The sequence below is a fragment of the Hypanus sabinus genome, chromosome 9 (genome assembly GCF_030144855.1).
Source record: "Hypanus sabinus isolate sHypSab1 chromosome 9, sHypSab1.hap1, whole genome shotgun sequence".
NCBI lineage: Eukaryota > Metazoa > Chordata > Chondrichthyes > Myliobatiformes > Dasyatidae > Hypanus > Hypanus sabinus.
Window position 1 is genome coordinate 39,833,594 of NC_082714.1, and position 72,089 is coordinate 39,905,682.

Genomic DNA, 72,089 nt, shown 5'->3' on the forward strand with positions numbered 1-72,089 from the left:
TTCTCTTTCTTTCCGGTCCAAAACATTGACTGTTCACTCTTTTCCATGGATGCTGCCTGGTCTGCTGAGTTCCTCCATGCTTTGCTTTGGATTTCCAGCATCTGAGATTTTCTTATTTTTGTGGTATTCCTGAGCTGGCCCGTTAAGACAGACAGACAGACAGACATACTTTATTGATCCTGAGGGAAACTGGGTTTCGTTACAGTCGCACCAACCAAGAATAATGTAGAAATATAGCAAATATAAGCTTCAAGTTTCACAGACTTCTGCCATTCTGAGATTCAAGTGCTGTTGTCACATGGAGCCTAATCCAGAGATAGTTCACAGGGAAGTTAACAATTGACTAGTACACACAAGTCTAACTCATTTCTCTAGTTTAACATCTTATCACAGTGTTTGGCATCGTTTATATTTTCAGTGATTTAGGAAAAGGGGCAGTAGAAAGAGCTGGAACACTCTGGTTCTGTTGGCTGCGTAAGTCTAGGGAAGACAATCTCCGTGTGAGATTGAGCTGCAAGCCCTGCCTGAAGCCCCCTGTTTGTGTGGATGCTGTGTGATTCGTTACCCTGTTACAAATAAGAACCATGAAATAACACTGCATACAATTAAACTATTTCACTTTATAATTCCTAATTTGACTAAAGGGTGAGTAAAGAAAAAGCAAACAAAAAGAAAAGGGCACATTCTATTGAAATAGTTTAATGTGCACAAGTTGGAGTTCACGGTTTCCCCTTTGCCAATCCTCCTTCGATCTCTCCAGGTTTCCTCAAATCATGGTCCCACTCCGGGTCGAGTCCTACGACCTCTTCTCTCCAGCATCTTCTCCCTTCATCTCCCACCGAACAAAAGACCCAGCTCACCCCAGTCTCAGGCACACAACATGGAAACACCCTCCCGTCATTGGACAGCTCACATTCCGAAGCTCCCGTTATCTCCAAACATAACCCAAACAGTGCTTCTACAGAAAGACCATTACATTAGCAGTGAAACCCTTCCCAGGGTGTTAAGCATACATTTTAAACTTGTATTTCTCTTTCACATCTAAAAAGCAGAACTAAAATAAATGGCATCATATTCACTGATTTGCAAGGCAAATCCCTGTATTCCTGAAAGTATTGTGTCGCAATGCACACTCTCTGCTCCCTTCCATTTTCAATATGAAATTAAGAGATTGGAAAGAGCAGATAAACTTTTTAGAAGCAGTTAGAGTGACTTTTTGGGGGTTAAGGCATATACATTTATCAACTGACTTTGGGTACCAGCCTTCACATCTGATTATGTATTGTGGAATTAATTTGGGGTTGCAGAGCTGAACAATGGGTTCCTAAAAGCCCGAATCACAGACCAGACAACGCTGATTAAAATTAATATAGATTCCTGTGGTGTGGTTGCGAATCAGGTATGAAGCTTGTATATTGTTTCACAGAAAATATTGTCCATACATTGTAAATATGGATTTATCCTTCAATATTTGGCACATAAAATGCCAAGTGCTATGTTGGGCCAGCAAGACCTTTCAACTGAAAACGTCACCATATGATGCCTGCTGTACCTTGTGTTGCTGATAAAGAAGCTGCTTTGTATCTACCAGTAATTTTCTCCAGTGACTTCATTCACCCAACAGCAGAAGCCACGTACTTCAACTTTGATTTCTAATTCTCCTCAGGATCTTGCTCACCTCTCACTTTCCTCTGATGCAGTCTCTTTCAGCTGCCTCGCCCCTGGTGTGTTTTCTCTCTCCCTTCACTCTCTGAAGATCCATTCTCAGCGAAGGCCTCACTTCAGTATCAGGTGAAAGAATTTAAGCCTGACAGTGCTGGTTATTCTTCCATCATGTTTTCCTCCATGCCCACATTGGGAGCTCTTTCAGGTGTATGGTGTATTGGCCTTCATCAATCGTGGCATTGAATTTAGGAGCTGAGAGGTAATGTTGCAGCTATGTAGGACCCTGGTCAGACCCCACTTGGAGTACTGTGCTCAGTTCTGGTCGCCTTACTACAGGAAGGATGTGGAAGCCATAGAAAGGGTGCAGAGGAGATTTACAAGGATGTTGCCTGGATTGGGGAGCATGCATTTTGAGAATAGGTTGAGTGAACTCGGCCTTTTGTCCTTGGAGCGAAGGAGGATGAGAGGTGACCCGATGGAGGTGTATAAGATGATGAGATGCATTGATTATGCGGATAGTCAGAGGCTTTTTCCCAGGGCTGAAATGGTTGCCACAAGAGGACACAGTTTTAAAGTGCTGGGGAATAGATACAGAGGAGATGTCAGGGATAAGTTTTTTACTCAGAGAGTGGTGAGTGCGTGGAATGGGCTGCCAGCAACGGTGGTGGAGGCAGATATGATAGGGTCTTTTAAGAGGCTTTTAGATAGTTACATGGAGCTTAGTAAAATAGAGGGCTGTAGGTAAGCCTAGTAATTTCTAAGGTAGGGACATGTTCAGTACAACTTTGTAGGCCCAAGGGCCTGTATTGTGCTGTAGTTTTTCTATGTTTCTATGTTTCTTTCTTCCATCTTCAGAACTCCTGATCCATTGGTGCTTGCCTCCCCACCCCCCCCCCCCCCACCTCACTCTCTCTGGATCCTTTCTAGATCCAGTCATTGCTAACCACCGATATGATTCCAGTTGCTCACTCTAACCTCTGAACTTGCAGCACTCTGCTCACAAAGGGTAGTCCAGCACTGTGCTCAACTTGCTGATAAGAGACTGAAAACACATGAAATCACTCAAACCTTGTTTTTGACACTGAGTATCGAGTTACAGTCTCCCATAAACTCACAGGCCTCTGTTCCTCTGGACCTTTCCCCCACAGCCTCTATTTTCAGTCCCCAGCTAAGCACAGCTCACCAATAATATCCGGGATACACCATGATGGACCTATAGATTCTGCCTGTTCTTGTGTCTTAGAACTTAATTATTATTTCTCCCCTGGATCCAACTTGTTCACCTTCAACGTGAACATCCAGTGCCTCCACACCAGGGTGGCCTAAGGGCCTTTGCTTCATAAGAGCCCAGCTAGTCCCCCTTCAACATCGCTCTTCATCGAACTCTTCCTTACATTGAATGACTCCTCCTACCTCCTATCAGCCCTCAAAGAGATAGGCAGGGCTCTGGGAATGCACATGGGACAAAGATACACCTATCTCTTTGTGAACTGCATGGACAAAAGGCGTACTTCAGTCCTACTCCTTCTGCAGGATTCAGTCATTTTACCATCTTGGCAATCACTTTTCCTCTGCTGTTATTTTTCATTTAGTTCAATTTTGACTCTTTCCTTCCTTGGCTTCTCCATCTCCGCCTCAATGCAAAAGTTAGGTTATAGATGGAGGTGTAGAAGGATTGGATGTCCATGGGTGAAGGTGAGCAGGTCGTGTCCAGCTGAGAAGGAATAAAGATTGGAAAAACTAAGTTCTAAGAGACAAGCACATGGCTCCACCATGACAATCCTGCTGTATTGCCAGGTTCTTTGGGAAGAGGTCCCGATGGCTGTACCTATCTGGGGCTATGAAACTGGTGGCTGTGGAAAAAATCTTCTAAGGGTCTTTGATGATGCAACAACCTGGTACATTAACTCTCTCTTTTCTCAGAGGCTGCTTGACCTGGGTATTTCCAGTATTCTTCATAATTTTGTATTGGATTGGCAGTGTTGTTTACACTCTTTGTCTGATTGTGCCTTTCACACACACTGTGCAGCTGGTGAGATCTTTTGTGAGTGAAACTACTGCTGATCAAGACCTTTACCTCTAACGCCTTCTTAGTATCAAGTGTTATCCCGCGAAGTGCTTTTGCAAGGTTAAAGTAGTTTGTGTGCAAGCTGAGCTGTTGATCATGCAACAGTGATAGAAAGGCCTTGAAATGTTTCCATGACAGGAAATCAGTGGTTGGTGGGACTGTACTGGTTGCAGCAGCCCACAGCGGTAGGCCTTCTACCCAGAGTGCAGTAAGCCCGATTGAGGTCAGGGTTTTAATCACACTGAGAGGAGATATGGTGGTGGGGTTAGTCTGCATCACAGCCGGGTGAGGAAGGTGCAAATGTTGACCAAAGCAGAACAGAGACTTGCTGAACATATGTCGGATCCCATGGGCAGGTCCCTTTCAATGCCAAAGCAGGCCTTGCAATCATTGTGAGGGCTGTTTCTGTAGCAGTGTTCTACGTCACCTGTGGGCCACAAGGTTTGACTGATTTCTGGAGCTGGTGTCCCAGTTTGGTTCAATATCTCAGTGTATCACATCCACTGAGGGCCCACAAATTCTGCAAATTTTATGATTGGTGTTAAATGTACACCATTTTTTTCCTGGTAAAACATTATTGTTTACTGGACATGAGCTTTGTTCTGTGCAATAGGATTTTTAGACCAATAGATCTGGTAAACAGTTTGCCAATAATAGAAAGGGCTTGTGTTTCTAAAGTGGCTCCCATGACCTCCAGACATGTCTAAAACATTTTGCAGCAAACAGGGTATTTTGAAATGTTGTCACTATTGTGAGCTTAGTCGGAGTTACAGAGCACTACAGCACAGCAACAGGCCCTTCAGCCCATCTAGTCTGTGCCAAACCAGGGCCATGACCTCACTATCCGCTGCAGGGTATTGCAATCCAAGATGGTGCAATTTCCAAACTAGGCAATGATGCAACTGCTCAGGATGCTCTTGATACATTCTCTGTAGAATGTGATGAGGATTGGGGGTGGGAGCTGGACTTTCCTCAGCCTTCGCAGAAAGTAGATATGCTGCTGGGCTTTCTTTGCTATGGAGCTGGTGTTGAGGGACCAGGTGAGATTCTCTGTCAGGTGAACACCAAGAAATTTGGTGCTCTTTACGATCTCTACCCAGGAGCTGTCGATGTTCAGCAGAGAGTGGTCACTCTGTGCCCTCCTGAAGTCAACAAACATCTCTTTTGTTTTGTTCACATTAAGAGACAGGTTGTTGGCTCTGCACCAGTCCATTAGCCGCTGCACCTCCTCTCTGTACGCTGACTCGTCGTTCTTGCTGATGAGACCCACCACGATCGTGTCATCGGCGAACTTGATGATATGGTTCGAGCTGTGTGTGGCAGCACAGTCGTGGGTCAGCAGAGTGAAAAGCAGTGGACTGAGCATGCAAACCTGGGGGGCCACCGTGCTCAGTGTGATGGTGTTGGAGATGCTGCTCCCAATCCGGACTGACTGAGATCTCCCAGTCAGCAAGTCTTGGATCCAGTTGCAGAGGGAGGTGTTCAGGCCCAGTAGGCTCAGCTTTCCAATCAGTTTCTGAGAGATGATTGTGTTGAATGCTGAACTGAAGTCTATGAACAGCATCCGAACGTTTGTGTCTTTTTTGTCCGGGTGGGTTAGGGCCAGGTGGATGGTGGTGGCAATGGCGTCATCTGTTGAGTGGTTGGGACGGTACGCAAACTGCAGGGAGTCCAGTGAGGGGGGCAGCAGGGTCTTGATATGCCTCATGACGAGCCTCTCGAAACACTTCATGATGATGGATGAAGAGCAACTTCCAAATTAAGTCTCACCAACATATTATACAACTTCAACATAATATCCAGTGCACCCCACCAGGGGCGGTATGACGCAGCATGCAGGCTGGAGTCAGTGCTGCCCCCAGTGTTCGCTCGGCAGAATACAAGCTGTATTGTGATCAACCATACCTTTCTGTGGCATTCATGGACTCAGGGTCTGGATTTCTTTTGTGTGGCTGTATTTTAATGATACCTTACATGCACTTGCTATCTTGTATATGCTATTATGTGCTTTGTGCTGAGTATGACTGTTGGTACTGTGTTTTGCGCCTTGACCCTGGAGTAACGGTGTCTGGTTGGCTCTGTTCATGTATGGTTGAATGACAAATAAACTTGAATTGAATTGAATTTCAACTCCTGTACTCAGTACTTTGATTTATGAATGCTAATGTCAAAAGCTTTCTACCTATCTGCCTGTGATACCAATTTCAGGGAATTATGGATCTGTATTCCCAAATCCTTCTGTTCTTTCACGCTTCTCAGTACCCTGCCATTCACTGTGTATGTCCTATCCTGGTTTGTCCTCCAAAGCACAACACCTCATATTTGTTCTGCAGTAAGTCCCATCTGCCATGTTCAACCCATTGTTCCAGCCAGTGCAGACCCACTTCAAGCTTTGATAGTATTCCTCATTATCCACTATGCCCCCAGTCCTAGAGTCATCCACAAATATGCTGATCCAGTTTACCAAATTATCATCCAGATCACTGATGTAGATGACAAACATTGGACCTATCACTGACCCCTGTGGCGCACCACTAGACACAACCCTCCAGTTGGAGAGGCAACCATCTACTGTTATTCTCTGGCATCTCCCGCGAAGTCAATATCAAATCCAATTTACTAACTTACCTTGAATGCCGAGTGATTCAACCTTCATGACCAACCTCCCATGTGGGACTTTGTTAAAGGCATTGCTAATGTCCATGCAGACAACATTCACTACCTTCATCAACCTTCTTGGTAGCTTCCTTGAAAAAATTTACAAGGTTGGTGAGACATGACCCACCATCCACAAAGCCATTTTGACCATCTCCAATATGACCCTGTCCATCCAAAAATTTATATATCCAGTCCCTTAGAATACCTTCCAACAATTTACCAACTACTGGTGTCAGGTTCACTGGCATATAATTTCTTGGCTTATTCTTGAAGTCATTTTTTTGAACATTAGCCATCCTCCAATCCTCTAGCACCTCACCTACGGCTAATGACATTTTAAATACCTTCTATGTGCCACTTCTTATGATTTTGGCAGATAGTCCAGCTTTATCTATTGCTAAATTCGTTGCTTGGTTTCTGATGTTCTTGCCTCTGGTTGGAAGTTTGCACATGTAAATCCAACTCCAGACTTGATCACAAAAAAAAATCAATAGGGAGATTCCACTCTCGGACTCAAATCAAAATTGTGCAATAGATCTTTCACATTTACCCTGAAGATCAAGAACGGTCTGGTTATTATATCATCTGAAAAACATCATGCCAACAGTTAAGCAGCACCTTGCTCATGGTCCTGACGAAGGGTCTCAGCCTGAAATGTCGACTGTACTTCTGCCTATAGATGCTGCCTGGCCTGCTGTGTTCCACCAGCATTTTGTGCGTGTTGCTTGAATTTCTAGCATCTGCAGATTCCCTCGGCCTTGCTCATGGTGTTGATTACCAATGCCGTTGGAACAAGCCAACACCACGTAAACAAACACCTACCACGTAGATGGGCCCTGGTTCGGTTTATTGCTATAAGTTATAATGCTTGTCTTGTTACCTTACAATGAAGTTAAGCATTATTAAATAAAAGTATTCAAAGAAGATAGAAAAAAATTACTATGCCCAATTGATCTTGTTCCTGAAATGGCTGTGACATTGACCAGATGACTGATTCCTGGTGATTCTGGGATAATCATGGAAGATTAGTAGTTGGGTTAGGATAAATACCTTCCCACTTGATTGACTTAAGTTATGCCAGTTGATGCTGTACTGAGGGAACTTTCCATTCACTTACCCAGTGATGTGACAATCACCTAGCCATCTGGGTTTTGAATGTTAACCAAGGCACTAGAACAAGACACCTCATTTCTCCTAAAAATAGTTCTATTGGATCTTTTATTGTCCATGTAAGTGTAAATAGGGCTTCAGTCTAATATTCCATCTAAACATTTGCCCACCCTTCCCTGGCAGTGCCATGGGATCTCAGGTTGCCTTTAGCATTTCTACCTCTGAACAAGGATTTTACTGATTGAGCTAGAACTGGTACCCTGGTTACTTGTAGCACTGGTTGAGAAGAGGCAATGGGACCACCTTGATAAGCACCAGCTTAATTCATTGAAAGGAATTTGAGCTTCCGGGTTAAAAACGTCGATTCTAGACCCTTCTTAGAATGGTACAGCTGGACACTTGGAAACCTCTAAGTGCTTACTGTCAGAGCAATGTAGTAATTGTACCCCCGATGCAGTCTGACCTATTATCCCCGGCTTCCACATGCACACATTGGATAAACATAGAACACAGCTCCTTTACACACAACATTCTTTCATCGAGTTGCCAAGGAAACAGTGACTGCAGATACGTGCCAGGCCTATGCTATTTGATTGATGATTTCACACTGGGTGCTTTATTCTACAATGATGGGCTGAAATAACTGATTAATTTACAATGATTTTTGTCGCTGTCCCATCATGGAGAGAGACTAACACTTAAGATTGGCTGGAAACCCAGAATCTGCCAGTGTCTGTGATTATGTGCAGAGGGGGTAAGTCAGGGGTTTTCAGTAAAAAGACACTGTCCCTCTGTCATTCTTGCTTTGTTACCCTGTGTGACTGACAGGATGGAGTGTATAGATTTACTCATCTCTGATCCAACAGACTTTTTTCTCCTCTCTACAGCGAATCTATCAAAGGAAAGCAATGGCTGTAAATGTGGGTGCACAGCTTCATTGTTTGTCGCTAATGAGCTGACCTTATGAACTCTTGCTCCTCATGCAAATTGAACGTTATGGTCCTGTGGGAGTTGGGCGTGCAAAGCTGGCAGTTGCTGGTGTGCAGAGAGAGTTTTAACCCATAACATGGCCCATTGCAGAGTTCACACATTGACGCATGTTGAGATGTGAGGAGCTCAAACAACTTGCCTCGTTCATTGGAGGTATTCCACAGACTGTCTTTGGAATTTTCAATGGGAGTAGTGAATCACAAAACACAACACTGAAGGGATGACAGCCTGAAAACTACTGTCATAGCCACTATTACAGATGCTGAACCCGGCAACAGGAGTTTGGCCGATGTGCAGGGAACTTGTAGGCACTCTGTGCTAACAAGAGGGAAATGTTTGTGTCCAATCCGGGCATTCACCATGACCGCTGAAGGAGGCCTGGAGAGTTGGGTGGCTTGGCAGCAGGAATAGACCTGTCCTGCAAGATGACCAGTATAAGAGACTTAGGAGGAGTTGAATGGGCTGTCTAAATGCTACACAAATACTCCCCTCCATTGAGCAATCCTGACCAGGAATATTCAAGTTGATCAGCGTATTATATATTTTTTAAATTACAGTAAATTTGAAATAAATTCATTATCAAAGTACACATACATGTCACCATATACAACCCTGAATAAATTGAACACGCCAAAGGCAGGAAACATGTTCCCGATGTTGGGGGAGTCCAGAACCAGAGGCCACAGTTTAAGAATGAGGGGTAGGTCATTTAGAACGGAGTTCAAGAAAAACTTTTTCACCCAGAGAGTGTTGGATATGTGAAATGCTCTGCCTCAGAAGGCAGTGGAGGCCAATTCTCTGGATGCTTTCAAGGAAGAGTTAGATAGAGCTCTTAAAGATAGCGGAGTCAAGGGATATGGGGAGAAGGCAGGAACGGGGTACTGATTGTGGATGATCAGCCATGATCACAGTGAATGGCGGTGCGGGCTCGAAGGGCCGAATGGCCTACTCCTGCACCTGTTGTCAATTGCCTATAATAAGCAAAAGGCATCAAACTGCAAATACAAATAGAAAACATTAACACTAATAAATAACAATAAATATCAAGAATGTGAGATGAGGAGTCTTTGAAAATGAGTCCATAGGTTGTGTTCAGTTCATTTTTGGGATGAAGGAAGTTATCCCTACTGATTCAAGAGCGAGATGGCTGAGATATAGTAACTGTTCCTGAACCTGATAGCAGGGATCCTGAGGCTCCTGTACCTCCTTCCTAATAGCAGCAGTGACAAGAGAGCATGGCCTGGATGGTGGGGTCTTTAATGATGGATGTTGCTTTGCTGCAGCAATGTTCCATGCTTAAGTCGATTTCCAATTCAAGGGCAATGGTGCTTCCATACCAGACGACCCGTCAATATACTCTCCTCCGCACATCTGTATAAGCTTGTCAAAGTTTATGTTGACATGCCGAAGCTACGCAAATCAATGGAAGTAGAGGTGTTGCCGTCTTTTTTTTGCATTGGCATTTATGTGCTTGACCCACGCCAGATCATCTGAGCTGACAAAACTGAGGAATTTGACATTGCTGACCCTCCCCACTTGATCCCCCAATGAGGACTGGCTCATTAACCTCCTGAAGTCAATAATCAGCTCCATGGTCTTGCTGACACTTAGTGAGAGGTTGATGTTGTGGACCCACTCAGTTAGATTTTCAATCTCCCTCCTATATGATGATTCGTGCATATACAATGATTCAGCAATGACCACAACGTCAGCAGTGCATTTAAATATGGCTTTGGAGCTCTGGTTAGCCACACAGTCACAGGTGTGAAGTGAGTAGATGGTGAGGTGTGCTGATAGTGATTGTGGAGATATTGTTGCTAATCCAAACTAACTGGGGTCTGCAAATGAGGAAATTGAGGACCCAGTTGAACAAGGAAGTGTTGAGGCTTAGGTCCTGGAGTTTATTGATTAGTTTTGAAGGGATTATAGTATTGAATGCTGAGCATCCTGATGTATGTATCCTCACGGTTCAGATGGTCCGGGGTGAGTGAAGAGCCAATGAAATAGTATCCGTTGTCGACTTGCAATGGAGCGTTTCCAAGTTCCTTCTCAAGTAGGAGTTGATATGTTTCATCACCAATCTCTCAAAACACTTCATCACTGGATGTAGGTGCTGCTGGACGATATGGTCACAACATGGAATTGGCAGCGCAGTAGATACGCTTGTGAATATGCATGTCTCAGCTAATTATTATTTCATTGTGATAATGTTTAGCTCCGTTCATTCTGTCATAGTACTTATCGAGACCTAGACACAGCACAGCAACGCTTCCTGCCTGCATTCCGCCTTGCCTGAGAAACTGGACTGTTGAATCAACTGACTAAAGGCTAGCGGTATCTCGTTTTATTTTTAGTTGTTCTTTTCAGTCGCAGTGTTGGCTACGTTTCCATTTGAGCATTTTAGTTAATGGCCCTGTTTCCTTTTTCCCATTACCATTGTTGGCATTAAAGTCTGAACTATCGACCTGCTTCAGTGTCTCTCACTCCGCACTTGAGCCATACCTGCATCGGATGACAGCAAGTCTCGACCACACAAAGATGGACCCAGCAGAGTGAGAGAGAGAGAGCAGCTGACCTTGGCCATGAAATTCATTGGTCAGAGTGATTCGTCGAGGCAACAATGTTCCGTTGGAACTCCTATTTATATATTCTTGTTTCTGTCTCCATCTTTGACAGAAGGATCATGCTAAGTAATGGACCCAGTGAAGTTTGAACAGTGACGTTTTGAGATTGGTGGCTTGAGGAGAGGGTCACTTCTATTCTCAGTGCACGTCCTGCCTCTGCATTCCGAGGGTCCTGAGTCTACCTGCCGAGCTTCTCTAGTCTATGTTGAGTTTCTCCGGTATCCATTCCAAGCTTCAAGTCACGTACCCAGGTTCCAGCCTTGTGGTCCCGTGACTCCGGTCTGCATAACAAGTGCAAGCCTATCAATTGATTCAACAAATCATCATTCAAGTCAATAGTGTAAATTCTGGAAGAGCCCTACTCCAAAAGCTGATCCCTTCTGGAGTGTGCAAATACATCAGTAAAGTACCCTATCAAGAGTATTTTTAACCTCTTGATGAAAGTCATGGGACAAACTGGGAAAATTGAACTTTCATGTAGCAAATTAACCAGATCTACAGAGAACCAGCTAGCTTAGTGATGTAAGAAACCTGTCTATGCTGTCTTGACCTGTAAAATTGAGAGTATATCCTAATTGCCTCTAGAAAAAGTTGTGAAAGATAAAACACTGAGCAAGATTTGAATAGGTATCCTTCTCTACTTTTCAAGTTTCATGTTTTCAACATTTCCAAGAACTTTTCTCTATGTTCCCAAGGTTTTTATTTTTCCAATTGATTCCAAGGCTTATTTAATGTGTTTGGGGTTTCTCAATGTCCTCCCCATCTTGATGACTCCCAAGCTTCCCTCTCTGCTTCGCCTGAGGTTTCTTGATCTCAGTCTGTTGGGGCTCCCAGGTCTCTCAGTCTCTCTGCATCCTCAAGTCTCCCTGCCTCTCGAGTCATTCCTGGATCTTGCGTTTTCAGGTCTTCCTGGGCCATCAGGTGCCAGCTACAGGGAGTGGGGTCCTGTAGTGACTTCTTCATGCCTGAGCAGGGCATCAGAGGGCATTGAAGTTTTTAGAGCACCTGAATTGGCTAATTGTCGCTTAGCAACAGTTATTAATGTTTTAAGAGTTCCTTGTGTTTTTCTCGAGCGACTCGCTTCGTAATGCGGCTTCCTGGTGCTCTCTGTTTAAGTTTATTTTGATAGGTTCAGGGATTCTGTGTTAGTTCTATTCCTGAAGCAGATGCCCGATTAGCTCCAGTCGGAGGGTCCTCATTTTGAGAATGTTTTGTGTCACGGTGTCACTTGGTTGAGCTACCTCTGTATAAGCTCTCGTTTCTGTCTCTACATGGAAGTCTTTGGCTCCGATAATGGCAGTGCACACCATGGCACTTCTCTACCAGCATCACCGAAGGACATCTTGGACAAGTCCCTCGTCCAGGACTCATCCAGCGGACACAGGTCTGTGGTGCCTCAGGGGCTGCGCCTAGAGAGGGGGACCGTGTCACAACCACGGATTTGGCAGCACAGTAGATACGGCAATTGCGCTTGTGAATATGCATGTGTCAGCTAATTATTATTTCATTGTGATAGTATTTAACTCCATTCATTCCATCGTAGTATTTGTCTGGACTTGGACACGGACACAGCAATGCTTCGCTGTCTGCTTGCATTCCGCCTTGCCTGAGAAATTGGACTGTCAAGTCAACTGACTGAAGACTAGCGGTATTCGTTTTATTCTTAGTTGTTCTTTTCAGCCGCACTGTAGGCTTCAGTTTCCAATTTGAGAGTTTTAGTCAACAGCCCTGTTTGGCCTAGCATTTATTGTTTTCTTTTCCCTTTAACACTGTTCGAATTAAAGTCTGTGAACTATCGACCTGCTTCAGTGTCTCTCACGCTCTTGGGCCACGTCCGCACCGAATGACAGATAGTCATTGAGGGAGCTCACCGTGCTTTTCTTAGGCACCAGTATAATTGAAGCCTGCAGATATGTCAGACTGCTAAAGGTACAACCCCAGCCAATTGACCAACACAGTTGTTTAGTACTCCACCACATATCCTATCTTCACCTTCCTGAAGGATGGATGCTCCCACCTCGGCCTCAGAGACTGAAATCACAAGATCATTGAGGGCTGTGGGTTTGTGAAGGTTTCTGCATGCTTTGATGGTCAAAGCGAGCATAAAAGGCATTGAGCTCTTTTGAGAGCGAAACCTTGTTGTCACTCATGTCGCTTGGTTTCACTTTGTAGGATGTGATAGCATTCGAGCTCTGCTACAGCTGTCCAGCAATCTTCAAGGATTTCAATGTGAGCTGGCTTTCCAGAGATCATACCTGGACCACTTGTACTTTACTTGTTTGCCAGTCCTGAACGTCACTGATCTGGCCCTTGGTAGATTGCGGATCTCATAGCTCATCGAAGGCCTCTGGCTTCCGGTCGGGGAAGACTCTGAATGATTTTGTGTGGACACACGAAAATCTGTGACAACCATGGTGCATTCATTCAAATTCTCTGATGAGTCCTTGAACACAATGCGGCCCTGTCCACCAAACCCACAGCCACTCCGCTGCCTTCCGCAAGAACCTCGTAGTCCCCGTCTCTGAAGTATTGCTCTTTAGCCTCTGCCTGTATGCAGGTGGGAGGAGGACAGCCGGATGCTCAGATTTCCTGATGAAGTTTTGGGATTGAATGGTATAATCCTTGCAACATGACAACAGGCCCTTTAACTCAACTCACCACTGCTGACCAAGGTCTCCACCTAAGCCAATCCCCTTTGCCCATGTCTGACCCATATCCCTCCAAACCTTTTCTGCTTGTACCTTTCTAGGTGTATTGTAAATGATGTAATTGTACTCACTGCTACCTCACCCTGACTTCCTCTGCCAACCCATTCTATATACCCACCAACTTCCGGGGAAACATTTACCCTTCAGGTTCCCCATTAAATCATAACTCTTTCGCCTTAAGCCTATGCACTCTAGACTTGTCTCCCCTACCCTAGGAAAAGACAACATTTACCTTATCCGGAGTACAAGCCCTGGAGTTCGGGGTCCTATCATCGGCGAGTCCTGGGGTTGATAATAAAGATCGAAGTCCAGAAGGCTGAAGTCCCGAGTCTGCTGGGGAAGTGGTGTGTGAGTGTGTGTGAGGGTGTGAGTGTGAGTGAGTGTGAATGTGTGAGTGTGTGTGAGAGTGTGTGTGTGTGTGAGGGTGTGAGAGTGTGAGTGTGAATGTGTGAGTGTGTGAGAGTGAGTGTCCGTGTGTGAGTGTGAATGTGTGAGTGTGTGTGTGTGAGAGGGTGTGAGAGTGTGTGTGTGTGAGTGTGTGTGAGAGTGTGTGTGTGTGAGTGAGAATGTGTGAGTGTGAATGTGTGTGAGAGTGAGAATGTGTGAGTGTGTGTGAGAGTGTGAGAGTGTGTGTGTGAGTGAGAATGTGTGAGTGTGTGTGAGAGTGTGTGTGTGGAAAGGGGCTTGTTTTGCTGTTGTTCTGCTACACATCGTGGGCATGTTACTTTAGCGCTCTAAGTGTGATTACACTTGCAGGCTGCCCCAGCACATGCATAAGTTGTGTTGGTTGTTAATACAAATATCACATTTCACTGCGATAAATGAATCTGAATCTAATTTTATAATGCCCCACAGATACAAATGGCTAATCAGACTTTGAACTGCCTCAGTTGAGCAGCTGGTTTGGCCAAGTCTAAAAACCTGAACATGGGTTTTCTAAACTGCTGTCATAGACACAAATTCTGAAAATCAATCTCTGTCCCTTTGAAATTTAATCCCCCACCCACTTCCAACCTGCCCCTGGGTTTTGAATGTCCCTGCCCTTCATTTTGATGGTAAATTAGCTTCCTTTTTATAAGGACATTTTTGCATAATTATGTACATTCAACTGATTACATTACTTTTAACTCCACCAGAGGAAAACTGATAAATCTTAGTTATATCATCTTCTGAAACATGTGATGGTTTAGCTCTTCAGAGGACATGCTCCCCAGAATCAGAATCAAGTTTATTATCACCGGCATGGGAAGTGACATTTTTTAACTTTGCAGCAGCAGTTCAATGCAATACATAATATAGAAGAGAGAAAAAAATAAAAAAATAAAAAATAAGTAAATCAATTACAGTATACGTATATTGAATAGATCAAAAACTGTGCAAAACAAAAATACTGTATTTTTTTTAAAAGTGAGGTAGTGTCCAGGGGTTCAATGTCCATTTAGGAATCTAATGGCAGAGGGGAAGCAGCTGTTCCTGAATCCCTGAGGCTTCTGTACCTCCAACCTGATGGTAACAGTGAGAAAAGGGCATGCCCTGGGTCCTAGAGGTCCTTAATAATGGACACTGCCTTTCTCAGACACCGCTCTCTGAAGATGTCCTGGCTACTTTGTAGGCTAGTACCCAAGATGGAGCTGGCTAGATTTACAACCCTCTACAGCTTCTGTTGGTCCTGTGCAGTAGCCACCCCCCCCCCCCCATACCAGATGGTGATGCAGCCTGTCAGAATGCTTTCCACAGTACATCTATAGAAATTTTTGAGTGTATTTGTTGACATGCCAAATCTCTTCAAACTGCTAATGAAGTATAGCCACTACCTTGCCTTCTTTACAACTACATCAGTATGTTGGGACTAGGTTAGATCATCAGAGATCTTGACACCCGGGAACTTGAAACTGCTCAGTCTCTGCACTTCTGATCCCTCTATGAGGATTGGCATGTGTTCCTTCGTCTTACTGACGCTGAGGGTCAGGTTATTGCTGTGGCACCACTCCACTAGCTGGCATATCTCACTCCTGTACGCCCTCTTGCCTCCATCTGAGATTCTACCAACAGCAAATTTATAGATGGTATTTGAGCTATGCCTAGCCAAAAGTCATGTGCATATGGAGAGTAGAGCAATGGGCTCAGCACACACCTGAGGTGCGCCAGTGTTGATCGTCAGCGAGGAGATGTTATCACCAATCCGCACAGATTGTGATCTTCTGGTTAGGAAGTCAAGGATCCAATTGCAGAGGGAGATACAGAGGCCCAGGTTCTGCAACTTCTCAATCAGGATTGTGGGAATGATGGTATTAAATGCTGAGCTATAGTTGATGAACAGCATCCTAATGTAGGGTGTTTGTGTTGTCCAGGTGGTCTGAAGCTGTGTGGAGAGCCATTGGGAATGTGTTAGCCACTGACCTATTGTGGCGATAGGCAAATTGCAGTGGGTCCAGGTTCTTGAGGTGGGAGCTCAGTCTAGTCAAGACCAACCTCTCAAAAGCATTTCATCACTGTAGATGTGAGTGCTACCAGGTGATAGTCATTAAGGCAGCTCATATTATTCTTCTTAGGCACTGGTATAATTGTTGCCTTTTTGAAGCAAGTGGGAACTTCCGCCCATAGCAGTGAGAGGTTGAAAATGTCCTTAAATACTCCTGCTAGTTGGTTGGCACAAGTTTTCAGAGCCTTACCAGGTACACCATCGGGACCTTCCGGCTTGCGAGGGTTAGTTGTGTTCTTGCTTTCAAAGCATGCATAGAAGGCATTGTGGTTCATCTGGTAGTGAAGCATCGCTGCCCTTCATGCTATTGGGTTTTGCTTTGTAGGAAGTAATGTCTTGCAAATCCTGCCAGAGTTGCCATGCATCCGATGTCACCTCCAGCCCCATTTGAAATTGTCTCTTCGCCCTTAAAATAGCCCTCCGTAAACCATACCTGGTTTTCTAGTACAGGCCTGGGTCACCTGACTTGAATGCCACAGATCTAGCCTTCAGCAGACAACATACCTCCTGGTTCACCCATGGCTTTTGGTTTGGGAATGTACAGTAAAGTCTTTGTAGGCACACACTCATCCAAACAGGTTTTAATGACATCGCTAACAACTTCAGCATTCTCATCCAGGTTTGAAGATGAATCCCTGAATAGGGTCCAGTCCACCGATTCAAAGGAGTACTGTAAGCGTTCCTGTGCTTCCCTTGTCCCAATCTTCTTGGTCCTCACTGCTGGTGCTGCAGTCTACAGTCTTCTGCCTATATTCTGGTAGTTGAAATACAGCCAGGTGACCAGACTTCCCAAAGTGAGAGCCTGGAATAGCATGGTAGGTGTTCTTAATGGTGGTGTAGCAAGGGATCTGTTGATGCTAATTGCTTAGTGATTTTTTTCAGAATGGCCTGTTTAAAATCTCCCAGAACGATGGTGAAGGTGTTAGGGTGCGCTGTTTCGTGCATGTTGATACTATTGCTCAGATCATCTAAAGTCTGCTTGACTTTGGCCTGAGGTGGAATGTAAACTGCTACCAAAATGACCCCAGAGAACTCCCATGGTGGGTTAAAAGGATGGCGCTTAACTGCGAGATATTCCAGGTCTGGTGAGCAGAATTGGGACAGCACTGATATATTTGTGCAGCAAGAAGAGTTGATCATGAGGCATACTCCTCCACCTCTGCTTTTCAGAGACTCTATAGATCTATCCTGACAGTGTATAGTAAACCCGTTGATCTGAATCGCTGCATCCGGTACGGAAGGGGTTAACCAGGATTCTGTGGAAACAAAGGACACACGCAGTCCTAATGTCCCTCTGATTCAGCACCCTGCCTCTGAGATCATCGATTTTATTCACCAGAGACTGCACATTTGCCATCAAGGTAGTCAGTATAGGGAGTTTAATACCCCGTTTCCATAAACACACTTGTAACCCCGCTCTGCACCCACGTTTCATCTGTGGTATCCTTTGTGGTCGGAAGTGCCCACATTCAGTGTTGTTTCCATCAGTGTTAAGCAGCGATGGTTTGCTGCATAAAGTGAACAACAGGTCTTTCAACACACCAGATGGTCTCTCAAATAGCCAGGCCATCCGTTGGGATGAAGCAAGCCTTCCACTGCAGTTCAATAACTTCATGTTCCTACTATTGTGCTGAATAAATTTACTATATAAACACAAAGGGGTAATGAGAAGCTTGAAAGCCAGTAGTTTTTATCTCTAGTTCTACACACTGTGAGCTCTCAGTTTGAAAAAAATGGTTAAGTTTATTTTCTCTATATGGATTCCATTAAGAACAACAAAATATGAAATTAAAATCTAATTCATACAGAATGGCCTAAATGAAGGAAATTTAATTAAACCAATTTGCAATCAAAGCTAAGTGCATAATATTGTTCAAATTACTTTACACCAGTGATTTTTGATCTTTACTTCCGTAGCCACCTCCAAGTTTTGCAACGCTCTGCAAACTCATTTCTGTGCTTCAGTGATTTTTGTTTTTTTCCTTTGCTTCCCAACCAGCCAGAACATTTTCAGCACTGCAGACTGCTAGTCTCTAATCTTTCCTCAGGTGCTGTTTGGAAATCTGTTGCTGACTAAATTGAGCACAATAGATAAGATGTTGCAAGATTTTTCTGGGAAATTCAGTATTATGGGAAGCTGGTATAGATGAAATGATACCCTATCATATTACATGGTGAGCAGGCTTGTGTGGCCTATTCCTCTTTTCTTTTACAGCCAGGATTTGCAGGTCCTGAAGAAAATTGTTGGATGTGAAGTTACCTTTTTTTTTTAAACTGGGTGTCAAGCTTGTTGTTGAGCTGCATTCATCCAGGCAAATGGAGAATATCTCATCACAATCCTCTTGGATTGGAGAGGTGATGGTGGAACCTTGGAGATGGTGGAAAATGTTTGGGGATATTAGCAAATATTTGCCACATAATAATTGTCTGACTTCCCTTTGTAACCAAAACATTTATGGCAGATCCTATTAGTTTTGTTAATGGTGATCCACAAGATACTGATTGCTGTAGCATTAGTTACCATAATATTATTGAATGCTAAGGGTAGGTCACGATACCTCCTCCCAAACATTCCTACAAATTCCTCTTGCTCAATGTCAGCAAAACCAGAGATGATTATTTACTTCAGGAGGCAGAAACCTGAAGTCCATGATCCAGTCCTTAATGGGGGACCAGAGGTGCAGTGTGTCACCAACTTTAAATTCTTTGGTGTTATCATTTCAGAGGACTTGCTCTGGGCCCAGCCTGCAAGTGCAATTAGAATAAAGCACCTCTACTTCATTGGAAGTTTATGAACATTCTGCAAGGTATCTAAAACCTTGACAAACTTCTACAGATATGTAGTGGAGAGTATATTGACAGGCGGCATCACTTCCCAGTATGGAAACATCTATGCTCTTGAACAGAAAATCCTACAAAAAGTAGTGAATTTAACCCAGCCCTTTACATGCACAGCCCTCCCCACAAATGAGCACATCTACATGGAGTAGTGCTGCAAGAAATCAGCATCCATTATCAGGGACCCCCATCATTCTCTTTTCTCAGTGCTGCCTTCAGGATGTACAGGACTCACACCACCACATTCAGGAGCAGTTATTACCCCTCAAACATCAGGCACTTGAACCAAAGGGGATAACTTCACTTGCCCCGTCATTGTAATGCTCCCACAACTAATCGACTCACTTTCAAGGACTCATCTCACATTCACAATATTTATTATTATTGTTAATTTTTTATATTTGCGTGTACTGGTTGTTCACTCTGTTGGTGTGGTCTTTCATTGATTCTATTATGGATATGGATTTAGAGTATGCCCACAAGAAAGAAAATCAACTTTGGGTTGTTTATGGTGACAGATGTACTTTGATGATAAACTTACTTTCCTTCCATCATTCAGCAGGATGGTCAGGCTTTGGATACAAGCAACTCCTGCAGTGATGTCCTGGGGCTGAGCTGAGCGGCTTCTAACAACCGCAACCACCTTCCCTTGTGGAAGGTGCGACTCTAACTATTGGAGAGTGATCTCTTTGATGTCCATTCACTTCAGTTTTACCAGGGTCCTTGCTGAACTATCACAGTGCATTTACTCTCACCTCATTTCCAGAATTCTAGTTCTTTGGTTAGAGTGAAGACTACAATGAGATTCAAAATCTGGTGGGTGGACAGTTAATTCAGTAATTAACTGCTATGCCAATTTAGTAACCTTGCGTTAGCAGTATTTCAAAATAAAATACAATGAGATTTGAGAAATACTTAAAAAATATCTTGTACCATTTTATTGAACAAGGGTTTATCAAATTTTGACTGCAGAGCTGTTTTGGAAGGGCTGTTGAGTCTATGAAGCACAGAAAATTTACATTTAATTTTAGTGAAGGGCAAATGCAACCTGATAAAGTTGGTGTTGACCAATAGGCTGAAGCGATCAAGAGCTGAATGTGTGTATTTGTTGAACTGAACAATGCTCAAACTCAAACTATTTAAAACATCATGAATTCTGTTGGGAAATTTGTTCAGTGTTAACCTTCAAGCATGGAGAGATATTTGATAGGATAAGGCTACTTTTCACCTCTGGTCTGGTCTAGTTCTTCAGAAGAACAATCCATCTGCCTCAATCTTGCTCTCTGGCCCTCAAACCCTTTTATTAGTTTCTCCAACTATTTACAACATCCATTTTGAAAGCTGCAATAGAATCAAGTTATAATAAGTTAACCTTTTAACAAGTTTTGAATGCTCAACATTGCTTTTGGTAAACTTAACAGACATAGATAATGAGCATTTGTTGATAGAAGTTTTCTGGCATCTGTACCCTGGTTCAGGCACTTAGTACTAAAGTTTGGCATTGAGGGATTCTACAAAAAGTGGATAACTTGCTGCTGACCCAGTGATACAGGGCAAATTGTTTCCTGTATGTTAACATGAGTGATCTAAATACAACAGTAACCTTGTGTTTATTAATCTTGTTTAGGGCTGTTGATTAATCACATTCAAATAATAAACATCTTTTAGCTTTCACTGCTCTAAAGGGTGAAAAAAACAAAACTGCTCCAATCTAGACAAACATGAAATTCCACTTCTCTGGAAGTTGTATACCCTTAATTAGAGCAAACTCGATGGGCCAGATGGCCTAATTCTGCTCCCATGTCTTATGGTCTTAAAGCTTTCACACACTGCTATCAGAATAAAATTGTGATGAAATTTTTCATCTTACACCGAAGATTTGTTTTAAAGAGAAACATTCCACTCACCTTTATAGCTTTCTTTTATAGCATTATGGACCTCAGGTCAGAGAGGGAAAACAAAGCATTTGTTGTATGTTTGGACTTTCAGAAGGCTTTTGGCAAGGTGCCACACACAAGGATCCTGCTTGTAGTTGGAGCCCATGGCATTACTGGCATGGTTGGAGTATTGGCTGTTCAGTAGGAGGCTGCATGTGGGAATAAAAGGATCCTTTTCTGGTTGGCTGCCAGTGAGTAGTGGTGTTGGGACCATTTCTTTTTATGCTGTATATCAATGATTTAGATTATTTGCCAAGTTTGCAAATGATACAAAGTTTAGAGGAGGGGCAGGTAACATTGAGGAAACAGGTAGGCTGCAGAAGGACTTCGACAGATTATGAGAATGGGCAAGAAAGTGGCAAATGTTGGAAAATGCATGGCCATGCACTTTGGTGGTAGAAATAAATGTGAGACTATTTTCTAGATGGGCAGAAAATCCAAATATCTGAGATGCAGAGTGACTTGAGAGTTCTTGTGCAGAACTGCCTGAAGGTTAATTTGCAGGTAGAGGCATTGGTGAGGAAGGCAAATGCAATGTTAACATTCATTTCAAGAGGTCCAGAATACAAGAGCAGGGATAAGGCATTGGCAAAGCCTCAAGTATTGTGAACAATTTTAGTCTAATAAAAGATGTGCTAGCATTAGAGAGGGTTCAGAAGAGGTTCACGGGATGATTCCAGAAATGAAAGGGTCATCATAGAAAGAACGTTTGACAGCTCGGTCTGTACCCACTTGAATTTAGAAGGACGAGTGGGGATCTCCTTGAATCCTTTTGGATATAGAAAGGCTTAGACAGTATAGATGTGGAAAGGAAGTTTCCCATAGTGGGAAAGTCTAAGGATGAGAGGGATAGAGGGGTGTCCATTTAAAACAGATGTGGAGAAATTTCTTTAGCCAGAGGGTGGTGAATTTGTGGAATTTATTACCATAGGCAGCTGTGGAGACCAGGTCATTCGGTGTGTTTAAGACAGAGCTTCACAGGTTCTCGATTGGACACGGCATCAAAGATTACAGGGAGATGGCTGGGGAGTGGGGCTGAGGGGGAGAAAGGATCTGCCATGATTGAACGGCAGTGCAGGTTTGACGAGCCAAATGGCCTAATTCTGCTGCTATGTCTCATGGTCTTAGTATTCCCTCACTGGTTCATACATACCCTTGTGCTCTTCTGTATTGACTTCCCTTCAATGCACCCACCCATTAGACCTGTCTTGCTTTTAGTTCCCATGTGTAAATTTCAAGTTTATCTTGCAACTCTAAAGCTGGGTTATTAATTTTAGTCAGTTTAGGCACTAAACCTGCATGAAATTGCTCAAGGAACAATTTGTAATTACATCCTTTATACAGAATTTTCTATACCACTTTTCCGTGCTGTTCCCACAACCTCAAACAATTTACTCTTAAATCCAGCCTAGTTTTCCCAAGTGAACTTTCTCTACATTCTCATTTGCAGTTACTCCTCAAATGGAATACACCCACCCTGACACCATCCTGTTTCTAGTTCTTGTAAGAGGATACCTTTAAACACTTGTCAGCCTGTATCACATTGCATCAAATGATCAACCATTTATCTAATCAGTAAGCTTATTATCAAAATACATGCGTATATACCACCATGTACTACCCTGAGATTTGCTTTCTTGCAGGAATTCATGATAGAACAAAATACAATAGAAACCACACAAACAGACAACCAATGACAAACTGTGCAAATACAAAATAAGTAATCGGTCCTCATCCACAGATTCTGCCAACCGCAGATCGGGAAAACCGGTAAGTTCTCTCTCCAGCACTCATTGTTTGAGCATGTATAGACTACTTTTTCTTGTCATTATTCCCCAAATACAGTATAACAACTATTTACATAGCATTAGGTATTCTAAGTAATCTAGAGATGATTTAGAAGTACAGGCATTCCCCAGGTTATGAACGAGTACCGTTTCTGAGTCCGTCTTTAAGTCGGAACAGGTACATCCAGAATTATTTAGCCTCAGGTAGTCAAACGTTTGTCTTTGTATATAGTATATATTTTACTTTTCTATGCAAATAGAACACTTAAGAAAATGTATGTATTTCAATAATTAAACCACTGCTTTGCTTGTAATAATTGTAGCTTTCATTGGGGCAGGGCCAATCATCCACAGAGGAGGGCCGACTGTACTGAAAATGAGTTGTAGAGTCCCTGAAAGTGAGTTAAGAGTCTTATCTGCTTTGATTTTCTTAAACACTAATCCCAGTCTTAATCTGCCCCCACTAGTCCCCTACTATTAAAGCCAAGGGATCTTGATACAGGTGGCCCCCATTTTTCGGACGTTCACTTTATGACAGCTCACTGTCACGAAGACCTACATTAGTACCTATTTTCGCTAACTAAACAAGATTTTCGTTTTTATGAAAAAAAGACGCCCGCTTTATAGGGGTTTACCCGAGAAAGACTACCATGACCGTGAAGCCTTGCGTGGGCAGTTGTTTGCGCATGCGTGTACGTGCGTAGGTATATACGTGCCAATTTTTTTTCTCCAAATCGATTCTGGCTTGCTGTCTTCCCAATTCTGATGAGTGAAGCTACACTGTACATACAATATTTTCTACTTTATATAGGCTCTATAGTTATCATATCATTCCTGCTTTTACTACATGTTCGAGTTATTTTAGATTTTGTGTTTTTGGTATGATTTGGTAGGTTATTTTTTGGGTCTGGGAACGCTCAAAAATTTTTCCCATACAAATTAATGGGAATTGCTTCTTCGCTTTTTGACATTTCGGCTTAAACGGTTTCATAGGAACGGTCTACCTTCGGATAGCAGGGAAGCCTGTATTCACTTGTTGGTTCCTTTTCGCTCCTTCCCTTCAGATTATCAAATCTCCAGTTTTCTACTTTAATCCCCTCCACTCCTCCAGCTCTTATTGAAGTGATTATTTGTTGTCCCCCATTTCCTTTTCAGAGAGTGTCTGTAATAGTCTATTCAATGCAAATTCTAAAATGTATTAACTTAGACCAACATGGCTACAAGTTTCATGAAGATATTTTCCACTGGATTAAAGGCCGACTATAGTTTCTATGAAAATAATTGTAAAAATGTCATTATGCATTTAGTTCTGTAAGATAGGTGTTTAATTAAAGTTAAAACAACTTTAGCCAGAACTTTATTTTACCTTTATTTTCCCCATTCAGCTGAGGTATGTATTCTGGAATTACTGCAGATCATCTCCAGCTTTCAAATTAAATTTCCCCAAATGATTTATAACCCCCATGGATTACAGGCAGTTTTTCCTCAACCAATTTAGGATTTCTGTCCGTAATGCAATCGGGGTATAATGGAATTTATGATGCTTCGTGCATGGTTAAGGTTTGCCCACGAATAGTTTTGATTGCAACAGAGCTCAAAATTAAATAGTGGATAAAGATAAAGGCCCAAGTCTACACAATTCAAACCAAAATATTTTTAACGCATTGTTTAAAAAGCCAATGAGTGCCTTTAGTTCTTAGCAAGGAGGCAATTATTTTCTCTACTTTTTGATGTAAAGTTAAACATTCAGATACTATTTGTGGGATAGTTACGGAAACCTTCTTCCTATTGGGCTGAGTTACTTTTTCCTGCACTACTGTATACCCACCCCAAAGATGTGCCCCTGTGCCAAAGGCCCATGTGCAAATGGCCCAGTTGTACTTATAATTTCAACAAATTTGCATACACAGACTTTGGCATATGCAACATTGTTTTATTTGACATGACATTCCAAGTTATACAAATGATTGATTGAATGGAAAGTTTAAAGTACGGTGTTAATTCTACAAGACACATGTGTATGGAACTTGACATTAAAGGTGAAATCTTATGTCTTAATGTCTGTTGGTGGCCAAGTTTAAATTTGATGTTGACATTGATACCAGTGATTTTTCAATTGTATATTGTAATTTACACAAGACTAATGGACCAAATAGCTCTTTTTTTTTAAAAAAAGTGAATTTAAGATACCACAAATTGTAAGGTTATAGCATTTGCAATATTCTTGGTTATCATTATTCCAGTTGAATTTGCTTTTGAGAATAATATACAAAGGTTTCACATTACAGAGAAGCAGGGTTTGGCAATATATCCCTCCACAACAAGTTACAAGACCACATGCAGTCTCCATAAAGTACATGGCAACATTGCATTAAGATGATCCTACCGTGGATCAATAAAGCAGTGGTTATGGTCCAAATGCCTGTCCATCTTTCAGCTAGAACCAGAATTTGAGACACTGACTTTGGTCTTTACTTTTGGAGGTGGGGTGGGGACTCAACTGAGATGGTTAGCAAACCTTCTGGGTTATCCAGTTCAATATTGAGCCACAGAAAATTAGGTAGAATCAGAGGAAGCTCTGCTAAATTTTCCAGTTCAAGAATTTTTTTTTTTTTTGTTAAATCATTCCAATTTTAGCAATAGCCCTCATCTACAATAGTCCAGTAGCCATACTAAGGGATTGACAAGTATTAAAGATGGCAGTAAAGAGGCACAGATGCTTAAATGCAAGGTTGAAATAAAATGAGATGGCCAGATGACTAAGATGGTCACAATTACCAACTTATGGCATCTTCCTCATACTACAATTATTCATCATGGAAGTAACTTTTTGAACTACAGCATGGAAAAACAATAGAAACGTACAACACAAGACCAGCTTATGTCATTCCATAGTCATGAATTTGAGGTTGATATTTTCAGGTGTCTGCCTACTAGGAAGTATTGTTTCCTACATCATTCTCTTAGGAGCCTGATTCTTGAGCATTTCTAGATTCTGTGGATAAATTATGGCTAGATTTTTCAATTACCACAGCAACTGTTGGGTCTGCATAAACTGATAGCTTTTTAACTACTGCATGCAACAAAATTGCTCAGGCAATTGAGAATGAGCACAGTTGGAGAATCAAACTGTCTTCTGCAGAGAGGATGAGATAATTTAGCTATTCCTTCACAGCTTCATGCCCAGCAAAATCTTGTATATAGTCAGCACGGGGAGCTGAACTCTCCCCTCCTTCTGCAAGGGGAGGCTGCAAGTGGTCTCAAGCCCCCAGCCTGGCATAACCAAAACAATGGCAAATGTAGCTTGCAGTACCAGGGCATCTGGCAGTAGTGCAGCTGTAAGGTGGCAAAGGCACATCAAGTCTTAACCGTAACTTTGCCAATGTTACAGTGTCCAGAAAAAAACTCACTAAAGGAATGCTAAAGGGACTGTCAGAGTATAATTTAAATGCCCTGCACAGATCTAGGAAAGATCTTTAATAGCAGCTACAGCCAAGATGAATATACAAAATTTCTCTTTAAAAAAATGGTTGCAATATGATGTGAAAGAAGGGCAGGCATCGCAGCCCATAGTGGGATACTGCAAGAAATGGATGCTGGGAAGCCACATAAAGTGCATTTAATACTCCCACAGAGTTGAGGAGTCAATGGCATCAGCAGATGCCTTGAGCACACCTGCATGGTCCCCCTTTAAATACTTCCCATCTATTTTAATTGCAACCTTGTTGTAATCACAGAATTCAAACAAGAAATCCACAGGTTTATCACTGCTGCTGGTAACAGAGGAGTCACTTCCAACCATCCAGTACTTTCCAGTAGAATCTGCAAAGAAATACAGTATTGTCTAAGAGCCAGACAGAGAAAATTTGTACTTCAAGATTTTCTAATGTATACATCAAATGTTACAGCTGCAAGTTCAATTCTGGCACAGACTTTATTTATATAATGTCACAATTTCAGTTCCAGACTATTACTACAAGGGTTAACTTTGGTTTCTAGCCGTAAGTAATTGAAAGAAAGCCTGGAGAGCAAAGCACAGGCAAGCAATTTGTTATTAAACCTCTGGGAGTACTACTAAACATGTTATGTTTAGAGGTGACTCTGGAAATTGGAGAGCTAACATTGAAAGGGAAAGTAGCGAGGTGTGCTACACCTCTGGATGCTGCCCACTGCTCAAAACAAAAATCACACTGAAGGCTGAGCAGAGCAAATCACTCAACACAAGATGTAACACAAGTAGAAAGGCTACTCATGTTAGCAATATAACTGAAACAATGAAAGTATTTCTACTATAACAGCTATCATGCTAAAATAAACCATGTTACTGTTTGGTCACAGGAAGAGATACAAGTATTTTGGAAAAGTCCTCTGGGAAGAAAGCAAAGAACAAACAAGTGCTAGTATTTACCTTTAAGGTTGTAAGCTCCATCATTAAGCTCCAGATGGAAGACATCATATGAAGATCTGTTGGAGTCTAGGGTTCCAGTCACTTTCCGACAGCCAATAAAGCCATGCTCTCCACGAAGAACTATTATAGGCCTGTTGATGAGTTTCATTACAAACTCTTCAGTTTCCGCTTGAAATTAGGGTAGAAGGAAGAAGAAAAAGAATACTTCAGTATTTCATAGGTGGTTGTCACCAATTCTAGAGGTTTCAGCACCTCTTCAGGGCACAAGGGATACAAGTCAGGCTCAGGTACGTCATGTTCCAGACCAAATAGCTCAAAAACCAAACTTAGATCACAAAGCAATAATTCTTAAGAGCAGTACAATTCATTTTCCACCTCTCCTACCTGGAAGGGAGAAATGGGGTTACAGCAACTTGCATGAGTGCATTAACAGGAACTTACTTGGTGTTTCTATGCTGGCACAAAGCTGCCCATTCTTTTTTGCAGCCACATATTTGCCATTGGCAGCCTTCAGAACAATTCTCCTTTCGTGCCACTCTATTTGGAAGTAACAATTGTCACTTCTGGAAAACAAAAATCAACAAATCATGACTTCTTGGAATATGTCTGCAGTTTAAGTCACTGCATAGCAACAGTGTATATTCTGGCAATTGAACTATTGCAGGGTTATATTGAGACTTGATGGGAGACGACACTGATTAATGGGCAGAGAATTTTAAACAGATACAAAGGCCAAAGGGTTACACAATAGGTTAAAAATGCAGGTAAACAGTTATTTCTTCCTTGCAAGTTGCTGTTTCTATTGAATTTGTGCTTAAAACAGCCCACATACACACAGTAGCACTGAATCTAAACACAGCAGCACAGCACCATTACTGCTAGTCTCCAACAACCCCAACCTTTTCTTTTAGGCATTCAATTTTAATACATCTCTCAATTTTTAAGAATTTATCAGGAACCAATTGAGAATGCTTGTAGTTTTTGAATCAAATGCACCAGCACAATAAAGGGATATTTATTTCAACATATTGCAGCCATTTATAGAACTGAGCAGGAGAGGGTAAAAAAAAAATCGCAATCCATTGCAGGTTTTGTTTATGGGGGAGATCAAGCCAGTGCAAGCTCATTTACAGGGATGTTACTGACAAATATTAACATAGATCATATTAATATCAATACAAAACATTATAAAACTTTATACCACAAGGATGAACACTTAAACCAAAACACAAACAGGTGGTCAATAAATGCTTAACAGCATTTCCCCTAATTAGACTATCTTGGCTGTATAATATCCATTTAGAAGACTGTCCCTTCAAAGCTCAATTTCAATATTATGGAGTATTTAATGGCACAAGCACTAAGATGGTCAAGTGGCTATGCAAGGATCACAAAAATCAACCAAATCTGCAAATAGTGGAAACCTAAGCAGCAGTTTCAAATTTAAAGATCACAAGTGTTTGTGAATTTAGGGGCAAATGGTGAAGATTGAACATTCCTCCAGTTTTGGTTTGGGTCGAGAAATTCTAGAAAGCCAAAGTTGCTCGTTACAGAAGGAACCCACCACTCTGAACTTTTTGAAAACATGTCAAAGCATCTCCCATGTCGTACTTCAGACCTAGGTGTTTAACAGTCCTTAGAGATGGTTTTAGGAACATGGGGAGTTCGGGACAAATGAGGGGGTCAGGTTAAGGACAGTAAATAGAGGTAGGAGCCAGATTCCTGGTTGAAGTGCTCACCAGTAGAAGGCCAGTGATCCCTGTGGACAGATGTCAGATGGGTGGGCCTCAGGGAACAGGGCTGATTTGACATCCCCAGGACAGGAAACCACCCCCCCCCCCCCCGTGCCCCCATGCTTGCAAGTCCAGGGATCAGAGGTCCATGTTGTTGAAGCCTGAAGTAGGTGAACCGCAATTTGAATCCCGATATCTACCAGCCTGTTCAAGTATGACCTTTCCAGGAGAGGGAATTCCAAGACTGGAAGCCCAAGGCCTGGAGTTTAAATTCCAGAGGCTGATACCGAAGGCTGAAGTCAGTGAGTTGGAAGTCGATTGGGCTGTGGGGGTCTGGAAGTTGGGAGGCCTGATGTCTGAGTCTGAATCCAGGGCAGGAACTGGGAGTTCAGGCCTGGAGGCTGTCTGTCGAGGTTGAGGCCTATCTGTGTGAGTGTCTGGGTAGGCAGGAGAAAAGAGGACTTGCATTGTTCTGCTGAAAATTGTGAGCACTGCAGTGTGAGGCAACACTTGCAGGCTGCCCTCAGCACACCCTTTGATTGTTTTGGTTAATAACACAAATGGCAGTTTTCACTGCTTGTGATAAATGAACCCAAATCTCAAAACCACCCAACTTGAAAACCCGAGATTTCAAGCTGCGATTGTGCAGGAAGCTTACAACGTGAATGAAGCAGCGTTCTCATGCTGTAATGACTAGCTTGGTTAGCAGCTCAAATTAAGTGCTGAATGTTTCCAAATAATATAGTTTCAAAATGTAAATTAAAAATTCGTAAACAATATTCTAAGGTCCATCCTGGAATCATCAAATATTACACTAATCTGTACACTTACTTTGTAGAGGCAGTAGACTGTACCCCTCCATTCGAAGTCAGTGTCCAATATTTTCCAGTACAGGTCCGGAAAGCACATTTCTTAGTTTCTTTGTTGATTTCTAGCTGAAAGGTTTCTTGGTCACTTTCTTCATCCTGATTAGCGGACAGGTCCATACCTTTTAGGAGCAATCCATACAGTCAGCACATAAACCAGGGCAAAAACTGAACAGACCCCAAGCTTAAAGATCAATCAGACCAATCTACATTGATATGCTTCACGCAAGTGGAACCCATACGCACCACCACCCTTCGAGTCTTATGAGTGAACTTCTCACTATTCAGGACATTTACAGAGACAGGTGCATAAAAAGGATCATTGGGGACCTGAGTCACCCGAACCACAAACTGTTCCAGCTGCTACAACCTGGGAAACCATACCGCAGCACAAAAGCCAGGACCAACAAGCTCCGGAACTGCTTCTTCCAACAGGCCATCAGACAGATTAATACATGCTGACGATTGCATTTCTAAGCAATATTGACTGTTCAGCTGTAGATCTTACTGTACATACCATTTTACAAATCACTATACAAGTTGCACAATGCACATTCAGACAGACATCACTTAAAGGTTTTTCCTCATGTATGTGCAGGATGCAAGAAATAGGTCAATTCAATTAATGAGGAAAGCAAAACTGAGGGTAAAATGCACAAGTCAAAGTATATTAGATAAACAGGGGTAAAACTTCCCATGCAGCACCCATCCAACACTCAACCATGATTTCATTTGGATGTTTCAAACACTTCCACCTATCTTGACCATTTCTGTCCCAGAATAGTAATCCAGTTTTAGTCGGTGAATTGCAAAGAGGGAAGTTTTTGTGGATGAGGCTGTACCTGGAGTATTGCTACAAAGTGGGGTCCCTACTCAAAAAAACAATGAGAAACAGTTTATCAGTGACTCCTGGGATGCAGAGAACAGAAATGGAATGGTCCCATCAAGGAGAGATCAAAGGTCAGACCCATTCTGAGTTTACAAGAACGAGATGTAATATCTTAAAACATACAAAATTATTAAAGAGCTTAATATAGGAATATCAAACACTTTTTGAATACATAAATATCAATTTAACATAGAAACAGAAAACCTACAGCACAATACAGGCCCTTTGGCCCTCAAACTTGTGCCAATCATGTCCCTACCTTAGAAACTACTCAGCCCACCTATAGCCCTCTATTTTTCCAAGCTCTATGTACCTATCCAAAAGTCTCTTAAAAGACCCCATTTTATCCGCCTCCACCACTGTTGCCAGCAGCCCATTCCATGCTCTCAACACTCAGTAAAAAAAAACTTACCCCTGACAAAACAAAGGTTGGTGGTGTTGTGGATAGTGTAGAGGATTGTCAAAGATTGCAGAGAGACATTGATAGGATGCAGAATTGGGCTGAGAAGTGGCAGATGGAGTTCAACCTGGAGAAGTGTGAGGTGGTACACTTTGGAAGAACAAACTCCAAGGCAGAGTACAAAGTAAATGGCAGGATACGTGGTGGTGTGGAGGAGCAGAGGGATCTGGAGGTACATACCCACAGATTCCTGAAAGCTGCCTCATAGGTAGATAGGGTAGTAAAGAAAACTTATGGTGTGTTAGCTTTCACAAGTCAAGAGATAGAATTTAAGATTCGCAAGGTAATGATGCAGCTCTATAAAACTCTGGTTAGGCCACGCTTGGGAGTACTGTGTCCAGTTCTGGTCGCATTGGAAAGATTTACCAAGATGCTGCCTGATTTAGAGATTATGCATTATGATCAGAGTTTAAGGGAGCTAGGACTTTACTCTCTGGAGAGGATGATGATGAGAGGAGACATGATAGAGGTATACAAGATATTAAGAGGAACTGATAGAGTGGACAGCCAGCACCTCTTCCCCAGGGCACCACTGCTCAGTACAAGAGTTCATGGCTTTAAGGTAAGGGATGGGAATTTCAAGGGGGATATTAGAGGAAGGTTTTTTACTCAGAGAGTGGTTGGTGTGTGGAATGCACTGCCTGAGTCTGTGGTGGAGGCAGATACACTAGTGATATTTAAGAGACTACTAGACGGGTATATGGAGGAATTTAAGGTGGGGGTGTTATATGGGAGGCAGGGTTTAAGGGACGGCACAACGTTGTGGGCCGAAGGGCCTGTACTGTGTTGTACTATTCTATGTTCTCTGTTATGTTCTATCTCCTCTGTATCTACACCCCAGCACCTTAAACCTGTGTCCTCTTGTGGCAACCTTTTCAGCCCTGGGAAAAAGCCTCTGACTATTCACACAATTAATACCTCTCATCATCTTATACACCTCTATCAGGTCACCTCTCATCCTCCATCACTCCAAGGAGAAAAGGCTGAGTTCACTCAACCTATTCTCATGAGGCATGCCCCCCAATCCAGGAAACATCCTTGTAAATCTCCTCTGCACCCTTTCTATGGCTTCCACATCATTCCTGTAGTGAGGTGACCAGAACTGAGCACAGTACTGCAAGTGGGGTCTGACCAAGGTCCTATATAGCTGCAACATTACCTCTCGGCTCCTAAATTCAATTACATGATTGATGAAGGCCAATACACCGTATACCTTCTTCACCACAGAGTCAACCTACGTAGCAGCTTTGAGTGTCCTATGGACTCGGACCCCAGGACCCCTTTGATCTTCCACACTGCCACAAGATTTACCATTAGTACTATATTCTGCCATCATATTTGACCTACCAAAATAAACCACTTCACGCTTATCTGGGTTAAACTCCATCTGCCACTTCTCAGCCCAGTTTTGCATCGTTTCAAAGTCCCGCTGTAACTTCTGACAGCCCTCCACACTATCCACAACACCCCTAAGCTCTGCGTCATCTTACTAACCCATCCTTCCAATTCCTCATCCAGGTCATTTATAAAAATCATGAAGAGCAAGGGTCCCAGAACAGACCCCTGAGGCACACCACTGGTAACCGACCTCTATGCAGAAAGTAACCCATCTACAACCACTCTTTGCCTTCTGTGGGCAAGCCAGTTCTGGATCCACAAAGCAATGTCCCCTTGGATCCCATGCCTCCTTACTTTCTCAATAAGCCTTGCATGGGTACCTTATCAAATGCCTTGCTGAAATCCATATACACTACATCTACTGCTCTTCCTCCATCAATGTGTTTAGTCACATCCTCAAAAAATTCAATCAGGCTCATAAGGCATGACCTGCCCTTGACAAAGCCATGCTGAATATTCCTAATCATATTATGCCTCTCCAAATATTCATAAATTCCACCTCTCAGGATCTTCTCCATTAACTTACCAACCATTGAGCTAAGATTCACTGGTCCATAATTTCTGGGACATCTCTACTCCCTTTCTTGGATAAAGGAACAACAGTCATAACCCTCCAGAACCTCTCCCATCCCCATTGATAACAAATTCAATTAATTTTAAGTAATTTCCTAAGGACTTAAATACAATGTGATCAGCTGCACACTTTTAATTTGGCCCTATGAACAGGAAAATAGAAGATTACTCAAGTTAATAAAGCCACAACTTAATAGGGAATTTCACTTTAAGCTTTAGAAACCAAGTTTGAAAAGCGTTTAGTCTATTTGTTTGCTTATTGAGATAGAATGCCACAGAACAAACCCAATTTAACCCTAGACTAATCACTGGACAATTTACAATGACCAATTAACCTACTAACCAGTAGGTCTTTGGACTGTGGGAGGAAACCAGAGTACCTGGAGAAAACCCATGCAGTCATGGGAAGGATATACAAACTTCGAAATTGAACTCTGAACGCTGGCACCTTGAGCTGTAAAAGCAGTATGTAAATTGTTATATTATCCTTTTATTTAATACTCTACACCTGGGATGCAATTACAAATTGTTCAACTCAAAACTCAGTTCAATATGAGTCAAGGGGTCCCATTACTACTTGTGATGAAGTATTCAAATATAGTATTTCCCAGCCAACATTACTTGATCCAAAAAGATAGTTGGCCAAGTCAGAGCCGGAATCCAATCCACTGGGCTGTATTGTTTGAGTGATACTTGTAATGAAATTACAAGTAATAATATATTCATGCCTCAATACAAATTAAGAATAATTGAACCTTTTTACATCCTGAATCTTGTATTTTAAAACTAATTTTAGTTCCAAAGAGAAAGCCCACTTCCAATAATAGGAAGTCAAACATTTTGATATTAGCTTTAAAGTATTTCCTTCCCCAACACTCTCCCAAATAAGATGCGAGGAAGTTAAAACTGTTGGAGTTGGGGGAAACTACAGGCATAGAAATTATAGGGCACCTGTCTGGATGTTTCATTCATGGGTCTACAACAGCCTACCTTAGGAGTAAAGACAGCGTCCAGGATTTTCATGAAAATGGTGGAAACTATAGGACTTCCTTTGTTGGAGCCCCTGCCTGGTACTTTGCTACCAACTGTCCTAAGAACGACTAACAGTGGTTGATCCCAAGGCAAAATGGACCAATTTCTCCAGCAACACCAATGCCACAAATCACACATACACAAGTACAACTCACACCTTTCAATCTAAGCGACCCAGAAAAGGCAAGTCATGTTTCATTGTCAAGTTTATTTCTCATTGTAACTACCAAAGTTGACTCAAAATGAAAATAGAAATCATTAACTTGTATTAACGCTTTAGTTTCTTTTTTCATTAAACATTGTCAAAAGTTAAAGTTTGTGTCAGAACTTGTGTACCTTTAACCATGAACAGAGGATTAATACTCACAACCAAAGCAAATACTCTTGAAGAAATCCCAAATTACATGGGGACAGTTTTTGCATCATGTCCTCACTACTTTGGCCAATGTTGTCTAAATCTATGCAGGCCAGCTTTTGAATAGTATTGCAACAGCTGGCCACCTGATGCTTTATTTTGGAAGAACAACAGTTATTTATTTGTGCATGTCAGAGTGGTTTTCTTCCTGTTACTGATGGATGCCCATGGCATTTTTCATCATGATGCTTGTGTACCTTCATTGTTGGAAGTTTCTATAGTAGTGAGGCAATGCAGAAGGGAAAGATGACAAGGACTATGTAGTCCTCACTCCAGTAATCTGAGCACTGAAAGCCCCCAAAGATAGCTGTTGTTTCACCCGATTTGGGGTTCACAACTCAAGGGTGGATGCTACCAGGACACAATCCACTGTCCGTGAGAAAATACTTTTAATGCTCCATCCACAATCTATGTATTGAGCAGGAGGAACCCTTTTCTTTTAAAGGTCAGGCGTTTAGAGTGATATTTTATGTACAAAGTACATTTGTGAGAATCCAACAAGTCTCAATGCCAGAGATACGACCACTTCACTGAAATTAAATAGGCAGTCACCTTTCTTCAAGGGTCTGTAAGACTTCCCTTATGCAATTGTGAGCAGTTCTTTGCAAGTCTTGGTAGAGATGTGGCTATTTGGTATGATATACTAGCAGGGAAGTGACTAGTTGGTGACTGTGACCTCATTAGAGAGCAAACGGGCAAACAGAAGTGCCTAGACCAATTTTGATTGTTCAATTAACTATCCTCCAGGTAACGGCAACACAGACTAACATTTCAAGCTCAACAGTTCAAATTAATTTCCAAGCAATTATAAATGAAATATTTAAGGTTCACCAAGTGCTTATAAAAATGGAAGACAGCCATAGAGATAGCATATAATTTATTTGAAGTATGATCAAAGGTATTGTGACCCAGAATTAAAAACTTTACTTTGGCAAAATCAGGTAGAAAAATTAAATGCAGGATGTCTTGTTACATCTGGTGCAAATCATCTTCTCTGACCAATAACCTCAAAGTAGCTATTGTGCTAATCTCACTGTTTCTTAGTCCACTAAGAAAATAAAGTCAGGCATACTTAGCGTGCCATATTGCTATGTTCAAAACTAAACTGCTAACAGGAACCACACTAAGTGAAAAAGCCCACAGGAAGCTGTTAACCCTGATTTGCACTATGCTTCACAGGCATCACTGCTTGCTACACAGAGCAATTAGCCAAGGGTTGGGGTGGGAGAAGAGATATTTCTCCAAATTATAGAATTCAGACACTCTTAGGAGTTTTGGGTCCCCTATCTTAGAAGGGATGTACTGATATTGGAGAGAGTTCAGAGAAGATTTACAAAGCTGATTCCTGGAATGTAGGGGCTAACATGAGTGTTTGTTGGCTCTTGGACTGTATTCATTGGAGTATAGAAGAATGAGAGGGGATCTCAGAAACATTTTGAATATTGAAAGGGTTGGACAGAGTAGATGTGGAAAGGCTGTTTCCCTTGGAGGGAGAGTTCAGGACAAGGGACCACCGTCTTAGAATCAGAGGATACCCATTTAAAACAGATCAGAAATTTTTTTAGCCAGAGGGTCGTGGATTTATGGAATTCTTTGCCACATACAGCTGTGGAGGCCCGATCATTGAGGCTGTTCAAGGAGGAGATTGATAAGTATCTAATTAGTCAGGGTATCAAGGGATATGGGGAAAAAGCCGGAAATTGGAACTAGATGGGAGAAAAGTTTAGCTTATGGTGGAGTGTCAGAGCAGACTCGATGGGCCGAATGGCCTGCTTCTGCTCCTTTTGTCTTGTGATCTTGTGAAATGATTTTTTCCACTCGACTAGGGTAACACTGAACTCAAGATCTTGATTATGCCCCTATCCACCTCTAAAAGAGAAAGAAAGTTAGAACTATGTTTTGATGAGCATTTTTTGATGCAATTGCCTTAGCTGCAGATTAGCTGCCTGAAGCAGGCCTAACACTATGAATTCCCTGACAGCTATCTACTCCAAAAAGAGATTTGTTTCTATCCCTCTCCTTTCCCAAGTCCATTGTATTTCTTGATGGACTGCTACTGAAGTGCAATTCCAGTTGCATTTAACCCTGTTACTGCTTGTTAATGCACCTCAGGCCAGAACAATGACCATCAGGATAACTGGCTTAAAATAGACCATGAGCAGCATTACCTTCCAAATGCCATTCAAGAGCATCACAGCTAACACAACCACAGATCAATAAAAGCACCATTTTCAATATGGATGGATTAGACAAGGAAACATTCAAGAGGTGCAAATGCAGCTCTGCATGCTACTGCAGCAAAGCTATGCTCCTCCCCTCTTTGGAGGGATTTTCAATAGATAGACAAGGCAGCTTTCATAAACAAAATACTTAACAAAACCATGATTACACCCACATGGAAAGGGTCTTAAGTGGCTAGTGATAAAGTGACAAATGCAAAAATCAAGCAAAAAGAGATTCAATCACAAACAAAAATCTGCAGATGCAGAAATCCAAGCAACACAGAAAATGCTGGAGGAACTCAGTAGGCCAGGCCGCATTTATGGCAGTACAGTCAATGTTTCAGGCCAAGAGCCTTCATAAAGAGAGGTTTGTACATCATAACATGCATTTAGTTTATTGATGTCAGGAACAAACTGTAATAAAACAAGAGATAATGATAATTGTTTACAGCATTCAATGACTAGACCATAGAGTTTCGAGCAGAGCCAAATACGCCCCCCCCCCCCCCGCCACACACACACACCAAAAAACACACCATTCATTAAAAAAAAGAGAATTTGGTTAAGCTATGACAAGTCAAGGCTGACCATTTGGACGAACAACACCAAGTGCAGATAACAATATTTGTTATCCTTGGAAGAGCAGCCATGATCTTACTGAAAAACACAGCAGGCTCATTACAAGGGAGGGTATTTCATCTCTCCAGGTCCTTAAACCAGATGCTGCTCAACAGCTCTTGAGACAGTATAATGGGATTTGGTACGTCAAAGGGGTAACAAATTTGGGTCTCAAGAGGTGCTAATTAATGATCATGAGGCATGGCAGAAAAACTTAGTAATTTCTTTTCTTTGTTTCTGGGCACGTGGCAGCATCTGAAACATCCCACTGTGCTATGTGCTAGAAATTCAAATTTCCAAAGTATCTGCAAAGAACAAAATTATTTCCACCACAAGCTTAATAAAAAGCAAGAACATTTAAACAATAAAGATATTGGCAATGCCCCTCAACTTGGAATCAATTTCATTGGAATGGAAAATTATACTAGTTACTTCGCTATTGAAGACGGAAGAGGCCTGTAGACCACTTTGGCTTGAATGACTTTGGACACTTTCAGCTCAGTTGAGCCTGCATGGATTTGTGGTGTTAGACAGTGCTTGAGCACAAGCATTTGAAAAGATGACTAAAGTGGTAGTTGGAGAGCTATTGCCCATGGAAACAACACTGCAGGTGCTAGAACTTGAGGAAAAAAAACAGGTTGGAACTCTGTAGGAATATGCAGGGTTTTAAAATGTAATGCTGACTGTCCATTTCCCTCCACAGATACTGCTTGGTCCACTATGTTCCTCCAGTATCTTATTCATTGACCATAGCCATTATTTAGACTTACAGAAGCTGTGTCATGTTGGTGTCACAGTGTCATTGCTTATTAACTCCGTAGATGATGAGTGTATCCAAGACCACCAAAAAGCACTAAGATAGCAGGGTAGAAATTATTAATGGAAATACGGAGCCACCAGATATTAATGAATTAAGTATTGGGGATATGGTATTGATGTGGATAGAGAATTGGTTGGCAGACAGGAAGCAAACAGTGGGAGTAAACGGGACCTTTTCAGAATGGCAGGCAGTGATTAGTGGGGTACCGCAAGGCTCAGTGCTGGGACCCCAGTTGTTTACAATATATATTAATGATTTAGACAAGGGAATTAAATGCAGCATCTCCAAGTCTGCGGATGACACGAAACTGGGTGACGGTGTTAGCTGTGAGGAGGATGCTAAGAGGATGCAGGATGACTTGGGTAGGTTAGGTGAGTGGGCAAATTCATGGCAGATGCAATTTAATGTGGATAAATGTGAGGTTATCCACTTCGGTTGCAAGGACAGGAAAACAGATTATTACCTGAACAGTGGCCGATTAGGAAAAGGGGAGATGCAACGAGACCTGGGTGTCATTGTACACCAGTCATTGAAGGTGGGCATGCAGGTACAGCAGGCGGTGAAAAAGGCAAATGGTATATTGGCATTCATAGCAAAAGGATTCGAGTACAGGAGCAGGGAGGTTCTACTGCAGTTGTACAAGGCCTTGGTGAGACCACACCTAGAATATTGTGTGCAGTTTTGGTCCCCTAATCTGAGGAAAGACATTCTTGCCATTGAGGGAATACAAAGAATGTTCACCAGATTGATTCCTGGGATGGTAGGACTTTCGTATGAAGAAAGACTGGATCGACTGGGCTTATACTCGCTGGAATTTAGAAGATTGGGGTGGGGGGGATCTTATTGAAATGTATAAAATTCTAAAGGGATTGGACAGGCTAGATGCAAGAAGATTGTTTCCAATGTTGGGGAAGTCCAGAACGAGGGGTCACAGTTTAAGGATAAAGGGGAAGTCTTTTAGGACCAAGATGAGGAAAAACTTCTTCACACAGAGAGTGGTGAATCTGTGGAATTCTCCGCCACAGGAAACAGTTGAGTCCAGTTCATTGGCTATACTTAAGAGGAAGTTAATATGGCCCTTGTGGCTAAAGGGATCGGGGGTATGGAGAGAAAGCAGGTACAGGGTTCCGAGTTGGATGATCAGCCATGATCATACTGAATGGCAGTGCAGGCTCAAAGGGCTGAATGGCCTACTTCTACACCTATTTTCTATGTTTCTAAGTGAATGGGCAAGACTGTAACAAATGGATTTCTGTGACAACGTGAAGGGTTACCCAAGTAAAAGTTACTTTGGAAATGGTGTAAAGTTAGAACCAAAAATTCAGAGTGACAGATGGCAAGTAAGGGGTGGCAGTCACACAGATTAAAAGGCCAAGGACTTGCAGTGAACCAGAAGAATCAAAGATTCAGCATTAAGCTGAGGATGAACCTCACAGATTCATCTTTCACTCACATTTTTAATAACTGGAATTTAATTAGATTTTCCTTCAGTTTGATCCAGCAGTTTTCTACTTCCATCTGGTGAGATGGAGCTACAAATTCCTGAATCTACAAAATCTGGAGGCAAAGAAGGGCTACAGTTCTTGAAGTTTGACAGTATCCAGAAATTTCTGATTTGGTTGGAAAACCTGAAGGACTGACAGAAGCTGTTACTGCTTTTGAGAATGGAATCAAACTCCAGAAATTAGAACCAGAACATCCAGGAAACTAAATCAGAAAATAGCAATTTAAAACTTTAAATTCTGATTAAAGAACAAAAGGTTTAAAGATGAATAATCTCACTTTGATGTTGATTCTATAAAAACAGAACAGACTTCTGAGATCATGTTTATTCCACATCACCAAATCTTCCAAAATATGCCAAGTGCCATGAGAGTATCCTGGTAAGATTCCAAGAACAGAATATAAAATCGAGAGCCACTTATTGTTTTATGTAGAGACTGAAAGGAAAAAATTAAATTACAAAATATCGTATGATACCCAATTTCTTGAGTCATACACAGCATGTAACAAGAAATATATTTACAAGTGCAAGGTGTAAAATCATAGCTCTAATGCTGGAATAGTAGTGTAGAGCTGCACTCAACTACTAACAGAATCCAATCCAGACTCAGTTGCATACTGGCAGCCCCCAGTTACATAAAGGTTCCACTCCTGACTACAGCCCACAAGCCAAATTTCTGTACAAGGGAGAAATGCCTATTTTCTATAGATACCCATACTGCGTACTTATTATAATTCTTTTATCATCCTAATACCACCTTTAGATAAACTGATAGAATATGCACTGTAACCAATCATTAATGAAACTTTACTTATTACTAGCTTGAAAGATGCTTTTAAACTTGCAGATTTTTGCAAGGCAGGTTTTTGTAATCAAATACAACCTGAGGGCTTCTCCTGTAATAAATGCAAGATGGTGCTTATTCAAAACTGCTTTTAGGAACTACACTTTTTCCTGAAGTACCCAAAGTGTTTCACCCCTCCCCCTCTTCAAGAGCATTTCCTTTTTTGGGAGCCCCTACTACACTGCTTTGGTGGGCTACCCACCACATTACAATCGACATTCAGTGCAGGCTCTCATGTCAGGGGGCTGCATAGATAAGTACCGATCACATCACTCCTGAATTTGCACACTTCATATGACCACAAAGATCCAGCATTCACACTTTGTGGCCCAGAAGTCACTGTACAGTTAAATTTTTAAAAACATTTTCACATATTATACACCAAGTAATCTCCAAGTACACAATTCAGAGAAAAGCAATTTTTTTGTGAAGACTTCAATGGACCAGTAGGACCAGAGGAACCACAAAAATTACAAGTTTTACAAAACTAGGTTAGGAGATTGGAAGAATCAGTTATCACAGTAGAGAACTGATCTCTGAAGCAAAGGTAAAGATAGTGCAGATTCAGATGCTGAAAGATAAGCTAGCAGGTTCAAGAGTAGAACCATTGACAAACTTAAGCCTGCATGGGTTCTGCTATGTACTACAGCACTTACAAACCAGTCTGTTCCAAAGGAAGACACAACTCCTTTAGCAGAAACAAGTAGAGAAAGAATTTACTTCACACTTATTTATGGTAATTGCAGACAATCAGAACAGGCACCAACTACCCCAGTGTGACAAATAGCCAACTATTCCCATTTGTTACTTGGATTATTTTATTTTAGGTGGATCACACAGGAGCTACGTGTGGTTATCAATTTTCATCACTACATAATGGAAATATTTGAGTAACTCATGTTATCTTCTTTCACATGCAAATGTGATTGACACAACAGGTTGGAACACACTTCATAAATTCCAAAAACATCTACACAGAAAAAAACCATTAGCAGATATACCATTGAGAAATAGCCAGCACCTGTTAGACTGCATCTAGAATTGCCCAGGTGTATACCCAAAAATAGTCTGAACAATTCAAACAATGCCAAAGTCCCATTTTGCTCATGTTCTTGGGTTACAGACTTTGGAATGATACTCGCTACTCCAATTTCATCTTGCTTTAAGACAAAACTGCTCAAGTGCAAAATGGAAACCGAATAGACAAAATAATATTTGGCTTCATGTTGTACAATGAAACTTTCTGAATATCTCCAAAGTGGAAGGTGTTTTATAGGATTAAATTCATTCTTGGGCATAGTAGGAGTAAGGGTTCTTAAGCAGGATGAATTTTGTTGAACAGCAAGTATGTCTCCAAAGCTTGTAATCCAGCTACACAAGCAGAGGTTAAGACCTTAAATATATTCAATGACATTGCTTCCAACGTTCCTGGAGGAAGAGTTCTAAGAACCACAAGTTGATTGGTGTCTTGTAAAGGCAACCCCTAATTGCAAAGTCCCCCACAAGAAAACATTTGCTCCACATCCACACTGTTAAGACACATCCGAATCATACACAATTAAATCACTTCACTTTTCTAAACTTTAACTTAGCAAATAGTAGTAAATTTATGGTGCAATCTAAACAGCCATTAGAGATACATTATCAAACTGACCAATTGAATACTCCAGAATAGTTAACACAAAGGGCAATTGAGTAAAGGAAGCCAACGGCCCCAATATATAGGCCAGGTCTGACCATGGATATTGCATCATAGTTGTTTGCCTCAGAGTTGATATGTAAGCTAGGGCAGTACGATATGAAGAGCAAGCATGTCCTCTCCATGTAGCTGATGAATCCAATAATGAGATAAAGGTAATAGGTGGGAAAAATTACAACCCAAAGTCAAATAGAATAATTCTGCCTAGAGCTATGAAACAGAAACATTGCTGCACGCAATTCCCCACAACAGTTTGGTAATTAGGTGTCATCAGGAAATTAGAGGTGCATTTTATAAAGTAACAATAATCAATGAAGTGTTTAGTCTACATAAACATATCAGGAATTCATGGAGCGGATACAAATTCATTTTCTAGATCAGCACACTGAAGTATTAACAAGAGAATCAGATACATCTAGTGTGCAATGAGAAAGGGCAAGTGAATAATCTGGCAGTTAAGCAGCTGACTAGTAGCAATGGCTTTATGATGCATTAGTTCAGTCAGAAAATAGAATCTTAAGATCAGAATAAAGGCACAAGCAATAAATTGTCTAAGATGAAATGAAAAACTTAATTAAAATACGAAAATGACTTGATAATTAAAAAGTCACCCACTGTGACTATAAAGAACTTTAAAATTGAATTGACTTTATTACTTACATCCTTTGTATGCACGAGTAAAAATCATTGTTAACATCTCCATCTAAATGTGCAATGTACAATTATAAAGTATAATAAATAAATGTAGAACAGGACAGTCAATATAACAATTGTATTAGAGTAAATTAATCAGACTGATGGCCTGGTGGAAGAAGCTGTCCTGGAGCTGGTTAGTTCTGGCTTTGTGCTGCGGTACCATTTTCCGAATGGTAGCAGCTGGAACAGTTTGTGTTTGGGGTGACTCAGGTCCCCAATGATCCTTCAGGTACTTTTTACACACCTGTCTTTATAAATGTCCTGAATAGTTCACATCTACAGATGTGCTGGGCTGTCTGCACCACTCTCTGCATTGAGTGAAGTACAATTCCCATACCAGGCAGTGATGCAGCCAGTCAAGATGCTCTCAACTGTGCCCCTATAAAAAGTTCTTAGGATTTGGAGGTCCATACCAAATTTCTTCAACCATCTGAGGTGAAAGAGGCACAGCTGTGCCTTTTTCACCACACAGCTGGTACATACAGACCACGTGAGATCCTTGATGACGTTTATGCCAAGGGACTTAAAGCTGTTCACCCTCTCAATCCTTGGGGCTAGCCTGTCTCCATTCCTCCTGTAGTCCACAACGAGCTCCTTTGTTTTTGCGACATTGAGGGAGAGGTTGTTTTCTTGACACCACTGTGTCAGTATAAAATGAACAGGAAAAGGCACCATGTTGCCAAATAAGTGAGCTCTAGCTTTAGGGAACTTTCATACCTCAGAGGGAAAAGGCATTCAAATGTAGATAGTGGGGAATGAAAACAAACCATAGACTTCCGTAGCGCACACGTGAAAAATCTTATCTAATACAAGCTATTAGATAATAACTTGTAATACAGCCCAGAGAAAAAGGAAATGGCGGAGAAATTATAAAATCTGAGCATCTCTTTATCAAAGGAGACAGAAAATCTGCTGATTATGGAGAACTACAGGGGCACAGTAAAAGAGCTTTGATAAATTAGCCCAAAAATTAGAGAAATTAAATAGACTGAAAGATTATAATTTGTTAGGATCTGATAACCTGTATGCTATAGTACTGAATGGGTTGGCTAGGGAGATAATAGATACGCTCACTGCCATTTTCCAAAACATTATAGATTCTGACTGGCTCTCAGAAATTGGAAGGTAGATAGTTTAAAAACTTGAAGCAGCAACAGATCAATTGGTCCAACATCAATAATGGGGAAAAAGTCCAGAAAATTGTAAATTACAGAAGCAATACAAGAAAACATGACCTCAATAAAAGATACCACAAATGAGATCAAACTAAATGGAGCTCATCATTATGGGCTAATATATGGTTGAAGATTAGTTAATGGACACAAAACAGGTGGGTCACCCTCTGGTTAGAAGTAGCAAGTAGGATGCTGCTAACATCAGATCCAGCTGTTCACAAGAGACCAAGTTTTCTAATGACACAAAGCTAGGTGGCAGTGTGGGCTCTAATGAGGATACAGTGAGGCTTTAGGGGATATTTATGGTAAAGGAATGGAAAACAAGAATGCAAAAAATGTCAGAACACTAATTTGGAAGAAAGTTTTTTTTTAATAGTGGGAGATTGAGAATAGTGTTAGAAGGTTCAAGCTCCTGAAAGATAAATTGAAGATATGAAAGCACCATCTTTTATTTTTAAAAGCACAAGATTCTGCAGATGTTGGAAGTTTTGCGCACACATGAAAATGCTGGAGGAACTCAGCAAGTCGGGGAGCATCTATGGAGGCAAATAAACAGTTGACATTTCAAGCTGAGATGCTTTATCAGAAATGGAAAGGGAAAGCAACTAGAATAAGGCATGGGGGAGGGGAAGGAGTACAAGAATGGGAGGTGATAGGTGAAACTAGGTTGGGAGTAACGTAAATGAATGGAGTGGGGGGGGGTGAAGTCAGAAGCTCAGAGTAGATGGTGGAGAAGTGAAGATCTGGAGAAGGAACCTGATCGGAGAGGACAGAGGACAAGGAGGGAAGATACCAGAAGGAGGTGATGAGCGGGTCTGGAGAAAGATGGAGGGGAACAAGAATAGGGAAGGAAAAATGGAATAAGGAGGAATAGAAATCACCAAGTTAGAGAAAACAATATTCATACCATCAGTTTGGAGGCTACCCTCATGTGGAGGCTGCCATGGACCAACATGTCAGAATGGTACTGGAATGGCCTTTTGTAAAAACACTACCTTTAGTTCAAAGATCCCAATACAACAGGGACAACAAGCTTCAATTACTTAGTACCTAATGGGACTGCATCTTAGTACAAGTCTGGTCTCTGTATCTAAGAATATACTTAGAGAGTACAAACAAATATTTACCAAATTGATTCCTGAGATAGTAATTTTCCATGCTTAAGCTAACTGAGCAGAAACAGCATTTTTCAAATTTAGATGTTGAGATCTCACTTAAGTACTTGTAAGTTCTATGTTGCCTGACCCAGGACAGGTATGTTTTCTTCATCTGCTGGTTCATTGGTTCACAATTATTTGAAACCTTCTATGCTGCAGGGATCTGGAATTGCATTGTGAAGACAGAATAAAATAGGTTTGTCTTCTGCTGCTGCAGTCCATCCACTTCAAATTTGATGTGCTGTGCATTCAGAAGCTCGTCTGCACACCACTGATGTAACAGTTACTTCAGCTTCTGTTGCCTTCCAATCAGGTTGACCTAATCTGGTCATTTTTCTTTGACCCCTCTCATTAACAAGGCATTTTCACCCACAGAACTGGATGATTTGGGGTTTTTTTTTTGCACCATTCCCTAAACTCTAGAGACTGTTGTGCATAAAAATACCAGGAGATCAGCAGTTTCTGAGATCCTCAAACCACCCCAATAATCATCAACCAAAGTCATTTAGATCATATTTCTTCCTCATTCTCAAACAATATCCGCAGATGCTGGAAATCCAAGCAACACACAAAATGCTGGAGGAACTCAGAAGGCCAGACAGCATCTATAGAAAAGAGTACAGTCAACGTTTCAGGTGGAGACTTCTTCAGCAGGAAGTCTTTCTCTGCCATCACCTTCTCCATTCATATTTGATACTAACAAATGAACCTCAACCATGTCTGCATTCTTTTATGGACTGAGCTGCTGCCATATGATTGACTGATTAGATAGTTCCATTAAGGTGTACCTAATAAAGTGACCACAATGAGTCCAGTCCTGCTTGCATTCTGAAAATTCTTTTTCTAACACAACCTCTTGCAGCCTTCAAATCCACAACTTGCAATTTCAGTTACATTGGACCCAAGCTCTAGAATTTATTCAAAACATTTGTTGTCTTCAATCAAAATGTACCTTCACCAATCATTTGGTTTCCTGTTGCTGGACATCCAATTTAGCTTAAGTCTATTATCTTAATAGGTTGGTGAAGATGCACTCAGCTAAAAATCAAAGAATGGGACTTCATTAAATCTCAAGATGCCCAAGTAATTTTTTCCTGAAAATAAATCAGTAAGTTTGCATCCATTTGGAATCTGATTTTAGGTTTTCATTCATTACTGTCTACTTCATGAAATCACTGCAAACTGGGAAAAAGAACTGCAATCCCAAGTAAAAACAAGGCTGGGGCAGGTAGCAATTCAGGTTGCATTTGGAAAGAAAACTAAACTGATACAGTGTGACCCCAGCAATGTCTTTTGCTTCAACATTGTTTTTAACGCCATAGTTCCAACGTCTGCCTTTTTAAAATTTATTTCCATGCTATTATTCTCTCCTGATCAAATTTACTCTTTCTGAAAACTGAATTTGATGTTAGAAAAATTAAGTTAAATAAAACAAAATCTATATTTAAAATTAGGCGAAAAATCAGATTACGGGTCCATAAAGAGAAACGAAAGGCAGTCTGCCAGTGAACAATAATTAAATTGTGATCAAATATGCATAAGGATAGTTTTTTTGCAAAAAAGCAACCTGGGCGCAGCAATGAAATGTTGCTCACTGGTCTTTCTTTAAGAGGCGTTTATTTCTGTCGGCAGACCTAAAACTGGCAGCAAAATTCCTTACTTTAAGAGTTCAAATAACACATCTGGTTTTGTTCGCTATCGACGAGTGAGATCGCGTCTATTTTTTTACGGTTGAAAGGAATTTGTAAATGCACATTTCATATTATAGCGCAACTGATTTCGTTAAAAGGGCAGACAAGGTGGGAGTGGTCAGCTGCATCTCAGACGCGAACACTGCAACGATCTGTATCCAGCGTGAAACACATTTCGTCGAGTTTCTCAACGGTCTCGCTGGATTCAGCCACACTTCCTTTGTTGCGTGGGTTGCCAGATTTGCTATTTAACGCCTCCTTTAAAATGAAGGTGATTACAGAGAGGGATTTCAGTATGCAGCTGCTTATAAAGACAGCACTGAGATTTAACTCATTTTCTGTACAGGTTAAAACACAGTTAACGGTTTGCTCTTCAGCACCAACTCATTGCGTACACAGATAATGTTTTCATAAAATAATTCTGCAGTCTTGCGAACATCGATATGCCTGAATGGTTTCCATTTGAAAACGTTCTTTATTCCACGTCTACCCTGAGATTGGGGGAGGGGTTGTGGGGCACCAGTCGGCTTTGCTAGTAGAGAGAGAGAATGGTAAGGAAATGTTGGATTGTTCCCTGCACAATGGGACGATTATGCCTTTGCTGTAATGAAGGAGCAAACCAATTGTGAACAGCTGCAAGAGACCGTTACCGCAAACAAATGGCCAGAACACCATTCGTTTGATCCCGCCCTTGCACAGAAATCATTCTAGGAAACTGTTGCGTGCATGTCTGCTGCACTCCTACAAGTTTTAGCCCACGTTCCATACAATGGGATCCTGTTTTACATGAAAGCTTTTGCAAACCAAAGATTGCGGAATAAGGTCTGGTCGAGGTAATTAACCTCTCCATTGCCTTATACTACTGCCCAAAGTAATTAGATGCAGTTACTAGGGGAGATGGGGGAAGGACTCAAGGATATTCGAGGTATTTAACTGGGGTCAATCCATTCAAAAAAAATCTGCATAGGAATGAAAAACAGAAGCCATATTGGTGGAATTCTCCCTTGTGAGCAATTCAGTAACAGACATTTCTGGGAAGGTAGTTATCGAGAATGCTTCATACCAATGAGCACCAACGCTTTGAAAGAAGTACATTTCATTGACTATTTCACACTAGAACAGAAAGGATTGTTGGAAATATACAAAAAAACGAGTTTTTTGTTGGCATTAACGCTTACCTTGCCGAATGGAGACATTTCTGCCGTTGGCAGCCTTCAGGACGACCTGGGGGTAGCTCTGTTCCAGGACAAAGAGCTCGTCCTTGCCCACCTTGGTGCTTTTACTGGACTTCATGGTGCCTGTAGGGCCCGAAGGCGCCAGGTACTTGCCCTCACAGTCCCGAAAGGCCACTTTGCCTGACCTGAACTCCAGGGTGTAGCCGGTGGCGGGCTCGGGCCCCTCCACCAGCTGGCCATCGTTGCGGAGCAGACGATTGTCGCTAGTCTGCACGCTGTACTTCTGGTCCTGAAAGACCAAGGTGATGAGGGAGTCCAGACCCCAGGGGCAGTCACGGTCAATGGCAATCTCGTCCTTGTCGCTGAGATGCGCGTACCTCTTCCTAGTCACGCTGAAAATGTTGGCTTGAGGGTGCATGGCAATGTGGACGCTCCATTTCTCCGCCACTGAGATGGTCTGCGCGAAACAGATGATGCGGTCCTCTGTGCCGCCGAAATACCGCTTGTGCGGCTCGGACTGCAGGGACCAGCGGCCGTCATCGTGGGCGACGATGAGAAAGCGGCAGTCGGCGGATGGCTGCTCACTATCACACGACACGTTCCCGTCCTTATCGGCAGCCAGGTACCTGCCTAGGTGGCTCTTGAAGAAAACCACGCTGGAATCCTCGCCATTCTGCTCCAGAGTCCAGATCTGCTTCTTCTTCATGGTGGTTGCCGATGCATTGATCTTGAAGCCAAAGGCTTCTGCCGTCAGGTACTTCTTGCTGCAGTTGATGAGTCCAAACTGGATCTGCAGGCGGTTGCTGTTATCATTGGCTGGCATGGCTGCACGTTTGCTATTTAGGAACCGTTTCTTTCCCCCCTTGAGATGTTTGTGCGGCGAATGTTGCAGAGTTTGCTTCTCGAGCCCCTTTGTTTGCCCGCAGAACCGACCGCGTGAGAACTCAACCTCCTCCAGCAAAGCTAAAGCCCCGGCTGCCGCGGTAGCATTTATATGGCGTCTGACGTCAGGCGTCAGCCCCGCCTCCAGCGCGCCCCTCTGCCACTCGAAGCGCACCTCACTCACTCATTCATCTGCATGGGTTTGCTCATGCCTCTACCTGCTGCACGAAACTACGATTCACAAAGTCAGCGGTGTTTTTTATAATTACCTCTTCTACATGTCATTTAGTATGATAGGAGGTGTACGGGCCCCTGGGCTCACTGCGTCTACGCCAACTATCATCATGCTTGGTGCCACTTGCCGGCATTCATTTCATATTAGTCCATTCCTTCCTCATTCAAGTACCTATCAAGATAACTTTTAAATATTGTTTCTGCTCCTCCTTTAGCAGCTCATCCCAGATACCTGTGAAAAATTTATACCTCCGGTTTCTTTTAAACCTCATCCCCTTCATCTTGAACCTAAGCTGTCAGATTTTAGACATTCCCACCCACGGGAAACAGACTCTGGCTATCTACCCTAAATATGCCTGTCATCATCTTATATACTTCTATCATGTCACCTCTCCTGTGTTCTTGGGAAAATAGATCCGGCCTATCCTTTCTTTCATTATAACCCAATATAGACAACACTGAGTCTTTTCTGCACCCTCTTTAGCTTAATCACATCTTTCCTATAATATGGTGATCAGAACAGCACACGGTGTGGCCTAGCCAGCATTTTGTGCAGCTGTAACATGATGCCCCAACTCTAGGGTGCAATGCTGAATCCAATAGATGCAAATGTCAGAATAAGAGTCAGCAAAGTGAAATTTGGTGTCTTTGTGGCAGCAGTACCATGCAATACATAATAACAAAAAAACCACTGAATTATATATATAGTTAAATAAGTAATGCAAAAAGTGAAATAAAACATGGTGAGGTAGTGCTGCATTCAGAAATCGGATGGCAGAGGGGACGAAACTGTTCTTGAATCGTTGAGTGTGTGCCTTCAGGCTTCTGTACTTCCTTCCTGAGGGTAGCATTGAGAACAAGGCATGATCTGCATGATGGGGGGTCCTTTTTGAGGCATCGCTCCTTGAAGATGTGTTGGATACTACAGAGGTTGATGCTTCCCATGTTGATGTTTACAGCTCTCTGTGGCTTACTTCAATCCTGCAGTAGCCTCTTCTGCCCCCCCCCTCCAATTCCAGCTGGTGATGTGGCAGTTGAGTTGGAATGCTCTTCACAGCACATCTGTAGAAATTTGCAAGTGTCTTTGGTCACCAGGTCTGTAAACTATAAACCTATAAACTTAAGTAATAATGTTACTATCAATGCCACTACATATTCCAGTGACCCCTGCTTATGAAGGGCCCCCAAGGTTAGCAGCTGATACTGCTCATTCCCTCTCCAGTGGGACCTGGATCTGAAGCAATGGCCCTTCCTTTGCCTCCACAGATGCTAACTGGCCCACTGAGTTCTCTTAGTAGTTTGATACATTTTGCTCCAGATTGCAGCTTCTGCACGCTGTCTTTTGTGTCTCCAATTGATAATATAAATGAGATACCTGCATTTTTTTTCAAAAGAACTTATGAAAAACAGAATACTTCTTCATCTCTGATGACATGCACCAAATATTAGTATGAGTTAAGTTCATTGGTACGAGCTAAGCCCATTGCAAATTGCACCATATGATGTTTCAGAAGCACTAGGCTGTCATTGAATCCTGTGTGATTAACCTCAAATTTCACTTCATTTTCAGAATACGGCATTACTTTTACATGATCAGGTCTCAAACCAGTCAATTGAAGATTTCTGTAGGATTCCAGTCACAATGAATATGAGTGTTTGACCATTGTTGTGATTGCCTTGCACAATGAGATCTTGGAATCTTCATAATGTTTCCTTTTTTAGCAGTCTTTCCTGTGTTATAAACTGCACACAGAACGCCTGCTGAATGAGAACTCTGGAAATCAAGGCTGAAGTTTGCTGTGCAGTTAGAGGTAGCGAGGGATCCTCTGATGGGAGTGTTATGTCGCTGTAGGGTGTATCAAATTCAAAGTTCAAAGAAGATTTATTATCGAACTGTGTATACTATATAAGACCTTGAAATTCATCTTTTTGCAGGCAGCCACAAAACAAAGAAACACAATAGAACCCATTAAGAAAACTCACATAGCCAAGAGTGTCAAACACCCAATGTGCAAAAAAACGAACAAATTGTGCAAACAATAAAGAAGTAAACAAGTAACGCACAGAACACGAACTGCAGAGTTCCTGAAAGTGAGTCCACAGCCAGGGAGCCAGTTCAGCGATGAGGCGAGTGAAGCCCTTCTCAGAGCCTGATGGCTGCAGGCCATAGCCGTGGAGGCGACTACCAACACTTGCAGAGCCAGTCAGCGCCAAAGTGAATAAACCCTGCCGGATAGTGAGCCGAACACCGGTTTGTCCTTCGCTCCCCCCCCCCCCCCCCCGGCCTTGATGCTTTGATCAAATCGTACCAACAGTTAAAAACAAGTAAGCCAAAAGGCCAATAACTATCCATTTTGAACCTTACAGTAACATGAAGAGGTATGAGAAATCTTAATAAACCAACATTTGGGTTGATGATCTGGATATAACTTTATTCAAGCTCTGTTTTTGTATGACTATATTTGGTATCAAGCCTGAAATGGGGTTGGGCAGACAGAATGATTGGATAACAATCTCATCAGATTTTCTATCGATAACATCCAATCAAGCTACTTAGTACTGGATTCTATTTTTTTTTGGACAGCTTTTGAGAAGATTCAATCAATTAATGAATTGTATTCATTTTTCACTCTTGCCTCTTTATGTTATTTATCTTTCCATGAGGTTACTCTTGTTATTCTTTTTGGGATAAGTCATCTTAAAATCTAATTGTCTATTGTCCGTAAACTCAATAAAATCTAATTGACAACCAAATTGTTTATTGTTTGTCAGGATGTGGGGATATGAGGTGGAGCAGGGAGGGGTGCAGATAGCTCTGGTAGCGCCTGTGATAAACTATGCTTACTTTGTAGTGTTACCACACCCCATACTCCCATAATACCATTACATTTACAGGTACTGCACATCCATCTGATAATAACCAAGGTGAGTAAATTACCTGAAGGCAGTATAGGCATAGCTGTGCTGCTTACTGCTGAATCCAACGAGCATCATATGACTGGAAAAAGCAGAAATCATAGAAAAAATAGTTATACCAGTAGCTGTGACTTTAGGTCATATCTGTGTCTCACCTATGGTCCTGGTGTTTGACATGAATCAGAAGGTTATGGGTTAACTCTCCAGTATTGCGATATGGACAAGTCTAAGCTAATGCTGCAGCGTTGTACTGAGAGGCACTGTTCCTGACAAAGCTATCTTTCAGAAGAAAATGAAAAACTTCATTGTCAGTAACTTATTTGCTCTGTTGGGTGGATGTGAAATATTCCATGGCGTTATTTTGAAGAAGAACAGGAAAGTTATCCCATTAGTCTGAGAAATATTTATCTTTCTATCAACATCACTCAAATAGGCAGACCAATCTTTATTACCTGACTATTTGCAGAATCTTCCTTTTCACAAATTTTCTTTGCAGGCAGTCAAGATTAAGGATAAATTGCTTCTACTCCAAGAAACACAAAATGCTGGAAGAATTCAGCAAGTTAGGCAGCATCTTTGAAGGGGGTTAAACAAAATCAATTTCTCTCCATAGATGCTGCCTGACTCGAAGAGATCCTCCAGCATTTTGTGTGAGTTGCTCTAGATTTCCAGCATCTGCAGAACCTCTCATGTTTATGATTTGCTGCTACTCCAGTTTTGTGGGGTCGGATGTTAGTGATGAGATCAATCGGAACCACAGTCTCTTCCACAGATGGGACAGCAGATGACTGATGGGGCAGGCAACTTATTCAGTTTGTTAGGTGATTTATTCTTTTGACAATTTACATAGGGTTTCACTGTGCTTCAGCTGCATGAACTAAAAGCTCTTAATTCCTTCCTGGATGCTCCTTCTCCACTTGAAGACCAATGGGCCTAGGATTCCCAAAAATCAGTGAGGTTGTGCTTTTCAAGGAGACTTTGAAACATTGTTGAATTTCTTCTGCTATCCACCAGGTAGTTTCTTCATGTGACGGAATAAATATTGATTGTCTGCTCTGAGAGTCCAGCAGTGAGCATGTTAATGAATAGGTCTCCCCAGTGGAACCATATGAGTATAATTAGGGCCTCAACAGTGGAGGTGTTGGTCTAGGGGAAGACTCTAACATTAATTTGAAACCTTTCCTGTAGGTTTGGAGTATTTTGCAGAGATATGCTTGGTACTGTACTGTGTCTCCAGTGTCTCTGATGCCTTCTGTGGATAGTCTGGTTCTGAAAGGCAAACGATCACTGGTGCCCTGTAGAACTTTGTACTTGGCCTGAGTTTTTGAATTTCAAACACCTTTTCTTTAATCAAACAAAGCCTAAGCTTGGGAATTGAAGGCAATGTGAATTTCATTGATATCTGCCTTTGCTAAGAAATGTCATCTGATGAATAAGAAGTTGTTTACATTTTCTATGGCCCTTACATGCACTTTTATTATCAGTGAGGAGGGTGTTGTACAGTAGGGGTCTGATGTTAGAGTACCTTTGGTTTGTGGATGTTGAGTGTAACATCTGTCCTCTGATTTATTTAAGTGACGAAGTTCATGACGGTTGGAAACTCGATATCTCCAAGGTATCTCAGATAATAAGACTCAACTGATTTTGGCTCTGGACCACAGTCTCCGCAGCTTGAACAATTTCCCAATAATTCTGAAAAGCAGCTTCATTTCCATGGGAGATCTGTTGGAAGTGAAGAGCAACATTTTAGGGAAGAAGTCTGAGAAAATAATACAGCCTTCCTTGTCACCATTCTTCATTGCAATTGGCTCTGTTATACATCAAGAGTTAATGAATTTTTTAGGCAGCTAAGTTTGAAATGGGAGTACCACAGTCCCTTTCAACTGATAGAATCGAAGGCTTTATGAGATCAAGAACAGCAGCTAAGGCGATTGATGTGTTGCTCCTGAATTATTCTTGCGGCTGTGGTTGAAGATCTTGTTCCCTGTCCCTCAGGGGACCAAATCCAGATTATCATGCTGGGAGTAGTTCTTTGAGAAGATTTTGTGATAACTTTCACCATGGCAGACAGCAGAGAGATTCCTCACAACCTGTAATCTTCCCTTCTTGAAGATGATCCCAAAAAAGGCCTTTCTGATTTGGACAATCCATACCAGGCGTGCATGAAAAGAGCTACTTTCTAATAAGGGCAGTGATCAAGATTTTGAAGGCAGAGTTTCACTGTAATTTTCCAGATTTGGGATGCAACCAATCAGCAAGCGGCACTGCATAAAAAGAGCTACCTTTCAGTCAGGTCTGCGTTCAAGATTTAAAAAGCAAGGCTTTGAGCCAGTTTTCTCTGAGATGGACAATCCACATCAGCAGTGCGGGAGAAGAGCTACTTTTAATCAGGGCGGTGATCAGGATTTTGAAAGCAGAGTTTTGCGGCAGTTTTTCTGAGTTGAGGAGCAACCAATCAGCAAGAGGGATTCATTAGAAAGAGTCAATAAGAATAATTCAAATGCAAGTGACAACAGCCATTCTTGTGAATGTGTTGGCCTTTAGAGTGGGTTTGATTCATGGGGTTTAGGGGAGATCAGGCTTGGGTGAGGTAGATTATCTTGTAAATTACTCCCTCTCTGTTCTTATTCATTCCTCACCTATTAGTGCAGAGTATTGTGAGAATTGCCAGGGGCAGTGTTTTGCACTGTGTGTGGGATGTGGGAAGATAAACACATCTGCACCAGGTGCACCGAGCTGCAGCTCATGAGACAACGTATTAAGGAACTGGCGTTGCAGCTTGATGACCTTCAACTCATACGGGAGAGTGAGGAGGGCATAGACAGGAGATACAGGGAGGTAGTTACCCCTAGCTTACAGGAGACAGGTATCTGGGTGACTTTCAGGAGAAAGAGGAGGAATGCACAGCCAGTGCAGAGTACACCTATGGGCATTCTTCTCAGTAATAACTTTAGGTACTATTGAGAGGGATGACCTCCCAGAGGGAGCCGCGGTGACCAGGTCTCTGGAACTGAGTCTGGTTCTGTGGCTCAGAAGAGTAGAGAGGTGAAGAGCACTACAGTGATGATAGGAGATTCCTTAGACAGAGGAACAGAGATGAGGTTCTGTGGGCACAATAGAGACATCAAGATGGTATGTTGCCTCCCTGGTGCCAGGATCATGGAGGTCTCGGATCATGTCCATAGCATTCTCAAGGGCAAGGGTAAGTAGTTAGAAATCTTAGTACATATTGGCACCAATGACATAGGTAGACAATGTGAGGAGATCCTGAAGAGAGATTTTAGGAAGCTAGGTAGAAAGCTGAGAAATAGAACTTCCAGGGTAATAATCACTAGACTGCTGCCTGTGCTACGTGCCAGTGAGGGTAAGGATAGGATATTTTGGCAGATGAATGTGTGGTTGAGTTGCTGGTCCAGCAGGCAGGGGTTCAGATTAATGGATCGTTGGGATCTCTTCTGGGGAAGGTATATCCAGTACCATAGGAACAGGTTACACCTGAACCCAAAGGGGTCCAATGTCCTGTGGGTAGATTGGGTTTAAACTAATTTGTCAGGGGGATAGGAACTGGAGTGATAGTGCTGAAGGTAAGGTAGCTGGCTCACAAACAGACACAATGTGTAGTGAGGCTTCGTCTGAGAAGAGGCTGAATAGAGTAAAATTCCAGTCAACAGGATCAGTTGTAATTTAAAAAGTGGACGCAATTGAAAAGCTGAATACAGGACTAAAAGTGTTATAGTTGAATGCGCGCAGTATACAGAATAAGGTCCAATGAACCTGTAACACAGTTGCAAATTGGCAAGTATGATTTTGTAGCATCACTGAATCATGGCTGAAAGAAGATTGTAGCAGGGAGCTTAATGTCCAAGATACATATTGGATCAAAAGGATAGGGAGGAAGGCAGAGGGGGTGGCATGGCTCTACTGGTAAAAAATCAAATCAATTAGAAAGAGGTGACATAGGATCAGAAGGTGTTGAATCCTTGTGGATCGAGCTAAGGAATTGCAAGGGTAAAAAGACCTTGATGGGAGTTATATACAGACCCCCAAGCAGTAGTAAGGATGTGGCCTATAAATTACAACAGGAAATAGGAAATGCATGCCAAAAGGGCAATTTTTCAATAGTCATGGAGGATTTCAATATGCAGGTAGATTGCGAAAATCAGGTTGGTGTGGGATTCCAAGAGGAAGAATTTCTAGAATGCCTGTGAGTCAGCTTTTTAGAGCAGCTCGTGGTTCAGCCCCCTGGGGGTTCAGCTATTCTGGATTGGGTGTTGTGCAATGAAGTGGAATTGATTAGAGAGCTTAAGGTAAAAAAAACTCTTGTGAGAGGTGATCATATTATGATTGAATATACCCTGAAATTTGTGAAGGAGAAGCTAAAGTCAGATGTATCAGTACTGCAGTGGAGTAAAGAAAATTACAGGGGTATGAGAGAGGAGTTGGCCAGAATTGATTGGAAAAGAACACTGGCAGGAATAATGGCAGAGCAGCAGTGGCTGGAATTTCTGGAAGGTATTTGGAAGGCACAGGATACATACATCCCAAAGAGGAAGATGTAGTCTAAAGGAAAGATGACACAATCGTGGCTAACAGAGAAGTCAAAGCCAGCATAAAAGCCAAAGAGAAGGCATATAATAAAGCAAAAATTAATGGGAAGTTAGGGGATTGGGAAGTTTTTAAATACCAACAGAAAGCAGCTAAAAAAGTCATTAAGAAAGTAAAGATGGAATACAGAAGTAAGCTAGCCAACAAAGAGGATACCAAAAGTTTTTTCAGATGCATGAAGTGTAAAAGAGAGGCAAGAGTGGATATCGGACCACCGGAAAACAATGGTAGTTGTGGAGCGCAAGGAAATGGCGAATGAACTGAGTAAGTATTTTGCATCAGGCTTCACCGTGAAAGATGCTAGCAGTATGGTGGTACTTCCAGGTGACAGGCATCATGAAGTGTGTGAAGTTACCATTACTATCTAGCAAGTTCTTGGGGAAACTGAAAGGTCTGAAGGTAGATAAGTCACCTGGACCAGATGGTGTACACTCCAGGGCTGAAGTGATTGTGGAGGCATTAATAATGAATGGAAGACTGGAAGATTTCAAATGTCACTCCACTCCTCAAGAAGGGAGAGAGGCAGAAGAAAGGAAATTATGGGCCAGTTGGTCTGACCTCAGTGTTTGGGATGATGTTCGAGTAGATTGTTAATGATGAGGTTTTGAGGTACTTGGAGGCACATGATAGAATAAGCTGTAGTCCGCATAGTTTTCTCAAGGGACAAATCTGTTGGAATTCTTTGAAGAAATAACATCAGGATAGGAAAGGAGAATCGGTTGATGTTGTGTACTTGGATTTTCAGAAGGCCATTGACAAGGTACCACATATGAGGCTGCTGAACAAGCCACAAGCCTATGGTATTACAGGAAAGATTCTAGTATGGATAAAGCAGTGGCTGATTGTCAGGAGGCAAAGTGTGGGAATAAAGGGAGCCTTTTCTGGTTGCTGCCCATGTCTAGTGGTGTAAAAACAGGGGTCTGTGTTGGGACCGATTCTTTTTGTGTTATATGGCAATAATTTGGATGATGGCATTGTTGCAAAGTTTGCAGCTGATATGAAGATAGAAGGAAGGACAGGTAGTTTTGAGGAAATAGGGAGGTTACAGAAGGACTGAGACAGATTAAGAGAATGGGTAAAGAAGCAGCAGATGAATACTGTGTTGGGAAGTGTATGGTCATGCACTTTGATCTAAGAAATGGAAGTGTTGGCTATATTCTAAATGGAGAGAAAATACAAAAAACGGAGGTGCAAAGGGAGTCCTTGTGCAGGGTTCCCTAAAGGTTAATTTGCAGGTTGGGTCTATGGTGAGGGAGGCAAATGTGATGTTAGCATTCATTTCAAGAGGATTAGAATATAAAAGCAAGGATGTAATGTTAAGACTTTATGAAGCACTGGTAAGCCTCTTAACTTAGAAAGAATATGCTGAAACTGGAGAGGGTTCAAAGGAGGCTCTCAAAAATGATTCCATGATTAAATGGCTTGTCATATGAAGAGCATTTGATGGCTCTGGTTCTGTATTCACTGGAATTTAGAAGATTGTGGGCTGACCTAATTGAAACCTATAGAATGGTGAAAGGCTTTGATGAAGTGGATGTGGAGAGGATGTTTCCTATGGCAGGAGAATCAAAGTTCAGAGGACACAACCTCAGAGTAGAGGGGTGTCCTTTTAGAATGGAGATTAGGAGAAATTTCTTTAGAAAGAGAGTGGTGAATCTGTGGAATTCTTTGCTACAGGCAGCTATGGTAGCCAAGTCTTTATGTATATTTAAGGCAGAGGTTGATAGATTCTTGATTGGACAGGGCATGAAGGGATACAGGGGAAGGGGGTCAGGAGTTTGGGGCTGAGAGAAAAAAAGGTATCAGCCATGATGAAATGGCGGAGCAGACTTGATGGGCCAAATGTCCTAATTTTGCTCGTATATCTTATCGTCCTATGTTTCCTAGTATGTCTCTTCCCAGATAAGGATGATAAATTTGTAGATTTAAGAGTAGAAACTTCCATTGATGAGTTTAAGGACTTTAGCAAGGATACCATCTGCTCTCTAGGCAAGGAAAATACTTGTTGGTCTCTAGCGGCAGCAAGGCTGAATTGAATTGGGTGTCATTAGACAGAGTCAATGCTTTCCCGATTGAGCAGATCCCTGAAGTTTCCTTCCTGCAGGTGTTGATTGCCTTTCTTTATCTGATAAATTCATCCTTGTTCTTTGTTCTCAGCAGGGTGGGCCTAGGGTATTTGAGCCATGATTGTTTTTGGTGTCACTGAAGAGCAAGTACAATTGAAAGTTGTGAGCGAGTTGCTGAGCCCCTAGTGATACCTCCGTCCACCACCTGTTCCTTAAGTCACAGCTGCTTGTAGAGTGTTTATTTTCCTCTGAGGGAAGTTGCAAACTTCTAAACCAGGAATATTTTATCTTTAGGGTTCATCTAAGACTAATTAGTTCTTTGATCTCATGGTCATTCCCATGAAACCAATACTGGTTCATCATGACAGAGAAGCCATATCTCCAATGAATCCCAGGGCAACCCCATCAGCTGTATTCACTTTGTAACTCCTGTTACAGGTAGTCTGTGAGGCACAGTCTGAAAAGAGCCGCCTTTGTAATGCCCTTGAGAACTTTGACATTGACATTCTTATGGCAATAGTGTTTAAAACGGATGTTCTTGGGCTGGATTGTTAACGGTTTTAGAACAGCTTCAAGAGTGGTTAGTCCAGCAGGCATCACAGCCTGTGTAATGACAAACATTGTCATGGCCCCTACTTGGAGGCTATATTCCAACAGACATTTGGTAGATGGATGCTGGGCGTTGTCATGTGTTCTCGTGCTGATCTCTCTGCTGAAATGTGGTGTTTGTTAAGACGAGCATTTTTTCAGGGGAGGGACATGATGGAATTATTCTTCCTTACTCTTTCCTTACCAGAGGATTGCATACCTCCCACCCTGGCACTGAAATTGCCCGGGAAGATCCATTTACAGTATCTCCACTGGGATGCAGAAAAGTACTTTTTTTAAAGATCAGAATATTCCTCCTTGCCTCATCCATGGCTTTCAAGGTTAGACGGCATTTTGACGGAAATTGTCGAAACAATTGACTAGCTGATTCTTGCTGGCAAAGCTCATTCTACGGAGAAGATGTTCACTTTACTCCTCTTGAAGAAAACTTACCCACCACTTTGTTCTTTTAACTGGGCATCTCCTGCCCATTGTACCTCACTCAGGACAGTGATGTCAGTGTTATAGAATTCAAAATTCTGAGCTTGATGGAATTGTGTGCAATGCAGTGCAAAGAAAGTATGCCAGCAGAGTTTGGGAAGATTCAGTAAGTCATTGACAAAATTTATAATCATCTATAGGTGGATGGTGGAAGAACATTATGACTGGCTGCAGCATAGTCTACAATAGAGGCTCAAATGCACAAGATTGCAAGAGGTTGCAATCTTAATCATAGGCACAAGACTCCCCATCACTGAGGGCATTGTCAAGAGGCAGTACCTCAAAAAAGTGCTGTATATCATTCAGAGCCCTCAGCATCTGGACATGCCATCTTCTCATTACTACCATTTGTTCCTACCTTTTTTGCACAATTATTTATTTTTGTAACTTACAGTAATTCTTAAGTCTTGCTGCTGCAAAATAATAAATTTCACAAAATATATCAGCGATAACAAACCTGATTCTGATTTTTGTCATTTATGGTCATTTTATGTCTTTCCACTGTACTGCTGCTGCAAAACAACAAATTTCACATCATGTTAGTCAGCGATAATAGATCTGATTCTGAGCTGTAATAGCAGAGTGACATTCAGGTTTGTCTATTTTAGAATTGCCCATGAAGATTTTGATGTTCCAGGTCCCCAACTTAATATCTTGGATTGGAAACTGCCTGTGTGTGATTTCTTTATGTCAGAGAGTCCTGGACTCAGACAGCTCAAAACCAGGTCCTTCAGCCCAATTGGTTCATGTCAACCAAGGTACCTTATTCAAGCTATCCCATTAGCCAGTATATGGCCCTTCTAAACCTTTCCAATCCACATACCTATCCAGTTGTCGTTTAAAAGTTGTTCTTCTCCAGCAGCTGATTCCACATTGATATCACCCTTCTGTTAAAAAGAGTTCAAAGTGGATTTATCATCAAAATACATATATGTCACCATATACAACCCTGAGATTCATTTTCGTGCGGACATTCAGACTAAGTACAAAGACGATAGAATCAGTGAAAGACTATACCCAACAAAATGGACAAACAACTGATGTGCAAAAGATAACAAAATGTGTAAATACAAAAAGAAAAAGGTAAATAAATAAATGATAAATATCAAGACATGATATGAAAGTGCATCCATGGGTTCTGGGACCAGTTCAGTGATAGGGTGAATGAAGTTATCCCCTCTGGTTCAAGAGCCTGATGGTTGAGGGGTAATAACTGTTCCTGAACCTGGTGGTGTGGGTCCTCAGGCTCCTGTATTCCTTCCTGAAGGCAGCAGCGAGAAGAGAGCATGGCCAGGATGGTGGGGGTCCTTCATGATGGACTCTGCTTTCCTGCGACTATGCTCCATGTGGATGTGCTCAATGGTGGGGAGGCTTTTACCTCTGATGGACTGGGCCGTATCCACTACTTTTTGTAGGCTTTTCTGCTCAAGGGCATTCTGCTCAAGTCCATGATACAATCAATGAGAAGTTTGTCAACAGTTTAAATGCCAAGCCGAATCTTTGCAACCTTTTAAGAAAGTAGAGGAGCTGCGAGCTCTCTTTGTAACTGCACTTATGTGCTTGACACAGGGCAGATCCACTGAAGTTATAACACCAAGGAATTTAATGTTGTTGACCCTCTGCAACTCAGTTACAAATGCTTAGCTAAATTGAGAATTAGAAGTGGTAGGACAAGACAGACACTAAGCATACAGGCAGTGGCAAAAACTTACCTAAAATGTGTGCCTGGACCCTGCAGCGAAAAGATGTGTCACAGTTTCCGTGTGCTAGATTTAAACTCTACCGGTGCCATGATATCAGCTTTTAAGCAGCAGCTAGTGAGAGAGGCTGTAATGCTCCTTACACAGGCCAATTCCCGCCCCCAGCGGGGAGTGTGACTGCTGATGAGCAGATACATTTTGAAATTACTGCAACATTCCTCCCTCAAAAGACACAATACTGTGATACCAGTCTGCAGACTTGTATAATCCCTGTGGACGCTCAACAAGTTTTTATTTTATAGAGATACAGCATGGAATAGACCCTCCCGTCCCTTTGTGCCACGCCGCCCATCAAACCTTGGATTGAATACTAGCCTAATCACAGGACAGTTTACAATGACAAATCAACCTACCAACCATTACATTTTAGACTGTGAGAGCACCCGGAGGAAACCCATGCAGTCTCAGGGAGAACGTACAAACTCCTTCCAGGCAGCAGCAAGAATTGAACCCAGGTCGCCTGTACTGCGAAGCATTGTGCTAACCACTACGCTACCATGCCACCCTTTGCTGCAGATAAAACATAACACTCTGATGCCCATAATTACTAGCCCACCAGCTTCTTCCCAATACACTACAGTAGTCTACTAATCTCCCAGTGCCTCACTGACTGATGCTCATGCGAATGTCCCATGGCCACATGTGTTACATATGATAGGACCCTTTCCAGAGTTCCAATACCTTGTTCTAAGAATGGTTCCTACATTTAGAATGAACATACTCCAGTTTGTTGTTTCAGATAATATTCGTCTCCCTCTTATTTATTTCTGCCGGTTGAATTTGACTTCCTTTATCCTTGCCATTCCTGTGATGCAAATTAGATGAGGGCCTTTCTGTAGTTGGTGGCCAGATGAGGATCTTTCTGTAGTTGGTGGCCAGATGAGGGTCTTTCTGTAGTTGGTGGCCAGATGAGGGTCTTTCTGTAGTTGGTGGCCAGATGAGGATCTTTCTGTAGTTGGTGGCCAGATGAGGGTCTTTCTGTAGTTGGTGGCCAGCTTGGATGGACGTCAGTAATTTTTCTCCCATTGAGTAGTGTCACATTAATGTTGTAATTAATCTTCAGAATTCCTAGTGGGGAACATTATGAACAATATGCACCTTTCATTCTTTTTATATATAGAACAATCTTTTTGTTTAGGGTAGTGATACTTTAGCTGCAGTGTTTTTCACTGACCTAAAATGACCCTACACTCTTGTTCTTGAGTCTGCCATTAATCATTAGTTAATAATCTATTGTCGCATTTTTAAAAACCTCAGAATGTGTTAATAGCATAGTCATAAAATCTGAAAATAAGTAGTTGTGTCAACTTGATACAACAGTATTTATTGTTATGGCTAGTATTTATCACCATGAGTTGTCTGTCTGACTGTTGTTTTGTAAGTCTGGTTTGGAGTTTAAAGTAAATGTTACATTCTCAGATGTGACTTCAAATTGCACACAAGTGCTCAAGGCCATTTTTTAACATACTTTTCGCTGCCATCTTTGGAAAGAGGGATCTATTTTAAAAAATGGGCATTGCACTAAATGTGAGCTAAACTGACATTAAAGTATATGTTGGGTGTGTTTTAACACTCCATAAGTCGTTGTCTAAAATTCTTTTATTTGTACTTGATGGTAATTACCCTCACTTAACTTCATTTTTACAACCCAACCAATTCTCCGGTGAAGGAAGGCCGAGTAAGAGGAGAGCCACACCGACAATAATCTTTTTAAGATTCTCCCTCAGGATCGAGGAAGATTTGCTTTTGCACGAGTCCTGTGGGTCTGAGATGAATGTGGTGAATGTGCGAACTGCAGACTCTTCCACAGGTATGGCTACTGGTGCCTGACAGAATGGTGGGTGGGTGGCCAGTTTTTGAAGTGGTGCATTCTTTCCACACTTACACCATACTTCCATGTTCTTCTAATACAAGACCTGATGGATCATTACAAGTGCTCTTTCTCAACCTCATTTTTTGCTCTGATCACCTGATCGTATCTTACCATGACAGTACTTAGAATGGACTGTCTATTTTGAGAGACTGGTGTTGGATATGTAAATTATGTGGTTGAGCAGTGTATTAGAGCCTCATTGCTGGGGTTGTGGGCCTGGGAGGTGACACTGACATCGATTTGCTTATTCTTTCAGTGAATGATTTTGCAGCAGTAGCACTGGAGTTATCTCACCAGTACCTTGAGGTGCCTACTATTGATACTCCAAGTTTCAGAAAGATAAGGACGGGTTTCTCTCCTTCATGATAGACCATGATCTTTGTGTTGGGTCTGAACTCTTGATCTACACATATCCTTTCTTCCCTGAGAAGGTATGGGAAAAGATCAGATCTGCTGGAAGTCAAAGAAGAATGACAGAATGTTGACTCTATTATCTCAACTGGCCAAAGGCTGAGATGTGTACTGAAGGGAATAGTGAACTTTATCATTAATATCGGATCTTAATATCTTAAGGATCCACCATTAAGAACCCTCACCGTCTGGGACACGCCCTCTTCACATTAGTACCATCAGGGAGGATCTTCAGTGGCTTGAAGAACCACAATCAACATTTTAGGAACAGTTTTTCCCCTCCACCATCATATATCTGAATATCCATGCACCCATGAACACTACCTCACTGTTCCTCTTTTGCACTGTTTATAGTACTTATAGTAATGTTTATGTCTTGCGCTGTCCTGCTACCACAAGACAACAAATTTCACAAGAATTTCATTATTAATGATATTAAACCTGATTCTGATTCTCACTGAACTGATATTGGAAGTGGCTGCCTTTTTTCAGAGTCTTGGCATGCAGCTTTATTGTTGCACAACAGGCACAGTGCAGTAGTGGACGTTCTTGTGGAGATTGATTGTAAGACTTATCCTCCAGTGAATGAGTTTATGAAGTCTTGGAACTCCTAACATGCTCAAACACAAGCATCATCTGTGTGAGCTTGGAGCTTAGGAGTGGAGGTACTGTAGGGCATAGATTAGCTCCATTCCATTGGGAAGTTTGTTGAAGGTGACGTGCAGCATTGCTGCTGGAAAGATTGCGAAGTGCATCAGGGCGATGGTTACTTGATGGCAGCTTGCTTACAATCACTCTGTTGTGGACCATTGCTTTGGTCATGCCTTGTAAGGTATTATCAGAAAAACTCTATTTGAGCAAGGCACTACACAGTCCTTGCTTGTAGATAGCATCAAAGTTTTACTGAGTTTGTAACGAGCTTTATTTGGTGGTTGGTGCTGCTCCCTGTACTACTTGGAGTTATTGATAGTGAAGGTTATGTCTATTACGTCTCACTACTCTGAAAATCAGGGAGCAGCCCTTCTAGACAATGAGCTCATAAGATGTAGGAGCAAAACTAGGCCATTTGGCCCATTGATCCTGCTCTGCCATTCGATCATGGCTGATTTATTATCCCTCTCAACTCCATTCTCCAGTCTCCCTGTAACCTTTGATAACCCTACTAATCAAGAACCTACCAACCTCCACTTTAAATATACTCACGACTTGGCCTCCATGTGTCGAAATGAATTCCATAGATCATCACCCTCTGGCTAAAGAAATTCCTCCTCATCTCTGTTCTAAAGGTATATCCTTGTATTCCGAGGCTGTGCCATCTGTTCCTCGACTCCCCCTCTACAGGAAACACCATTTCCCCATCTACTCTATCTTGACTGTTCAATATTGAATAGGTGTGGGAGAGGGGACAGAGGAGGACCCTTGTAATGACATTGTCCAAGGCAGACAATAAAGAAACCCCCTCTGCTGCGGGGCCAGGAATGTGACCAAGAATATGGCTGGTGGTTGGACCTCATGTACAGCTGGAGGTGGACAGGTCTGAGGCCAAAGTGCAATGGAGAACAGGAGAGGTTTGGTGCTGGAGTGTGGTGTTACAAGGACAAGTGTGAGATCAGAGCACAGTAGAGCCGGGGCCAGCTGTGTGTTAATAACAACTAAAATGAAATCAAGCGGAGTTGTATGTGACGTCTCAAATTACTTCACTTGTGTTTTGTTAGTGAGTCATTTTGTTGATTCTGCAATGCAGCGTCTTTTTTAAAATTAATTAATCAAACATACTGCTACACATTATTTTGGTTTGGCATCCTTCAAAATCTCTTGTAATTGGTTGATGATCATGCAGTGTGGCTGCATATATTTTTCCAATCACAAACGAGAGAAAATGTGCAGATGCTGGAAATCCAAGCAACACACAAGTGCTACACCAGCCGCTACACCTCCTCTCTCTCACTCATTCAGGGCCCCAAACAGCCCTTCCAGGTGAGGCAACACTTCACTTGGGAGTCTTCTGGGGTCAACTACTGTACCTGGTCAAGACATACCAGACATACCCAAATCAAAAGCCATGGATGAACAAGGAGATTCATAGTGTGCTGAGGACTAGATCTGTGGTATTCAAGACCAGTGATCCAGAACTGTACAAGAGATCTAAGTACAACCTATAGAAAGCTATTTCCAGAACAAAAAATACAATTTCAACTGAGGTTAGAGATAGACTCACACGTTTGTAGATACACATCAGCGCTGGCAAGGTTGGCATTACTTCTTACAGTGTGAAACCTGAGATCATGAATGACCATGATGCTTCACTCCCGAATGAGCCCAATGCCTTTTATACCCATTTTAAACGGGGGAATAAAACTATTCCTGTGCAAATCTCTGCAGTATCTGATGACCCTGTGACCTCTGTTTCAGAAACTGATGTCAGAACATCTTTCAAGAGGGTGAACCCTCTCTGAGCTTCAGGCCCCGATGGTGTACCTGTTAGGGCTCTGAAAACCTGGGCCTGCATCATACTGTGGTAAATTTGTGAATTGCACTGCACTGCTGCCACAAAAAAAAATGATGCATGTGAGTGATGATAAACCTGATTTTGATATGGGTCTCTACTGTGGGCTGAGAGTGGGAAGGGGGGCAGGGAAAGGGGAACCGTGTTTGGGAAAAGGAGAACAGAGAGGGGAGGGAGCCAATCTGAAATTGGGGAACTCTGGGAAGGCACATTAATATTAGTTGATTACACTTTCTTTCAATTATGGGGAAAATAACCAGATTTCAAGTTGATACAAAAGATGTCCATGTCACTGCTTGGATTGTTTCATTATATTAGCAGTTTCTGGCATTGATGGCAGTATATTTGAATCTTCCTTCTTTGCTTGAATAAACAGTTCTCATTTATAACTGCATCTATCTAATCATTGCTGGAACTGTTTATTTGCATCTAAAATGTTTTTCTATTGGTGTCCTGCCATTTCAGGATGTATGACAGATGAGGCTTGTTTTGATCTCACGAAGAAGGAAAACAAGCTGATTGTTAGCAAGATGTGCAGCTGTGCCAGATGCCTATCCTCTTGCATCCAGTCATCCCAGAGAACCCAGATTTACTTATGATATAACTGCCATGTACAGGGCACGCAGTAACACAAGTTTCAATATTCAGTGCAATTTAGGATGTTGTCAACGGCCAATAAAAGTCCTGAAGAGGTGCATTCGAATGTGACCATTGACATGAGAACAATTAGGTTGAGGAATTAGAGCACATGGTATTCTTCTTGGAACAGGGAAGGTTAAAAGAACATTTAATGGAAGTATTTAATGTTACGAATGGACATCATGGAATAAAGAAGGGAATCTCTTTCAGCAAGCATGGAAGCTGAGCCCATTTATACATTCCAAGTCATGATCTGGAATGTACCACGTGAAAGGAACTTGAAAGAAGATTTAATGGTAACCTACAAATGAGAATTGAGCAACCACTTACAAAAGAGGAAAATGCAGGGCAATGGACTGAGGGTAATGAAGTGAGGCCACTTAGAAACTCATTAAAAGAGATCACACTGCCAGGTGGGGCAAGTAGTCTCTTTCTGTGCTCTACATTTTCAGGTACACACTGTATATTGTTACCTTACTGTTTATTTCCTGGGGGATAAATTCAGTGCTCCACCACATTAATCTCCAAAATAACATATTTTGCCTTAAGGTTAACCCATTGCCTCTGCAGTGCTTTGGGATTTCCATAATGATGCTAATATCACAATTAGAGACACCACTGTAGCCATTTTTGGCCTAACTATGGAAGCACAGGGGAGCTTATTGGGTTTTTTCCATCGGTTAGGAGATTAGGGATCAACATGCTGAAAATCCACTGAGCACATTTATGTCCAGTTATTACCTTACAACTATCAGGCTCCTGAACGGGTGTGGATACCTTCAATCACCACTACTCTGAGTTGATCCTGTGACCTGCAAACTCACTTTCAAGGACTTCTTACAACTCATGTTCTCAGTGTTATTTTTTTATTTGCATAGTTTGTCTTGTTTTGCACATTGGTTGTCAGTTTTTGTGCATTGTTTTAATATTCTATTGTATTTTCCTGTAAATACCTGCAAGAAAATGTGTCTCAAACTACTAAATGGTAACATAGACTGTACATGCTTTGATAATAAACTTACTTCAAAGTTTGAACTTTGAGATTAGGCCTTAGCCCTTGTCTCAGGAATGCCATTTATAGAAAGTTCTGAACAATCATGCCACGACAATGGCTTCTGGGACCGTCTGGTGAAGGAAGCCATTGAAGTACAACTAGAGGAAAAGGATTTTAACAAAGACGAAGGTCTCACTCTAGGTAAGAACTAGAATTTATTTGTAAACAAGGTGGGACAGCAGAAACCTGATTGGATGAGGACTAACCAATCAGGAAGAACAGATGATGGGGGTATAATTACCACCGAACTAGACATTCCCAGGCATCATGAGGAAGACAGAATTTGTCATCAAAGTGTCGGTTAAAACTGATACCTGTACCCAGCTGGAAGCCCAAGAAGAGTTTATTAGTTCTGATCCAGTTCAACTGCTCAAGCTTTCTGGAAGTCTGTAGAGTCAAGGACATGACTTATACACTTTTTAAGAGTAGTCACTATTTTATGAAGCAAATGCTGCAGCCAATTTATGCACAGCAAGCTCGCACACTCAACAATGTGATAATGACCCGGTGGGCTGGTTAATGCTGATATTTGAGGGATAGCATTGATCTTTGCCCTGCTCTTCTTTGAAAAAATGCCAAGGTATCTTTAACAAGAACTTGGGAGTGCCAATGGTTTAGAAAAAGCAGCACTTGTTCTGTATGAGCCTAGATTCTGGTGATATATAGAATTCTATAGCTGAGATGTAACTGACAGGAGGGCAAGATCCGCCAATGGCAGCTTTCATGTTTTGATCTGAGCCAGATGTTCACTTACATTTCAATGACGTATGTAACACTAGATGCCTAACCTTTTTTCTTTAATACTTCTATTAGCATTGCTGATTTTGTTGTTATGCATCTGCATTGCCCAGGTTTACCTTGAAACATGTTTCGAGGCTTTGATCTCGACAAGTATTGTATAATTTGATCTTTATAAATCATTCAGGTTTAATGCCTGAATCAGACAGGTATCCCAGGCATTAGCAGTCAGCTAATCCAAAATGGCAATTGCCTGACTTTGATAAAAGTTATTATACTGAGTTTTTATAGCTTTGATTGAGGAAGCTGCTTCATGTTTTGCTCTCTCACAAATACATGAGTAAAATGATTATATTTCTACGTTTGGCTCGATGGCAGAACGTCCATCTCTAAGATAAATTAGATAGAAATCGGATTTCTGGTTTATTAAATGAGTGCTGCAGATTGAGTTAATGCCAAATTGAAGGTCACAAGGAATACCAAAAATTGGGATATCTTTGCTTTAAAGAATCGTTATTGTGGTTTGCTTCAGTTTTAGAGTATTAAACCAAACTTACTTACTTCAATGATGGAAACTGTTTTCTAGTGAGGTAAATACTGTATCAGTAACATACTGACCAATGGGAAACATCATGATTCCACAAAAAGGATTCAGTCCTGATCTTCAGGACTCTCTAACTCCATGGCATTCTCCCATGTACTCTAGCCGTCTTTCAGCATATCTGGAAGGTTAATTTCCAAGAGTTGGTACGGAATTGATGGGAATGTGGGGAGAACAGATCTCAGGGAAAATTAATAGTGAATGATTAGTAGAGTGCTGATGAAGGGTTTTAGCTAAAAACGTTGATAGTTTATTCCCCTCCAGACTTGCTGAGTTCTTCCATCATTTTTTACATGTTCATTTTGACTTCTGGCATCTTCAGAATCCCTTGTGTGTGGTAAAAATGAGACTGCTCTGTGAGCTGGCATAGACTTAAAGGGCTGGGTTTCCTCCTTCTATGTCATCTGAAATAAGTAGTTCAATGCTTTCAAAGCAATTCAATTCACAGCAATATAGTCTGTGTGTTCCAGCATCAGCTCACCCTTCCCTGTACCCTGCTGTGGAAAGGGCTCAGTGGCCGCTGCTATGTTTGTGAAAGGGTCCAAACCTCTGTGGTTGGTAGAAGCCATCAATCAGGTCCACAGTGTTCTTAACTTGAAGGTTCGGTATTTTCAGAAGCTGCCAGCACCAATTTATTAAAGAAAATTAGTGGAGTATTTTTTGGATGTTATGGGGTTTGGATGTGGGAAATACATTTTAAACCAATCGTAGCTCACTACTTTTGCTTCAGTAACTTGAACTATTATGAATTACTTATAGGCTTACATTGCAATCTTTTAATGCAGTTTCCATTTTTAGATAATAAAATTAAACTGTGCAATGATGTCATGATGAACAGGGTAAATAACAGAGAAATGAACTGAATAAGGGTGAATGATGCTCAAATGTGCACTGTAAAGATTCCCAGTGCGTATGAATACTTTACTATGAGGATTTTTGCTTATCAATCCACGATTGATTCACAAATAAAAAGACACGAGGCACATTTCTAGGCTTCCGAGTTTACTGTCTACACAAGATTTCAGCACACTATTGAGGTGAGATGCGGTCCAAGAAATTTTGTAGCCAAATGTATTTATTAATAAAATGAATATGTAACCATCTCACCGCGGCTTGTAATAAACGAGGCTTGTTAGCTAAATCTGGCTAACAGTCATGTGACTCCGCATTGCATGGGTAACGGTGAGAAGGCCACCTTCAATAAGCAGCGCATGTCTCGGATCAGTTTGATTCGGGTTCAACCCAACAGGAAAGTTGGAATGTTCTGATAAGGGAACGGAAATTATGGTGAGTGCTGTGTAAATGCAGAGCATTTGGAGCATAAATGTTGGAGCTCATTTCTGGAGTGGTCAGATGCTTCACATGCTGAACCCACGTTCTGCGTGAAAGACACCAGCCACAGTCCACACTTCCCTTGAAGACCATGAGTGTAATTGATCAGTCTTCTTCACAGGGCAGGGAAGACTAAAACTAGAGGGCATAGGTGTAAGGTGACAAGGGAAAGATTTAAACAGGACTTCTCAGGAAAGAGGTGAGTACAGTGGATTCTGGTCAATTGGGCCATTGGCCAATCAAGGCAGCCACTTTTTTGGGACAACCCTTAAAGAACAGAAACTAATTGAGAAAATAGCTGGGATTCCCTTTCTTTATTTGGGACACTATACAGCTTAATTGGGGTAGGCTCTTGCTGAATAGGTTCTAATTAGCATCCATCACACACACTTGTAAGGCCATCAGACAGTACAGTAGAGGTCACCAACCTTTTTAAGCCCAAGATCCCCTATCTCGGCCTCAGTGAAAGGCAAGATCGACCTACTAAGTCGTTTAGAGAAAAAAAAGCTCAGATTGTACTTCCAACTTGAGGCCCATTATTTGGGATAGTTGTATTTTAATTACATAAAATGCTTTTGTCAAACTTTCAAATTAATTCAAACAAGAATACACTGTAACTAGCATATCAAACAGGCCATAGCGGCATCGAGCTCATCCAATAACACCTTGAATAAGTGGTGCTGAAGCACTTTTGCTTGAATCAAGTTTATCAGTTTGACCACCAGTGTCATTACATGAGAGAAGTCCATGACCTTCCCAGCCAAGGGCTGCTGATGAATCACACAGTGATAATCCAGGAAGTCAGGAAAATCAGGGTCATTACGGCACAGTGCTATAAAACCAACGTGCACACCGCGCATTGCTGGGGCCCCATCAGTAATAATTGCCACCAGTTTATGAATGGGGATGTCATTTTCACGGTCATTTATTTTAAAACTCATTGTAAATATCCTCACCTCTCATTCTCTCCTTTAAGTGCAAAAGAGTGAGGAATTCCTCCTTTGTTGTAAAATCCTGGAAAGCCACTCTGACAAATACAACAAGCTGAGCTGTTTGCATTACATCCAGGGATTCATCGATCTGTCATGAAAAATATTCACAGAGTGACGAGTCCTTTAACACTTGTCAATCCACGTCCTCT

At 41.8% G+C, this 72,089-nt stretch overlaps 1 protein-coding gene across 1 annotated transcript; it reads right to left on the reverse strand.

Moving 5' to 3' along the window:
* Positions 1-24,785: 24,785 nt before the first annotated feature.
* Positions 24,786-49,209, reverse strand: LOC132399285 (fascin-like). The gene is made up of 5 exons (XM_059979516.1): positions 48,246-49,209; positions 29,840-29,996; positions 27,717-27,838; positions 27,276-27,443; positions 24,786-26,689 (listed from the first exon to the last, which is right to left on the reverse strand). Exons 1-5 carry the CDS (start codon positions 49,063-49,065, stop codon positions 26,487-26,489), a joined length of 1,470 nt encoding a protein of 489 aa, XP_059835499.1. The 5' UTR covers positions 49,066-49,209; the 3' UTR covers positions 24,786-26,486.
* Positions 49,210-72,089: the final 22,880 nt, after the last annotated feature.

Excerpts from the sequence above, each read along its gene's own strand:
- LOC132399285 (XM_059979516.1), bottom strand. The coding sequence starts at position 49,065 with ATGCCAGCCAATGATAACAGCAACCGCCTGCAGATCCAGTTTGGACTC. Across the intron at positions 27,839-29,839 it reads CAGTCTACTGCCTCTACAAA|AAGTGACAATTGTTACTTCC; the intron begins GTAAGTGTACAG and ends TTTGTTTTCCAG. Across the intron at positions 26,690-27,275 it reads TGGAGCTTACAACCTTAAAG|ATTCTACTGGAAAGTACTGG; the intron begins GTAAATACTAGC and ends ATTTCTTTGCAG.